General features: G+C 36.4%; 1 protein-coding gene and 1 long non-coding RNA gene across 10 annotated transcripts in view; one reads left to right on the top strand and one right to left on the bottom strand.

Moving 5' to 3' along the window:
- Nucleotides 1–4,228: 4,228 nt before the first annotated feature.
- Nucleotides 4,229–47,288, bottom strand: RGS13 (regulator of G protein signaling 13). Of its 5 annotated transcripts, XM_078156444.1 has the most exons (8): nt 38,857–39,073; nt 37,094–37,163; nt 27,638–27,711; nt 25,073–25,260; nt 24,362–24,430; nt 17,592–17,653; nt 10,719–10,885; nt 4,229–6,411 (listed from the first exon to the last, which is right to left on the bottom strand). In XM_078156444.1, exons 5-8 carry the CDS (start codon nt 24,424–24,426, stop codon nt 6,226–6,228), a joined length of 480 nt encoding a protein of 159 aa, XP_078012570.1. In that variant the 5' UTR covers nt 24,427–24,430; nt 25,073–25,260; nt 27,638–27,711; nt 37,094–37,163; nt 38,857–39,073; the 3' UTR covers nt 4,229–6,225. The 5 variants fall into 5 exon arrangements, with proteins under 5 accessions (XP_078012570.1, XP_020840089.1, XP_020840086.1 ...); XM_020984430.2 differs by lacking the exons at nt 25,073–25,260; nt 38,857–39,073 and adding an exon at nt 47,248–47,288; XM_020984427.2 differs by lacking the exons at nt 25,073–25,260; nt 38,857–39,073 and adding an exon at nt 41,443–41,610.
- A 19,183-nt stretch (nt 47,289–66,471) lies between these two features.
- The window catches only part of LOC110206888 (uncharacterized), a 136,847-nt gene continuing 131,229 nt past the window's right edge, over nt 66,472–72,089 (top strand). For 2 of the 5 annotated variants that reach the window (XR_013487348.1, XR_013487345.1), the window contains exons 1-2: nt 66,474–66,677; nt 68,030–68,140. This is a non-coding gene — a long non-coding RNA (uncharacterized LOC110206888). Of the gene's footprint in view, nt 66,678–68,029; nt 68,141–72,089 lie in introns of all 5 variants that reach the window. The other 3 variants (XR_013487347.1, XR_002324030.2, XR_013487346.1) reach the window with 3 other exon arrangements.

Raw genomic sequence — 72,089 nt, forward strand, 5'->3', positions numbered from 1 at the left:
TTTCTCTTAATGCAGCCCAAGATTATGCAAGTTTTTTTTTTTTTGCTGCCACATCACATTGTTGACTCTTATTGAGCTTTCAGTACATTAAAACTACCATATCTTTAAAAAAAAACCCAAACAAAACAACTCCCCAAACAACAGCAACAACAATAAACTGTCTATGCCTCCTTATCTTATACAGGAGAAGTTTCCTCCCCACCCCACCCCACTTTGGTAATTAGGTTTAAGACTTTACATTTATCCCTATTGAATTTCATCTTAATAGATTCAGTCCACTAAATCAACCTATAGAGATTTTAAAAATCAGATTCTGTTCTCCAGTGTGATAGTCCTCCCTCTCATGTTTGTGTCATCTATGAATTTGATAAGTGTGCAATTATGCCCTTATCCAAGCCATGAATAAAAATGTTCAGAAACACAGGGTTAATTAGAAATCCCTGTATTAGAATCCAGTTTCCATTGGAGACTTTCTCATATGTTGACATTGTACTATTAATAACTATTCTTTGAGTCCAGCCACTCAACCAGAAGGCATGGATGGTTTGTATACTGTACGTGTGGTGGGGGTACCCACATGAGAAAAATTCTAGATCTATATGCTTGAGTAAATATTATTAGCCTTTCTATATACACAAAAATCATCCAAGAATTTCCTTTATTTCTAGTGTTTGAATATGGAATTATGATGAATTACTCATTTATTAAATGGACTCACTTCTCTGACCTCCAAATAGAATTTAATGAGCTAATCTTGACTGCTTAAATCCATCATATGTTCACCATTTCAAAATTCACATGAACATAGATGATGTCCTTATGAATTTTTGAAAAAAAATTACATTCCTACTTCATCTGTTAATATAGAAAGTGCTTTTTTTTTTCCCCTCTGACTCTGCTCACTCTATTTTCTGCCCATTCAGCACACTGTAATGTAAGGGCTATTTGACAGGCTAAACATCTATTCCCTCTGGGCCAGCAGCCATTTGTGTTGAGATCCCTTCTCCAAGTTTACCAAGGTAGTCATGGAAGAGAGAATAATGAATGCTTTCCTAATCTTTTCTAAATCTGGTGTGTACAGTTATTTACATATTATCTTCCCCATTAGAATACAAGCTCATAGATGGCAGGGACTGTATTTCTGGTTTTCTTGGCATCCCTTGTGCTTAGCAAAGTTCTTGGCATGTAATAAGTACTTAATACAAATTTTTTTGACTGGTTGACAAAGAATACAGATTGCATACAATTTAAGAAAATGACATCATTTTAGTTATAAAACCATTGTTTGATGTAAGTTGAGTCCCACGTGGGCTTGTATTTATGAAATGAAAACAATGCAGAGGCAAGACTGAGATGTTTATATTATTCTTAAATGGAAGCACAAAGAGCCATCTGCTCAGGGTAACAGTGTAAACCAGGTAAGTAGTAAAGATGCCAAGTAGATTGACTTCATTTATAGCTTGTATAATTGTAGAGACAGGGAAGTGTTAAAGTTTTAGAGAGTACAGTGTGGTAATTTTTTCCTACTTGCTTGGTAAGGTTGTAAATGGCTCAAAGTTTGTGCGTAATTGGTACTTTTGTGCATATTCCCACACTTCTCCTTTTGGTATAAGTCATTTCATTTTCATTTGTCAAAGAAGGAATGTCACTTGGATGATCTGAAAACAAGTTTGAATGAAGATAGGTGGGAAATGGACAAATTTAAAAGTGTTTCAATCTCATTTCTCATGTTAGAAAATGAAGACCGGTAGCTTTCAAAAATTGACTAAATTTTTGTGCTGAAGCAAAATAAACCCATAATCTTTTCTTATATCCATGGTTTTTTGTTCTCATCAATGTGGATATTTCTTGCAAAAATGCAGATCACTACTTCTCTATGCCTATTCTTCTTCTGTGATTTTCATCCATGACATCCACTCAGTGTATTGGGAGACCTCTACAAATTCTACTCTCTTGTAAAGCTTTGGTGTACGACTCAGAAGTATGCTAGAAATATATGTATTTTTTTCTATTTTATAATATTCTTTTAAATTCTCGAGTGAAAAGATTATATTTTTAAACTGTCATTTTTGATGGTTGACAGCAAAGGTTCATGGAGATCTTGAATTTAGTAGAAATGTTTCCATCCCTCTTTAGAATTAAGTAATAGTTTTGGTAATCATTAGAGTAAAACACAGGCAACTATTTTTAAATTTTGTGCTGCTTCAAAGATAATATTTATTTTTAAAATTTCAGTCTTCTAAGCATTTCTATTTCCATGTAGTCAGCAGCCAAAGAATTGATTACCTTTCCCTCCATTTGAATATAGTTCCCTGAACAAAAGCAATTAAACAGACAAGATTCTCTTCCCTCCAGCAACTGTCATTCTGGCAACTTTAAAATTCAGCTCTCTGGCAAATGTAGGAAAAAGCATGAGTGGGATGCTACATAAAAAGCTTTCTAAATCTGAAAGAATTTTTCAGAGCTAAATGTAAAACCTCAGTTTATAGAAAATACTGAGAGATTTAGTGTTAAATAAAGGGCTAGATGACATTCCTCTAGGTCACACACACACACACACACACACACACACACACACACACACACAAACTCACAAACTGTCTGGCAATGGCAGAGGAAAATTGAGCAAATGTTTTTCAAATAACATCACCAAAGCCTCTTTATCTCCAACTGGTAAAATGAATTAAACTTTGTAACCTGTGGCCTAGGTCCACTCTCTCCCCTGAAGTCTCGATGGGTTCACACACACCTGTAGGGCTATTGAAGTCAAACTATTTTGAGTGGCTGCCAGGCTCCTTCAGGAGGCTCTTCTATATTTTGAGGCTTGATTCAATAAATGCTATGTCATCAACAAAGGCCATTATCTGTAGGAAATCTGTCTTAAATTTCAAGTTAATTCTGGACACCCTCCATTATGGTAGCAAACATCTTTGGAAGTAGCGTCTTGGTGGCACAGTGGATAGAATCCAAGAGTCAGAAAGACCAGAATTCAAATCCCACCGCAGATACTAGTTCATGATCCTGGTCAAGTTACTTAAACCTTTGCATGCCTTAATTTCCTTATCTGTAAAATGAGAATAATAATAGCACCTTGGGTTGTTCTAAGGATAAAATGAGGTGTTATTCATAAAGAGCTTTGCAAACCTGAAAATACTATTAAATGCTAGCTCTTATTATTATTTTTTATCATAAGGGGATAAATTGTCATTCTGGTTAATCCCTTGTGAGTTAATATATTGTTAGTTTGGTTAGTATGACTCTGTCCTCTAGATCACCCCTGAGAGAATTGGAAAACAAAAAGCTAAATCACCCCCCCCAAAAAAAAAACCCAAAACTGAGTTACCAGACTTGCAAAACTGTGAGTCAGATCTATGAAACAAAGTTGAGGACAGGATCTATGGTCTGCCACCTTTTGGTGTGAGAATTATTAGACCCATTAGTAGATAAAGAAACTGAGTCCCATAGAGATAAAAGTGACTCATTTAAAATCACACAGGTAGTAGGAGACAGAGCCAGGATCTACACCTTGGTCCTCTGATGCCAAATATAATGGGTACTACCCTACCTTTCCAATGCACTTTTATAGAACACTGACTTCTAATAGTTGGTAGGCTTACCTGGCAGCTAGGTAACATGGTGGATAGAGTGCTGGACTTGAAGTTAGGGTGATGAGTTCAAATTTTGCCTCAGAAATTTACTAGTTGTGTGACTCTAGGCAAGTCACTTAACTTCTCTGTGCCTCAGTTTCTCTGTCTTTAAAATGAGGGGTTGGACTTATGCTCTGCTTAAAAAAGGTCCTTTCCAGTTCTGAATTTCTGCATGACTAAACATTTCAAGACTTTTTAATGCAACATATATGTTCCATTAAATGAGTAATTTCACTTTATACTTTATATTGGGTATTCCTGGTCTCAGGAGTAGAGGTAGGGTATGTTCTGATTAGCAAATTGGGGGTTATGATTTCTATTATGAATGTAGTTTATTGTTATTTATTTTTAAGCAGGTGAAAATGTTACTCATTCAAAATGTTGGGTAATATGAACCTTAATATCCATATTAAAAATGCTGGATCTGATCCTGATAATTTAAAAGAAGTAAGTTGCTCACTTCTGTTTGAAAGTGGATTAACCTTTCTAGGTAATGATTTTTTTTTCAGTATTTTCAAGGAAGGAACCAGTCAGTGATATGTGACCTGGTGACCTAAAAGAGTTAATGTGCCCCCATGAAGTGAGAGAAGGATTCATTTTTTATTAGTAGTATCAAGGCCATTGGGAAGAATTTTACCAAACAAATTGAAATAGGAATGTTTAAAAATGATCCCAGGAAGGAAAAGAAATAATATTCATTTGTGTTGTTCTTTACAATATTAAATCCTTAGGAGTATGGAAAGGCAGCATGATGGAGTAAATAGCCTTCTGGGCCTGGAATCAAGAAAACTTGAGTTCCAAATTCTGGCTCCACCGCATATCAACTGTGTAACTAAGGCCAATCACCGCCTATACCTATAGCACCTATTTCACAGAATGAAATGTCAGCAATTATTAGTGAATTTTAATGAGCTTAACTATGAATCAATTTCAATTCAAGATACATTTATTAAATGTTTACTATGTGTAATAAATGGTCACCTACTGGTATGATTTGAGAAAAGTTGCAAGTTATCTCCTCAAAATAGTCTCTACCAGCAGGTTACCATGGCTGTACTGAAAAATATCACTGCCATCTACTCACTGGTAGAATGGAAGTTCCAGGATGGAAGGGGCTAATCTTTGTCTTTTTATGCCCTTTACCTAGCCTAGTCTCCTGTACATCACAGATGTTTCATAATTTTTTTTTAAAATTGATCTTTGGAAAAAGACAGTGCTGGACAAAGTGTTTTTTTTCTAATATTTGTGAATGGGAACATTCACATGGAAGTAATCTCACATAGATGCACTATATTTCTCACATCTTCCAATGTGATTGGTACTAGGGAAGAGTGATGTATGTTCTGGCTGGTGTAATATGTAAGACTTAATTTGTAGCAGTCATTTGTACCAAAACCTATTTCTTACTTTCATATAAACAGAGAAGAACAATGTGAATTCATAGCTTCTGTAGGTCCACATATCTATTTAATGGCAAATGTGATCCACATACTAAAAGAACTAGGGAAAGTCGATCAACATATTGGATGAGTCCCCTATCTCTATTTTTCAGAAAGATAGGGCAATAATTGCATGGGGTGAGCCTTGGGATGGAGTAACTATGGCCTGTCTAGGGGTGGGAGGAAGTAGGGGAGGCACTATTCATACCAACTAAGTCAGAGAGCCACTTATGTATCAGAGAATGGCCTGATACATTCATATCATGGGTAAAAAAATCCCAGAAATAAGACAGTGGTTTTTTTTTTCATTTTAAAAGTATATTCAAGTATAAATGGAAAAAAAATTCTGTCAATTTGTTATGCAACTAGGAAACACAGTAAGCTTTGTACATGCAGTAATTGCTTTAAAAAAAGGCAATATGCCAATGATTGAAGTTAAGTAAGCTATAAAGCAATGAAAAAATATGCATGTAAAATGGCACATACCATGTAAGTAACATAGTGTCTAAGACCACACTGTTATTGTTACTAAGTCTTCAATTTGTCATTGGTTTCTACTGTGAAGTATTTCATTACATTTTTGATAATTCAATACAATTAAGCAAATTTATTAAGCAAGAACATTTTCTTTACAGTATATAATCTACCTAGAGCTAGTCTTCATCTAAGTACAACTTTTTAGGTCCTGAGGTGTGTATGTGATCCAGGAGCATGATCAATGGATGAATTTGAAAAGCTTTGGTCACTTGAGAGGAATCTCTTTAATATTGGTGTTGTGGAGATAATCTTAACATCTGCCTTAAATATAAACTGCTATATCAGGCTTACATTGAGCTAGCTATCACTTATATATCACTTTAAGGTTTGCAAAGTGTTTTACAAAAATCCAATTTTATCCTCACAACATCCCTGGGATTTAGGTACATGATTCGCTCTGTTATAATGCATTTGGTGTGATAATCAAATTATACTGGATTTTTCTTGTATTTCTAAAGTTTGCAGAGTGCCTGTTTGGAAGCTATAAATCCACCCATTGTTCACTTTCCTCTGTTTCCTTATTTTGTTGTATAGAGGTGTTAACAGAACAAAAAAGGTGCTTTCTATACACCATCTTCAGTTTCTGAAATGGTAATGTACTTTCAGGTTTGGCTGTCCATCTGCAGGCTTTTGATGAGGTTCTGGTATAATTCTGACCTTAGGAATCTGGGATAGGAGTCTCTCTCCATGTGCATGTACACAATTTTTTGAGCTTCATCAAAACAATTCTGGGTGGGTTCTTGAATGTTCTTAATGATGGCTTCTCTGGTGGGGCTGTCAATGTTAATCTGAAAAATTAAATGACATGTAGGTTCATGGAATATGACCAAACATTGGTAAATTAAACCTCTAAACCTTGACAGTATGTCTCTCCTGTCTTTTCACTCAGAGTCCTTATATTAGTGTCATTTTTCAGGCACAGAGAAAAACTTACAAGAGACAATTTTTAGTTTCTATTTTTGGTATATAGCCATAACCACACTGGAAAAAATAATACTAGAGCAAAAATAAAAAAGAAGTGGTTTGTTAATGTTGGTGTGAAAAATAGGGAAGCACTGAGATGAAGGATCCTTTGAAGGAAAGGGGAAATTAATGATCTTATAAAAATGATTCTAATAGGCTCTTTTTCTAAATACTGGCAAACATCCACATCACATGGAATATGTCCCAAATTGAGAAGAGAATGAGGAGAAGTGGGGTGGGGGAAAGGACGAAGGAAGTGGCTTTAGTGAACCATGCATTTTCCAGATGAGGTTTTGGGGTATTAGTCAACAAAGTCAGGTTCTGTGGAGGGTACAATTTCCATATTCTATTCTCAACCCCTAGCCCACCATCAATAGGAACTTTTGTACCACATCCTCTCTTCATCATCTGGGACTCCTGTGAATCCCTTCACATTTGCTGGCCTGCCCCAACCCCACCCCTGTCATTTCTTCTAGAATAGATGTGGATGGAGAGTAGTGGCTTTAGGATTTTCCTCATGACTTGTTAATTTTAACTTTAGGTGGGTATTTTAACTTAAGCGTGGTAACTAGCAAAGCCACAAGACCATATAATTTTATAGCTTGAATACGCATTGGAGATCATCTGGTCTGATCCTTTCATTTTTACAAATGAGGAAACTAAGACCCAGAAGTGGTCTTTCCAAGGCCAGGTACCAAAGCTGGATCCCAGACAAGGACCTCAAGTCAACATTCACCTTTTTTTTTTCCTACCACATCTATTAATTTAGATAGTTCAATCTACTCCCACTTTGGGTCTTCACCATTGTGCAGTAAGTGAGGCAGAATGAGACTTTTTAAAGAGCCCTGGACTAAGATTCAGAGGACCTGGGTTCCCATTCCTCATCCGGTCATCTCCCTTCTCTTAAAACCTTAGTTTTCCCATCTATAAAATCTAGCCCCCAGTTAAAGTAGGTTATTAAAATCCTGGATAATTGAATTGAAGAGTTCAAATGTTTTACCTTAGGGTCTGTTCCCTCTACATTTTCTACCTTGGCAATCTCTCATTCACTTCCATGGCTTTAATGATCACATCTATTTTAGGTAATTCCCAAATCTGTATCTTTAGGTCTGACCTCATCTCCCACTATTCTGTCATTCTTCCTTCCCTTCTCTGCCAAACTTCTATAAAAGTTGCCTATACCAATGACTCAGTTTACTTTATCAACATTAATTCTCTTCAACTTCTTATAATTTGGTTCCCATTCCAACTAATCTACTGAAATGGCTCTCTCCATAGTCACCAATAATATTCGAATTGCTAAATCCATTGAATTGCTGTCTTCATTTACCTTGAAACCTTGCAGCATTTGACACCTTTGACTCCCCCTTCCAAATGGAAACTCTTTCCTTTCTTGGATTTAGAGATAACACATTCAGTTAGTTTGCTTCTGATCTAATTGCTTCTTTGTTACTCTCTTTGCCAAATCCGTTGCTCTTTTCTCAGTCAATTTGACCTCTATACTGTATTTAACACTCTTGACTACTCTCTCTTTCTGGATACTCCTCTCTGGGTTGTCATGACACTACTGTCTTCTGGTTCTCCTCCCACTGGTGTGACCATTCCTTCTCAGTCTCTTTTGCTGGATCATCCATATCACAGTCCATAATTATTGGGATAATGCAAGGATCTGTCCTGAGCCCTCTTCTCTTCTATTTTTACTCTTAAACTCTCTCTTTCTGTCTCTTTCTCTCCTTCTATCTGTCTGTCACTCTTTGTCTCTGTCTCTCTCTGCCTTTCTTTGTTTTTGTCTCTCTGTCTCTTTTCATCTCTTACTCTCTCTCTCTCTTCTCTAATGATGACTTGAACACCCATGGGTTTAATTATCTTCTCTATGAAGATGACTCACAAATCTATATACCCAGTCCCTATTTCTTGGACATCAAAACTGCTTATTGTACATTTCAAACTGGATATTTAAAGATAATTTTAACTAATCTTGTCCAAAATAGAATACGTTATATTTCTCCAAAAGTCCACTCCTCTACTGAACTTTCTTATTCCTGTCCAAGGTACCATAACTCTTCTACTTGCCTGGGTTCATAACATTAATGTCTTGTTTTTCTCTCCACTTTTCCTTCCATTCATATCTGATCAACTGCCAGATCTTTCTTTCTCTACCTACATAATCCATTTCTCATCTGACCCCTTTTTTTCTACTCATACAGGTACCACTTTAGCATCTACTCTCATTACCTCTTACTTGGTCTATGCAGTAATTTACTAATTGGTCTCCCTGCCTCTGTTGTTTCTACACTCTGATCCATTCTCCATATAGTGGCAGAAGTAATTTTTCTCAATCACAGATCTGACCATGTCACACCCTCACTTAATAAACTTCAGTGACTATCCATTGTCTCTAGAATAAAATATAAACTCGTCCATTTCCAGCTTCATTGTGCTTTATTCCCCTACCTACACTCTATGGTCTAGCCAAAACCACCCTCTCTATTTCTCACACCTGGAATTCCATCTTCACTCTTTTATCTTTGAGCCATTTTCTATGGTCTCTCTACTCTTTGCTGCTGCCTTAACACTGACCAGCACTTCAGCTTCTGCTCTAGGGGCCCTGGGCTTCTGCGTGGTGAGAATTCATCATATAGCTTGCATAAGGCCTACCATGCTGCTCTCTAGACATCTTCATGCCATGCCACTCCCTGTATTAACACACCATTACTGCCCCCACACCTAAACTCAACATTTTGAAAATTGTTTATAACCTTTCTCCTAAAATCTATTCATCATCATGACTTTACTTTTTAATCTGTGACACTAATATTCATGTTGTTACCTATATTCAAAATCTTGGTATTGCTACTAACTCACTCCTGACCCATATCTCTCATTTTCAATTATTTTTAAGGCCTGTAAAATCCATCTTTAACATCTTATGAATTATTCCCTTACTGTATGGCCACTGCTACCATCTTTATGCAGGCCTTCACTGCCACCTACTTGGACTATTGTAATAGTCTATTAAAAGGACTTTCTGACTCTACTTACTCCCTATCCAATCCATCTTTCAATACCTCTGCCAAGTTATGCATATTCCTTATGCATAGATCTGGTCACATCCCACATCTTCACAAAGCTATGCTATGTTATCAATGTGCTCACATCTCTCTAACACACTTATCACATATTATTTTCCTTTATGAATATTTTTGTGGGTGTCATAGACAACCACTAAATTGTAGGTTCTATAAGGACATGCCTATATCTTATTTACATTTTGTATCACTGACTACATCTAGCAGTGAGCTCTGAATATAGTATATAATTAATGTTTTTTTTAGGATAATTTGAAATATAATGCAATCTCAGCTTAAATAGCCTTATACTTCACAGTAAAGTCATCACACTAATTACAGTTGATGTAATCATTTTCAGGAGTTTCAGAATTAGAATGATACAATGCTATTTGACATCTGTATGTATAGAACTACATACTTTTCAAAAGTATTTCTGCATCCACATCCTCATTTCAATATCCCAAAAACCCCATCAATGAGTCATGGAATGTTATTTATCTTTTCATTCTGCAGATGGTGAAGCAGACTTAGAGACCTGATGTCACAGAAATAAGGAACTTCAAAATTGCAAGAGACCTCAGTGGCCCTCTGTAAATTAAGTCTTATCTGAAAAAGAATCCTCTCTACAACATATCTAGCTTTTGTTTAAATATCTCCAAAAAACCAGCCTATTATTTCCCTAGGTAGTCCATTTCCAATTTCAGAATAGTGCTAATTGTCAGGAAGTCGTTTTTTTTTTTTCCTCCTTAAATCAAATTCATATGGCTAATTAATGTCAGGATCAGGATCCAGGTCTCTTGATTTTCAGGTGCTTTCCTTGCTGTACTGTATCCAAATGGTATCTTAAGGAATAAAAGTGATCAAATAACCTATTATTTGTCACAGGTTAAGTTCATTCTTGCAGTATTTACAGGTTTGTCTTGTTTTCTCAAAATGTCAAGAAAGAAGAATCAACCACTTGAGAAGAGTCTCTCTTTTTGTACCCACCATCTTTCCTTTTTAGAGATGTAAGTATATATTCTTACAATCATAACAGTTATTATTACTCAGTAAGATATTACCTCTCTAGGGGACTGAGGTTGAATGTAATTCTTGTAAAGCTTCTTGGCCTTAGAGATCCTGCTAAATCGTGATGTGGTTTTTTTGTATGTCTCACATGCCATCCAGAATTTCATATTCTCATCACTGTGCTCCATTTTTAAATATGCAGCGTAGATTACTGGACCATCTAAAAATAATTGATAATTTTTTTCATGGGCAAACATTAAGAAACACAATTGAAAAATATTGAATAAAGATTGCATTAAAATCTGAATCAAAGTTCTGAAACTCAAGAATAATTACAGATTTATAGTTTTGAAATATAAATTAGTTTTGCTATTATTCATATAGGGCCTTCCATCTGAGGCACACCAAATATATTTTACATGCCTTGTAAACAAGCTTTAGGTCTTCGGTTAGGCCAAACCTGTGGGGAGCCAGGAGTAGGAGCAGGAGCCAGGGTAGGACAACTTGGTGAAGCAATGAATATTCAGAAAAGCACTTTCCTTTTCTCTTGTTTGTAGCCCTCCCTACCTTCTCCCCACTAGATCCTCCAGAATCCAAACTTCACAGAACAAATCCCCCTTAATAAAAGGATTTGTTCAATAAAACTTGGACTCAGTCAAAAGGCTGCACCTAAGGACCTAGAATGCCACGAGGCTGCAAGTTACCCACCCTTGGTCCAGTACATTCATAACTGTATATTGGATTGAATTGAATAAGGTATAATGTGAAATGTAGATTAGAGTCTGGGGTGTCAAGATAAACTGGAATACATAAGCAAATGAAGACCCCAAGCACACAGTGACAAGTCAGGCTTCAGGTGTTAATCTGGGCTTAAATTAATAGATCAGGGATTCAGTTTGGTCTAAACTGGGTGAGACACAACCTTTCCCAGTATCTTTGGAGAGATCAGTATCTTTGGAACCAGAAAAAGCAGGTGAACATGGAGTCACTGGCTCCTTAACAATGAGGATCAGGGGAAGCAGCTTGGGGGGGGGGGGCCTCAAGCTGATGGCAGTAGAAAAGAGAAAACCTGCAGGGTACCCCAGAATCCTAAGGGACAATGTAGCAGGCCTGGCTCTGACTTCTGGATTCTTGTATCTCACTTTCTTGACTTCCAAAACTCCCAAGGTTGGAATCTTCATTCCCTTTACTGGATGCTATGAGTGAAGGAGTCACTGAGATCTCCTACGTATGAATGAGGTAAAGATACAGTAGTTGAATCTGACACGCCCTTTTTGAATGCTTCCACAGACAAAGAGTCTCTTTTTCAACACATGTTGAACCAGAACCAGTTGACCAAAACCAGTTATGGAATGTCTACATATGCTCCACAATCTGTCTTACCAAGGTTCTTTCCTCACTCATCACTACTTTGCTGGAAAAAGCTCCCTAACATCTTCCTTGTGGTAGCTGAGATCTCAAGTGGTCTCAGCATTCACCAGACCTCCATTAAAAAAAACAGAAAAATGAACATTCCTTTAGTCCTTGCCCTGAAGGAGCTTTCATAGCTTTTCATAGAGAAAACAACATAAATACAGATAATTATGTACCACAAAACTTTGATCCCCTGGTGATCTAAGTGTTATTATTAACCCAATTTTTCTGATAAGGAAATTGAGACTAGGAAAGGTTAAATGCCTCGCCCAGGGTCACACAGCTACAAAGAGTCTGAGGCAAGATTTGAATGCAAGTCTTCCTGACTTCAATTCCATTGAATATATGGAATATATTCCTGACTTCAATTCCATTGAATATATGGAATATACCTGTCTAGCAATTTTGTGGGAAATAGCGCAAGAACCCGGGAGCTTAGAAAAGGCCTCTGGATACATGGCATCTGGACTATGCTTTAAAGGAAATCAGGGATGCTATGATTCTACATTAATTACCCAGTTTGGTTTAGAACATTCAGATCCCTGATCATTCTCTGAACCAACCTGGTCAATTACCAACCTTATCAATTCTGGGTAAAATTGAAAGTGAGGCCCACCCCAATAATCTTCTGGGAATGACCAAGGTGAAGAATTTATTCAGCATGTTAACTGTCCCCTCTTCATTTCTACGGGTGAGCTCTGTTCTTCAGTCATCGAGGGCCCTGTGTAGCCACATGGGGGCTTACTCCTTTGGTCACATTTGAAGAACCTATTTTTAGAGTCCTTTGCATCTTGCTCCTTAAAATTACTTTTGAGCTGCCTTTTTCCTGGCTGATACCAAATCTTGTCATACTTTATGGGCTTCCAAGTTTTCTTTACTTGGACTAACCTTTATTTTCTATAATATCTTTGACTTGGCCAGTTACTCCTCTTCTCTCTTCTTTCTGTCTTGTCTTGTCTTGTCTTGTCCTCTCTTTTCTCTCTCTTTTTCTCTCCCCTTCCCCCTTTATCCCTCTCTTCTTTCCTTTTCTATCTCCCTCATCTCTCTCCCCTTTTTACTCCTTTCTTCTCTCTCTCCTCTATGTGATGAGATTTTCAAGCACTTGGTACTTTTGATTCTTGTTATGCTTTTTTCTTTTTTTTTTTTCAGACCTTTTAATAAAGTATTTTAAAATAGTTTCCAGGCTTCTTGTGAGCTACTGATATTTTAAATTCTTTCTTTCATTTTTTTCTCTAATGAATTCCTACATTTCGTAATGGTTTCCCTTTCTAAAATTTAGTCTGTGTGATGTTTCTTTGGTTTCCCCTCTTCTTTGTTGTTCAGTCATTTCAGTTGCGTCCAACTCTTTTTGACTCCATTTGGGATTTTCTTGGCAAAGATACTGGAATGGTTTGCCATTTTTTTCTCCAGCTCATTTTACAGTTGAGGAAACTGAAGTAAATGGGATTAAATGATTTACCCAGAGTAAGTGTTTGAGCTAGTAAGTGTTTGAGGATTTGAATGCAGGTCTTCTTGTCTCTAGGCCCGGTGCTCAACACACTGTGTCACCTTGCTGCCCCATCTTCTTCTATGATACTGAATTTAATATGCTGTAATAGTTCTGGCCTATGGCACCTTACCTTCTAGACCAGTTTTTTTTTTTTCCAGTCAGGATTCAGTTTATTTATACTCTGTGGTTTCTTGAACTACCAGTTCTAGGAACCTGACCTTTATCCTACAGGCAGGATGTCATTAATTAGTTCCATGAAAACCTGGTTGTGTAACACAATGTTATATAGATGGCCATCGAGCTATAAGCTGAGTAATCGGATCAGAGCCACTAGGATGGAAGACTGAGGTGGCAGGGTGGGGAGGGTAAAGCAAGAGACCAAACTAGGGGAGGAGTCTAAAGATGTTACAGCACGATTCTCAGGATTTAGCATTGGGTGTGGTCATAATGTTTTTAATGATGTTGGGCAAGGTAGGCCTTTATGAAGAAACCTCAACATTTCAATAGAGGATTTTGGTAACCTAAATTATTTTAATTCCCCAAATAGAGTTCTATCAAAAAGCTCACGTGGATTTCTTTTGCTTCAGGACTAAAATACAAACTCTTTCATTTGGTATTTACAGCTTTTTTTTTTTTAAAATTCTGATTCTACTATACTTTCCCAGACTTACTACTCATTGTCCTCCTGCATATGATCTAGCCAAACTGCTCTTTGGTGTTTTCCACACAAGGCATTCCATCTTAGAACTCTGTAATCATCCTTGACAAGTATACTCCAGACCTACCTAAACAGTCAAGTTTCATTTTGTATATTCATTCACAACATTTTCTAGTCTACTCTGCCTACATGGGAACTACTCCCTGAGACCTACCTCCATGTAATCTCAGTCAAGTCTGGCTCTCCTAGGTAATAACCTATAATTTGCCAGAAGAGCTTAGTTCAGCAACAACAGTAGCAAAAACTTTCATTGATGACAATGCCTTAAATTAATACATTTTCTAATTCAATTCAACACAATTTTATTAGGCAGTGACTATATGCCCAACCAAGGCACTATCCTACAGGCTTGAAATACAATTATAAATCAATCCCTGCCCTCAATGAGCCTATAAAAACAAAAACAAAATTGTTGCTTTCAAGGAGTTAACATTCTAGATTTTCTTAGCTGTTTAAAGTACTAGATTATGAAAATGAAGAAAAACTCTCAGATGCATACATTAAGTTAACTGAGGATGGTAATTATTTCACTTTTTTCTTTACACCCCCCACACCCTAGCATACTGTCTGGCACATAGTTAACACTAAATAAATATGTGTATGTGTATGTGTATTATTAGAGGTGGCCCATTTTTATTTGAATTTGATGCCACTAGTAGAGACAGACTATGGAAGAAACTGCCTCTATCAATTCGGATGGCAACTTTTCTCTAACATAAGTTGGAGATTAGCTTTGGATACTGAGAGATTAATTGCCTTGCTAGGTATTACATAGTCAGGAAAAGTCAGAGCTGGAGCTTAAACCTAGGTCTTCTTGACTCTAGCATTCACTGTTTATCCTTAGGGGTTCTTAATATGGACTGGCTTATTTTTTTTTAATAAAATTGTAATTCCACTGATCTCCTTTGTCATCCTATGTATGTTTTATGTATTTTTTTTCTGAGATGGTTTCCAGAGCATCCAGATTGCCAAAGGGGTCCATGACACAAAAAAATGGTTAAGAATTCTTTGGTTAATAACAAAGTTGCTACTCACATATAATACAGGGAAGGAATTTATAGATACACAGATCATTTATTGAATGTAGCTTAATTCTGCTTAATATAATTCTCAGTCTTCTACTGTTTTTTTGCATCGTTTGCTTCCCCCTTTGCATATTCTATTCCCGGTCCAAGTCAAAACCTCCTTTCTCAGCTCTCTGTGGTTACGGAGGAAGCAAGGTACTTTCTGAACATTTTAGGTTTTACCCTTGAATGAAGACCACAGTAAATCATAGGCAGGCACTGATGTCCTTAATGTTTACAGCTCGTTCATTTCTCACTCATAGCAAATTACTTAAATTCTCTTTTCTGGGAATACTGAACCATATCCTTTCCCCTAGAACTAATCCTTATTTTGAAAGAAGGCATCATGATGTAATAGAAAGAGTTCTGAACTTGGAGTCAGAAGAGCTCAGTTTCTTAGCTGTGTGATTTTCCATATGTCACTGAACCCTCTGAATTCTACTTTTCTCATTGGTGAAATGAACATAGCCCATATTTATATACTTTAAGGGCAGCTAGGTAGCACAGTGGATAGAGTGCAGGGCCTAGAGTCAGAAAGCTGAGTTCAAATCTGGTCTCAGACACTAGCTGTGTGACCCTAGGTCAGTCTCTTAACCCTGTTTGCCTCAGTTTCCTTATCTGTAAAATGATCTGGAGAAGGAAATGGCTGACCACTCCAGTATCTTTGCCAAGAAAACCCCAAATTGGGTCATGAAGAATCACATACGACTGAAAAATGATTGAACAACAACAAAGCTTTAAGGTTTGCAAACTGCTTTATATATGATGTCTCATTTGATTTTTACAATCATCCTGTGAAGTAGATGCTATTACTATCCCTATTTTACAGGTGGGAAAATTGGGGCTGAGAAAGGTTAAGTGACCTTCCATAGGTCACACAGCTAATGAACATCTGAGGCAGAATTCTCTTTTCTTCCTCATTAGGGATTAAGTGTACTATTCACTACTCTAGTCTGCCTTGCCTACCTCACAGAGATATTGTAAGGTTAAAATGAAATCATATAAGTGAAGCAATTAGTAAATTTTATTTTCATGGGTTATCATGGTCAAAGAATCCATTACACCAAATGGCCAGGCTATTTGGCATGACAGTCTCTCTTCTTTTCTAGGCTGAGCAGCAGAAAGCTAGAGTATAGTGTGGCTTTGAGACCGAATTCCTGGTCTTTGTAGCAAGGAAGAATCTACCAGAAATTGTGCTCCACTGGCTTATTCTTTGAGAATTTATGGCCATGAAGCAAGGATTGCCTCCATATGGCAAGAAGTCATTGGAGTAAGACTGAAGCATTATACATTTAAGGTTTGGTTTCAAGACTTTTGTAGGTAGCCTACCTATCTCTGATAAAGTAATAGATTCTGCACCACTTGTAGTTCTTCCTTACTACCCATAACAACTTTCACCTTCATTCAAGCCATCAGGGTTTCTTGTCTTTTGAACCCTGGTTTTGTCTCAGCAGCTTCCTTTACTCTCCATCCTCTTCCCTGACCTCAGGCACCATGAACATATGTGGCAAAATGTCATCTTTGTTTCTCATTTCCTGCTTCAATTTTGTTTTTCCCTCTTTCACTATTGTCTTCCCCTTTCAACACTAGCATGTCCAAAGAGCAGATTTATAAGATATTAGATTGCTATCTGAACCAGATAAAATTATAGACACATATTTAGGATTAGTGTGGGGAGTTTCTTCATATAGCTGGGGCTAAATTACAGAAGTGATAATTTTCTTCGTAAATATTTGACAACAGTAAATTGCTAGAAACCTTTTTGGGTGTGTCTCATTCTAAACTTAGAAAGGGATGATAATACTTTGTGGTAAGTGGTACTATTTATGCATGCTTTTCCAGGGAATTGTGCACATATACTCATGCGAATACTAAATATTCTTGGTGACTAATGTTATAATTAACACCAGACGAAATAGTGCTTGACTTGGCAAACTGTTTTTTTTTTTGCACGTTTCTTCTTTTTTTTAACACTTGCAAGTTGTCATCTGGAAGGCTATGGGAAAAAAGAGCTAAATTAATCACCAATATTCCCCTGTTTAAAAAAAATATATATATATATATATATACATATATGTATAGAATGAATATATGCATAAAATATACATATATTTTAACAGAAGGAAGTTGATGGTTAATTTATATTTTATTATGTATTATGTTATAATACTTACACATATATTCTTATTGTAAAAGATGGAGATAATAGGTAACTATCGTAGCATAGCTATAAAATACTTACATTTTGTTGTCATCAGTTTTTTGAAAGACTCAGCCCACTGGAACACTTCTTCCAGAGTAAGGCTTTGGAAAGAAACAAGACAGTTGAATGCCCCAGCTGATTTTGTAAGTCTTTCTGAATAAAAGCTAAATGACTAAACCTTGGAAATGTGTATTAAATGAAACAACATAGAATTATGCCTATCCTTTGGACAGGAGCTCATTCTTCACTGATTCCTTTTACATTTTAGATAATTTGGTGTTTGATATATCATGAATTTGTAGTTTACTAAAATCTAAGGCCAAGTAAATTGAATCACTACATGCTATTGCACCATAAAATATGATGAAATGTATAGTAACTTTGACATAGCAAGCTAGAATTTATATAGCACTTTAAGGTTTGCAAGGCTTTTTATTTACGCTATCCCATATAATCCTCAAAATAACCCTGAAAGATGGGTGAGGAAGGGAAGAATGAATGGGAAGGGAGTAAGTATTTATATAGTGCCTACTATGTCCAGGTACTATGCTAAGCATTTACAAATATTATCTCATTTTATCCTCACAACAAACCTGGAAGGTAGGTCCTGTTATTATCCCCATTTTATAGTTGGGAAAACTGAGGCAAACAGAGGTTCAGTGACTTGTTCAGGGTCACACAGTGTGTGTGTGTGTGTGTGTGTATGGCCCAGTGTTGTATGTACCGCATCACTTAGCTGCTATTATTATGCCAGTTTCACAGATAAGGAAATCAGGGCTGTGAGAGGTTCAGTGACTTTTTTTTTTTTAGGTTTAGACTGCTACAAAGAATCAGAGGTAAGATTAGAACTCAGCTTTTCCTTATTCCAGGCCCCTTGCTATATCCACTATTGTACTATCTCTTCCTTGGTTATAATAGTAAATATTCACATTTACACAGTACTTTAAAACTATAAAGAATTTTATGTTATTATTCCATTTGCTCCTCGGGCAAACTCTGTAAAATATATTGTGTAAGTATTGTTATTCCTCTCTTATGGTTGTTGAAATAAGAGTGATTTGCCCAATATCCTAGAAGTAGAAAGTGACAAAGAACCCTATCTTCTGACTTCCTAGTGCTTTGTAATCTTGGATTAATTTCAATCCCCATTCAAATGACAAATGAATTTACTTCATGGTATTTCATTAAAACAACAATAAGAACAATAGACTATCATTATTTCTATTATTATTAATGATAGCCTTTTCCTATCATAATAATAATAACAATAATAGCTAACATTTACATAGCACTTTAAGGTTTGCAAAGCACTTTACAAATGTCTCATTTTATCCTTACAACCATACTGGGCGGTAGGTGCTTTTATCATCCCCATTTTACAGATGAAAAAACAGAGGAAGAGAGAAGCTAAGTGACTTGCCCAGGGTCACCCAGTTAGTCTTAGATTCAATATTCTTACCTGCACCACCTAGCTGTTTCTCATTATAACGCATCCTTCTAAGATTTTCTATCCAAGATAACTCTACAGCCTCATTTTCAATAGAATGTGCCCTGAGTTGCTTTTCCATTTGTTTTATCAACAGTATTCTTTTTGTAAGACAATCAGGCAGAGTTGGCATCAGTGTTCCCTCTAATTATTTTTTGCAATTAGATGACCGCATTCCATGTTGGAAGGGACTTCCAGGATCACCTAGTCCATTCAATCAATCAAAGCCCAAATCCCACTTGTTGCCAACTGTTCTCTCAAAGGAAGCAGAGCCATTGCTGGGAAATTATTTCCTACAGCTTCCTCCTTCCTCTCACTTCTGCTAGTAAACATTAAAATAAGTTCACCTACAAGATGGCCAATAGACTTGATGAACATTAGAGATGGAAGGGATATTGGAGGTCATCTAGTCTGACTCTTCCTCAAAGGAGTCAGGTAGTGTAGTGGAGAGAACATAGAACTCAGGGTCAGGAGAGCTGGACTAGATTTCTGGCTCTGATATTTCATAGGGTTGCTTGATTAACAGGAAGTCCTCCCTGACTCCTCAACAATATCTCTTTCCTGTTTGATGATAGGTGGTGCAGTGTAGAGCATATTGGATTTAGAGTTAAGAAGACTTGAGTTCAAATCCTGCCTTAGACACTAGCTTTGTGACCCTGGGAAAGTCACTTAACCTTTGTTTGCCTCAGTTTTCTCAACTGTAAAATGGGGATAATAATGGCACCTAGGGTTATGAGTGAGGATTAAATGAGGTATTTGTAAGATATTTGTAAATTATTATTATTATGATTATTATGATTATGATTATTATTGTCATTAACTGGGAGTAAGTCATTCATTCAACAATTCTATAACTGAGATCAAGGAAATTAGAAATACCTAGAACCAAAGTTATCATTTGGAGTGTGTTTGAAAGGAAATCAAGGTATAAATTACCACTATTGGATCCTTTACGTTTTGATTGGGGGGGAGGGGGTGGAGGTTGTGGCAAAGCAGTAGGACATTGGGTATCTGAAGGGATTTGGGCAGTGCCATCTAGTGGGGAAAGCTTATAGAACGTGTAGAATAGGAGCACTGAAGGCAAATTCTTTATAATTTTTGTTAGGCCCATGCCTGCATTCTTTTAATTGGAAAGGAAAAACAGAATCTCTGTTACTTAGAGAAATTCTATATTGCTTGAAGTTTTGCTGGAACATTGGTTAAGGACGTGTAATCTTAGAAAGGGACATGCAGTCATAAAATATTTATAAAGAAATATACTTTTATTCATTGCAAATCATTAAAGAGTGTTGTTTAATAATAATAATAGCTAGCAGTTATGTTCTTTATAAATACCTGGAAAAAATGTTTAGAGAATTTGTATCATGAAATGTATTAGTATTATATGTTATTAGCATATCCATTTATGGAAGTGAATGCTTCTGAAATGAAAAAAAGTAATGTGTAAACAATTTATTCTCATAAACATTTTTCCCTTCAATTTTCTTTCCACTATATAACATGAAGGAAATGCATTCTCAACCAGACAAGCAAGAAAAATAAACAAAAAAAGAAGCTATTAGAATTCCTTTGTGAGACTTTGACAACTTTGCTGTGATGACTTTGGTCAGGATACATTGGAGGAATTGTCAGGTTTCTTTTGTGTGCTCCAGGGTATATATGCATGTATCAAGACAGTCTCTTTAAAGAAGGGCTATGAAGGTGGCATGAACAGGAAGAAACGGATAGGAAGAACGTGAAGGCGTAGTTGTGGTTCTGCCACCAAAGACCTGTGTGACCTTGAGCAGGTTATTTGGTTTTTCTGAGCTTCATTTCCTTCATCTGTAAAATGGGGGAGTTCAGTCAGATGACCCTTAAGGTCTCTTGTTGTTCTAAAATCTTATGTACCCATGTAGAGCTATCCATAACTCTTTTTGAACTTTTTAAGTTGCCTGGGGGTATTGAAAAGTTTGAGTATCTTGCCTGCGGTCAAACAGACCCAAGAAGACTTGAACCATTAAAATTTGGATGTAGTAATGATCATAATAATTACATACCTGTATAGTTGATTATTTAAATGTTATACATATATATATATATATATCATATAATTTGTAATGCTTGTATGTTATTATAGCTATATAATTGACAACTGACATATTTTCAAATCTGTTGCCTGCAACCTTGCTTTTGAAATCAGGCACAGACATGGGGAAAAATAAATTTCTAGATGGGAACAGGGTGTCCAGTGGATCACCCCTATCTTAGTTAATTTAGTGTGAGAGCATCAGGAACAGCCATCAGAAATGGCTGATATTTGATATCTAGGAGGAGAATTTGTCAAAGGGTAAACATTAAGGTATGATATGGAGGTAAAAAAAAATTTGGAGTCCTGAAAAGGTCAAATGTCTGTCTCTAAAAATTCAGACGGACACTGCCAGGTTCAGATTATCTGTTTGCATCATTACTGAGGCTTAACAGAATACTGCTGTTTAGATTGGTTTCAAAAACATTTCCATGAAATGGTGTCTGACTCATTCTTCTTCTCTTATTAGAACCTGAAGTACAGTAACCCAAAATAACTCTCCCCTCTAGTGGAGACAGAAAAGTGCAAGGACATTATGGATTTCACACTTACCTGTCCCATCCATACCTATCACTTGGACTAGATTTAAATTTGTCCTGTTAATTCAGGTCAAGTCATTCCCCTTGACTACTCTGATGGGAGAAGGTCTTGTGCCTACAAGATCTGTCAGCTTCTGCAGAGAAAGACTATGTTTCAGGGTTGACTCACCAGTCAGGACTAACCCTAATTAAAGAGGTAGAGTTTATGGAAAGTTTTCCACCAGTTGTTCTGTAGTTTTATGCTGCTCAGTGAAGGCCCTTAACTGTCCCCTAGTGCTCTACCTCAACTGATTTTCCTAGGAAGTACTCCAAAAACTGTACTTTGGTTTCAGCACTCCCCCTGACCACATCTTCCCGTACAAATGTACCTTATAATAGTAACAGTTAGTATTTTAACCAATCAATAAATATTTATTAAGAGCCTACTATATGTGATACATCCTGCTAAGGGCTAGAGATACAAAAAAAAAAAAAAGGTAAAAGACAGTTCTTGCCCTCAAGGAACTTACAGTCTAATTTATGTAGCATTTTAAGATTTGCCAAGTACTTTATATGTATTATCACATTTGATCCTCAGAAAAAACCTGGAAGTTAAGTGCTATTATTATTACTACAATTTTTTTTTTCCCTATTAGACTGCTAGGTGGTGTAGTGAGTTCAGTACTGGTTTTGGAGTCAGAAAGACCCGAGTTCAGACATGGCCTCAGACATTTCCTAGCTGTGTGACTTTGGGCAAATTATTTAATTGATGTCTTGGTTTCCTAAACTTTAAAATAGGGATAATAAAGTACCTATCTCCTAAATAATATTTGTAAGGGGCTTAGCATAGTGCCTGACACAGTGGGTACTTAACAAATGCTTGTTGCCTTCCTTTCCCTTCTTCCAGTTCAACATTCGCCTCATTGTACTATGATCCTCCGTATTAACCATATTCATGAAACAAGACACTTTAAAGAAAAAAAAAGTTTTTTCCCCCCTGAAATCTAGGTTAAAGTATGCCTACAGCATTACTTTGATTTACTAGCTTACTAAACCCTGTCTCGAAAAAAAAAAAGGAAGCATTATGGTTACACAAAAGGCCATCACAAACAAGGACTAATAAAAATAATAGTTCGTATTTTTTAAGCACTTTAAGGTTTGCAAAACGCTTTACAAAAACTATGTCATCTTTTCTCACAATAGCTCTTAAGAGGTAGGTGTTATTATTATCCCGATTTTCTAGTTGAAGAAATTGAGACTTAGAGGTTAAATTATTTGCCCAGTGTCACATTTCTAAGTAAGGGTTGGAGGCAGGATTTGAACTCAGGTCATCCTGACTCCAAATTCAATTACACTATCTTCTGGCCATCTAGCTTGGTATCCATTAAAGATCACTAAATGTACTGAGGTGAGGGTACTTTGTGCCCTTAGTCACTATGAGAAAGCATGAGTCCTGAGTGATGAAGGGGTGTTCATAGGGAAATTATGCTGTCAAGAGGGATGGAGAAGCACAAAGGATAGAAAGTTGTTTCTGGATTCTAGACATGATCCTTCCTAGAAACAATAATCACTGGCATTTTCATAGTGCTTTATGTTTATATTGTCTTATTTGATCCTTAACAACAGCTCTGTGAGGTAGATATAATGGGCATTGTCCCCATTTTACAGATGAGGAAACTGAGGCAGACAGTTTAAATAACTAATCTGTGGTCATGCAGTTGGCAAGTATCAGTTGGTAGGATTCAAACCCAGGTTTCTCTCTCCACACTGTGAGTTCAGTGTTCTTTCCACTATACTTTTAGACCACATGGCTTCAGGAATTCCCTTGGGTCATAGACCCAGGGAATGTCAGTAGCCTCTAGTTAAGTTCTTTTCCTTTGCTAATAAATGTCTGAAAAATGGATGATGATCTTTAAGGCTAGCTAGTCTAATATGTCTATCTGTGTTAATGACTGAACAATGGCTTAGGGTTTCTTAAAAATAGCTTATCTTTTCTAGGCAAGGCCTCCTAGAGGCACATTTTAAGTCAAAGCAATGACTCTCAAATAGTAAGATTCACAGAAATCTTAAGGAACAATAGGCTGGCTTGGAAGGGGGGACGTTTAGGGGCTTTCAATGTCCCTCAAATCATGAAAGTAGATAGATATTTTTCTTTTCTTTCCTTTATTATTATTTTATTTTAAACTTAAATGCTAAAACAAATAAACAATAAGAAAAAGAAAAGAAGCATAAACTTAAAAATATAAAATAAGAAAAGAAAAAAAGATACTTTCCCCTTTCTGTGTGTAGGACAAACTTACAATTAGAATTAGAATAGAGGAATTTAGGAAAACAAGGCTTACCAACTATAGAATTTAGACTAAAGACTACCATTTATTGACCGAAATTAAAATAAAAATTAAGCTTTGTGAATGTTAGGGAACACTTTACACTATTACAATACTCTCTCGTTTCTCACCAAATCTTTTTTTTTCCAATAATAAAAACAAGTAATGATGAAAACACTTCTCTGTCATTTGAGGACATTATGGGATAAAGCTGAATATGAGCAGATAGACAACATGTTACCAGAATCTTCCAAAGTGTATGTTTTTTTTAATATAACTTGTAACTAATTTCTTTTTATTTCTTCTTTTGGTTGAACAGCCTGTTTGTAATTAAAATGATAGATGCATAAATAAATATATATCAACCATTGTAAATCTGTTTTTATAATGATCATAGAATTTGTTCTACTTACTTTGAAGAGATCCCATTGGATTTCTTTCTTCCTCTCTTACAGAGCCAACAAACTCTTGTGCTCATTTTTCTAAATAAAATAAAATAATAATTTAATCAGGAATTTTTGAATTATTAAACATTTTGAGTTATTTTTGAAAATACAGAAATTATAAATACTTTTAAAAAGGTCATTTCTTCAAGTAGTGGAGAGCAATTAAAGAAAAAAATGGAGTTATAAGAACCTACCTCCAAGAAATATTTCTAGAACTATAGAATTTGGCAACTGAATTGAATCATGGAGGACATAGATCATAGAGGACATTGATTCTAATATGCCATATGAGAAGGAATCACCTGCTTCAAAATCATTTACAGGTTAGTGAAACATCATTTGGCTCCTTTTTGAATGCTTCCATTGACAGAGAGATCACTAATTCATAAGGCAGTCAATTCTGTTTTTGTATAGCCTTTAGTTTTACATAATACTTTTGCATTAAATTTTATATTTTATTTATATTATATTTTAATTAAATTCTATATATGACAGAATTACATAAAATATAAATATATATTTTAATTAAATATATTAAATTTATTATATTTTATATTAAAATCCTCCTTTCCCCCATTTAACCTCTTTCTACACATCCTAGATCTAAACTCTGGATCTATATGGAATATCATATCTTTCAATCATAAGATAGCCCTTCCGATATTTGAATATCATTACCATGTAACTCATTCTCTTCTTTCGGCTAAGCACCCCCAGTTCCTTCAGTCATTCTGCTTATGACATGTTTTCAGACCCTTTCCTGTGCTGGTCATCCTCTTCTGGGCAAGTTCCACTTTGTCTTAAATGTGGCTTAACACAAGTCCAAATGTGGTACAAAATAAAGTAGGACTCTTACACATATTGACCTACAAAATATATTAAGAATTAATCCAATAAAATGGAAACTTCTTTTTAGGGAACTCAAAGGTATCTTAATAGGAATTTGTAATAAAATATTAATTTTAATAAGAAGAACATACTTATGGTTAAATGGTATTTCTAGAGTTCAAAACTATTTAGAAAGTCAGTTAGCTCATGTACAAAAAAAGATGATTTTATTCCCAGAAATATATTCTTCAATGATTATAATTCCACATTAGTCTTTTTTTCATATTTTTGATTTTGTTTTTAATTGGATTCTCAGTGATATTGTCATTAACCCTGTGCGCGCGTGTGTGTATATATATATATATATATATATATATGTGCGTGTGTGTGTGTGTGTTGTGTGTGTGTGTGTGTGTGTGTGTATGTATGTTAAGAGTAGCCAATGAAATGCATTCTTGGGCTGTGAAAGAACTGGTAGATGTAATTGTTGAGCCACTGTCAGTGATATCCACAAGATCACGGAAAAGAGGACATGTGCCACAAGAAGGGAGCAGCATAACTGTACAGATTTTCAAAAAAAGTTAAGAGACCAGAGTTAAACTACAAGCCATTGAGCTTGATTTTGATTCCTGGGAAAATTGTAGAATGGATCATTAAAGAGATGTTTACTGAGCCATCTAAACCAAGAAAGGGACACAAATGTTACAAAGAGCCAGCATCACTTCATCAAGAAAAGGTCATGTCAGGCTAACCTTGTTCCTCTCTCTCTCTCTCTCTCTCTCTCTCTCTCTCTCTCTCTCTCTCTCTCTCTCTCTCTCTCTCTCTTTCTCTCTCACAGGATTACTAAGCTTATAGATGAGAGGAATGTTGTAGATACAGCTTACATGAATTTGAGCAAAGTTTTTTTTTTTAATAAAGCATCACATACTATTCTTATATATAAGATGGAGAGATATGGTGAGATGATAATATAATCATAGGCATCCATGATTAGTTGGATGGCTGGATTCAAGAGTCATTGTTAATGGTTTAATGTCAATGTGCAGAATGATCTTCAGTAGAATACCCCAGGGATTTGTGCTTGACATTGTACAGTTTAACACTTTTTTGGGGGTTTGTTTTTGTCTTTTTTTTTTTGCTAGGCAATGGGGTTAAGTGACTTGCCCAGGGTCACACAGCTAGTAAGTCTTATGTGTCTGAGGCCAGAACTGAACTCAGGTCCTCTTGAATCCAGGGCCGGTGCTCTATCCACTGCACCACCTACCTGCTCCCAGTTTAACACTTTTAATAAATGACTAAAGATAAAGTCAAATTTGGAGATGAAGTAAGCCTGAGTAGGCTAGTTACCAGTAGTTGACAGTTGGGATCCAAATGGATCTTGACAGGCTAGCACTGGGCTGAATATGATGAAATTCAGTATATGTGAAACCTTGTACTGGAGTATAAAAATTCAACTTCACATAAGAAGGTGGAGGCATGGATAGGCATCTATCTTTAAAAGATCTGGAGTTTACAGCACAATGAAAGCTTAATATGAGTTACCAGCGTGATACTGAAGCAAAAAATAAACAATCAAATGCCAACTTGGGCTGCATTTAGGAGGGCATAGCTTCCAGAAAAAGGGAAGTGACCTAATCTGGACCATGTTCGCTTCTGCCATATGCTAAGGATATTGACAAATTGTAAAGTGCTCAGGGGAAGGAAATACGGGTGGTGAGTCCAAATCATATGAGAATACATCGAAGGAACTGAACATATATAGTTTGAAGAATGGAAGTAGTGATAATTGTAACTGACATTTTGAAGGGGTGCCATAAAAGAGGAAATAATCTTGTTCTCTCTGTTTCTAGTGGACCAAATGAAGACCACCGAGTGGAAATTGCAAAGAGGAAAGGAAATTGCAAAATTCAGGCTTGATTTCAGGAAAAAACAAACAAACAACTTCCTGACAATTAGAGCTATCTCAAAGTGGAAGGGGCTCCCTAAAATGGTGATTGGAGGTCTTCAGGCAGTGGCTAGAACATGATTTGTTGGTTATGTTGTAGTGGGGAATCCTTTTATATGTGACCTAGAAAAATTCTTCCTAACTCTCAAATTCTGAGATTCTAGGAAATGCTAGGGATATGGATATATCAGATAGAGTCCTGTTTGTCAAGGAGTTATTAGAGGAGGAGGAAGCTGTATGATAAAATAGATAATAATGCAAAATAGCATGTAAGTGCTAAATGGAAGGTACAGGTAAGTGCTAAGGAATGGAGATTAAATGATCACCATAAACTCAATTGATCCCTGAAGACTAGAAGAAGTGAGACAATGTTTTTCTGCTTTTCCACTGGGTTATTTCTTCTAATTGTATGGTAGGTAGGGATGCTTTCCAGGAGTCAGATTCATGGATGAGACTAGTCATTGACTAACCTTTGGCCAGTCAGTAACTCAGGCCCTTGCTTTAGAGACTGATCAATGTCAATGCACTTCCAGTACTCCCAGACCTGCAAAGAGAGAAAAAAAATTTAAAAGGTTCTTTAAAGAGAATTTATTTTCATACAAAAATACAAGACATATGGTCCTTTGCAAGAAACAGGGGAAAATAACTCATGGGGAAAGATGAAAAAGGGCCAACTGCCAAATGTATTAAAATCAAGCTTTCATAAACATGCAATTGTGTTGAGAGCTTGTTTGACACGTCATCATTCAGAGGAAACTGCCAGCAAGCTATGTGCAGCTATAGTACAAGTAGGTTAGTTTTAATGACTAATCTTGGTCCTGAAAGGGAAAACAAAATGATTAACTATATCTCTCTCTTCAGAAGATAAACGGGGGTCAAGAGGTACAGAATGTTACATATTTTGTCTGATAGGCCATATCAAGACCAATGGTAGAAAGATTCCATTTCAGAATCATAAGCTTATCACTGGTCAGAATTTAGGAATCTCTTTCAAAATAAGTAAATTTTAAAAATTTGCAAACAATTTTTGATTTTTCTAGTATGTTTAAGTTACTGTGTTATATACTGAGGAGATATTAGGAGATTAATAAAACAAAATTTGTGTTCTAGAACTTACAGTATAGTTAAGCAAATAAAGCATTTAAATAAATAATTATAATACATGGTTAAAAAAAAGACACATGCATACTGCAAGCCTACCCTATCTAGAATTGTTCACCAATTCCACATAAACATAATATTAAGTAAAATAGCATTACAGGAGTAAGGATTAAATTCACTATTAAATTCACTACATATGCATATGCAGTAAGCATATGATGGTGGTAAGCTGGCTGATGCCGCAACTTTGCTGGGGCTCAAATGGGAGCTTGCATCATTTCTGATCCTCTGATTTGCTTCTCATGTGACCTGATAAATAGGTTACAGTGGAGATTTGCAACATGTCTATTTAGTTGGCTGCTTGGGAATATGAACAATAGGAATATAGCTGTCAGAGTGAATAAGTTTGAGGTGGAGTCACTTGTAGGACTTGACCCCTCAGCAGTGCCTTGCAAGACTATGCAAGTATAGAAAAGCCAGTAGAGGGCTCTTGGTCATTGCTGGTGTTATCACTCCTGCAGACCAGCTACTTCCTGTTATCACTCCTGCAGACCAGCTACTTCCTTGCATTGAGGGTTCTTTAGAAATCCTATTTTAAGAAAGAGTGTTTGACTCCTCAGGGTCAAGGCTCCTGAAACTGTGGAAAACCCACACTCTTTTCTTTTATGCTGTGAATGTTGATCAGTCAACCAGTACTCATTAAGTGCTTACTTTGTGCCAGGTCATATGCTAAGAACTGGGGATAAAGAGAAGAGCAAAATTAAAAAAAAATGAACCAAAAACCCTAAAACAAAACAATACAATTCCTGCTTTCAAGAAGTGTACATTCTACCAGGGAGATAAACATGAAAAGAACTAGCTACATACAAGATATATATATATATATATATAATATATATATATATATATATATATATATATATATATATATATATATACAGAGTAGATGAAGGTCATCTGAAAGGGAAAGCATTAGCATATAGGAATACTGGGATAGGCCTGATTCCTAGCTGGAGTGAGAGGTCACTAGCCCTTTACTTAGTTGCTATGACCTTTTGTCTTCCTTAGAAAGTAAATGGCATAGACCCAATTGTTTTATTTGCTATTAGACATTGGAGGTCTCTAGAGTCTGGATTTTGAGTTAGCCAATCCATCAATTCAGTCATCAACGGTAAGCTGAGAGAATGGCGATATATAGTCTACAAATGTAGGGGGAGGTCAATGAGAGCCACTTTTGTGGGTAAAGATGTCTCTTCCTTTACATTAGAGAATGAATTTAATACTACTAGATGCTGGGTACAGTTTTGGTCCATGAATCCACACCAAAAACAACCAAATCAGAATAATGGCATGATTAGCTATCCTTGATCAAATGGATTATTCTCTCAGATTTATCATGAGATCCCTCAAATCCATCTTGATTTACTATTGCTAGAATTTGAGGGGAGGTCAAAGAAGATGACAGCCTTGGGCAACCATTCCTAATATGAAGGCTTGGCAACATGGGAGGAAGTGAAGGGAAATGACAGATGTGACAAAAGGGAAGGCAATGAGGCAGGAACAGCAAAAGGGAAAGGAACTAAGAAACTCAGAAACACTGAATAGGGTAGAAGTTAAGTCACTCAGTAAGATGAGAATCATTAAGTGCTTACTGTGTGCCAGGCACTACATTAATCAATGGGAATGCCAAGAAAGGCATAAAACAAACAGACAAAAACAGTTCCTGCCCTCAAGGACTGCACATTCCAATGGGGAGACATGTAATAACAATTTACCTATAAGAAGATGAGCTACAGAATCACAGAATTTTAGAGTTTTATGGGGCCTTTTTAATCCAATCCGTACTCCCAAAAGAATCTCTACTACAACATACTTAATAAGTGTGCATCCAGTTATTGCTTGAAGACTTTCAGTGAATCAGAACCCAGTACTTTCCAAGGCAGCCCATTCCTCTTGGGAATACCTTGAATTGTTTGGTAATTTTTCCTGACCTCAATTCTGAATTAGCTCCTTTGCAATTTCTAACTTTTGCTCCTAATTCTGGAGCCAAAGAGAAGTTAGCACATGTGTGATAGTAATTTTTTTTTCTTTCATGAACCCAAAGGGGAAAGGCAGCATCCCTTAAAATACAAAAAAATACATTGGCATACCACGTATCTATGGAGATACTTTAAGGTGGATGGCAAAGCACAGACCCCGAGATACTTGGCTGGCCACAGCCCTAAATTTTATTCAATGTAAATTAGAAACAGGGTTATTCAGGCTATTTGTCAAAGCCAGGATTTATACTCTTGATCATTAGGCTGTGCTACCTTGTTCTGGAAAAGTCAGAGTGATTGGATCATGCCACAAATATGGATTACAGGTCAGAAAATTGGGAAATGTCATTGATATAGAAAAATTCTTTCATAGACAGTGTTCTTTTGTGGGTTTCAGAGCCAGGGGGATTAATCCTATATATTTAACAGGTGGAAGAAAGGATAAGGACATGCATGGGTGGAAACCTTTTCTATTTGATCTGGCTATGGCTTAGCAGAGCATAATTTGATGTAGCCTGGTCTATTTTGTGTATGGAAACAACCAGCCTATGTCTTGAAAATGGTTCTCATCTTTGCTAATTAGCACATACTTGCAAATGTCTGGCTGAGCTTTTCTCCTGCTATTCCCACAATAGGTTGAGCTAGAAAGGTAGTCTGTGGCAATTGTGGTAAGCTCTTGCTAGTTCATAAGTGAGAAAAGAGATAATTTTGCTTTTTAATTCAGTGAGTCCAACATTTATTAAGCACCAAGTATGTGTAAAATCTATGTGTGGCACTGAGGATAGAAATACAAGGACAAAAGAACAAACAGGGGCTGCCTTCAAGGATCTTAGAGAAGGCTTAGCCTGGGAATTTACATCTTTGAAGGAAGCTAGGAATTTCATGGGACAGATTTGAAGAGAGAATGTGTCCTGAGTATGGAGGATAGGTTGTACTGAGGTATGGAGATGTGGTATATGAAATTTACTGGCTCTGTAAAATAGTCAGAATGCAGAGTATGCCATGTGACAGATCTCCAAAAAATGGGTGGCAATCATATTGTTGAGAGTTTTAAGTGCCTGTGTAAGAGGTTGGTATTTTATCCTGGAGATAATAACAAAATGCATTGAACATTTTTGAGAAGGGAAATGTCTTGGTCAGAATATTGATCTGACAGATAACATGGAGGGTGGGATATAGAGGGAGAAACTGGAAGCTGGGAGACCAACTAGGAGATGATTATAATAGTTGTTGGGAGAGGAGCTAAAGGACATGGCCAAACAAATAACATATTTTAGAAGCTGGATTTGGACTCATATTTCTCCTGATTACAATAATAATTGTTTTTTCTTTTTTACTGCCTCATTCTGCTTTTTACTAAAGAGAAAAGGCCAGGGCAGAAATTTGGAGAATATATATACTTTTTGGACAGGAAATACATAACGATGTAGCACCAGAAACTGAGAGAGTGTTCAAATAGATAGATTGAAAAACTATAGAGTAGTGTAATGGAAACCAAGGGAGGAGATAATATGCAGTAAGAAGGGTGGTCTCAAGAACAAGAGAATGGTCTAGCAGGATAGGACTGGGCACAGGACACTGGAATTTTTAGTTACAATGTCATTGGTGACCTTAGAAAGAACAATTTCAGAATTTCAGAATCTGAGAACTGAAAGACAGTATGACTACTATATAGTATCACTCATACACAAAAGGAATCCCCACTAAACGATACCCAGCAAATGATCATTTGACCTCTGATTAGAGACATTTGAGAAGGAGGAACTTCATTGGAGTTGTGGGATTAGAAGCCAGATTTCAAAGGTGTGAGACATGAACAACAGATAAGGACACAGAAACAACTTCCGAGTGTAGCTAGGATAGATGTGATACCATGGCCTAAAATCATTCAAGGAATGTTGGCCCAAGAGGGATGGGGATATCTCAAGAATGAAATTCTGACAAAAGGAATATAAGTTATTCCAAAGAACAATAAGAAAGAGTAGACATCTATAGGGACAAATGTAAACACATATAGAACTACTTAATCAACCAATATGGGAGGGAAAACCCCCCAAAATGTGCAGAGTTGTAAACCAAGACAAATAACTAAGGATGACTACAAAAATGTCAGAATACTATCAGGATTGTTATAGCTCAAAAGTTGCTGGCTCAAGAGTGAATCTTAAAAACAAACAAACAAAAAACAGCATTTTGTTTTGTTTTAAATGTAATAGGGGAACGGCCAATGAGGACCCAGTCCTTAGAGAATGGCCAGCTATGCTATTTCTAGTGGAGTATGCATAATAGAGTATGCATAATATTTTCTGCCTGCTGTCAAACTAACACATGGAACTTTGTGTAGCCAGTTTCTAGCTGTGAGTAAACGAGGAGTCATAAGTGAGTATGTGATGATGAATTGTTGTCTGGTTAGCTGAGGAGCAAGAAGTATTAATCATTCAAGAAACGCTTAGCTGGAACTAGATATGCATGCAACAGGCTCTCTTCTCTTAGTGCTTTTGAGTGACAAGGACTACATGCCATTAGATGCCTGGTGGAGGAGCTGTTTCCCCATCATTTGTCTTGAACATATGATGTTTCTTTAGTGTTTTTTTTTTCTTGATCTTAGGGTGAATACGTGCCTGGAGACTGGGTGGAACGGTTATGATCTTGTGATCTTTTAAAGGAAGTGCCATCAGAGAGACCGTCAATGCAGTCAGTAACATAGGTCACTGGAATTGGCAGCAAGCAAGAGTAGCTATGTCCACTAAAGAATTAGCCCCGAAGAGTGACTTGATCAGCCTAATCAATCAATAAATAAACATTTATTAATTTCCTACTGTGTACCACATATAGTACTAAGCACTGGGGATACAAAAAGAGGCAAAAGACATTTCCTGCCCTCAAAGAACTTAAAATCTAATGGGTGAAATAACATGCAAATATATATATATATACATATATATATGTATATATATATATATGTACACACACATATATATGTATGTATGCATGTATGTATGTATGAAGGATAAGTAGGAAATAATTAGTAGAGGGTAGGCACTAGAATTAAGAGTGGTTGATAGTAGGCTGTTCTAGCACCTGAGTTATTGCATACTTCAAGGAGGTAGCACAGATAAGCAAGGGAGTGCCTCACCTTGAAACAAACTCAGTGTGAACTCCTTTAAGGGAGAAAAAACTCTGAAAGGCAGAATTCAGAATGTGTCCTTTAACAACACATTCTCTATATGTACATTTAAGCTTCAAGTTTGAATCCATTTTCCCCAGCAGATGAATGTATATAAAAGGGGAAATATACATCCAGTTTGAGGGATATTTTTGTCACTTTTGTTCTTGCTATGCCTTTTCAGTAACTATTCTTTTATAGAAGCTAATTAGTATCAACTGGTTAATCCGTATTTTAAGGATCACACCAGATGGAAGGTTGTAGATGACAGTGTTACAAAGCGCAGTAATCCCTCAGTATTGCTAGATAATAGAACTCTGAGGGAACAGCTAGTCAGCCTCGTTCTGTGGACACAACCTGATAAATCAGTGCAAATTGGGAGAGTGAAGCCAGAAAGGATGCTATGATTAAATTATAATAAAGAAAAGAAGATAAAAGCAGGGATACTTTTGCAGCTTATGATGGGTGAGCTAATGACAATAGATTGTAGAAAGAAGGCAGTTATCGAACTCTGATTCTGTTTACACTACCAATAAAAAGTGATCAATAGATTTGGAAAGATAGAATAAAATTTGATTACAAAGAATTGTAATGGCATAAATCAGATAGTAAGAATATATATATGTGTATATATATGTGTATGTATGTATATGTGTGTGTATATGTGTATATATACATATATACATTCAGTGGATTCATGTCAACAGAATTAGACAAACTGCATTTCATGATTGGACTAGTGCAGATCCACTGTCAATAATCTTTGAACATGAGGGCAGCTAGATGGTGCAGTGATTAGAGCTTTGGCCCTGGATTCAGGAAGACCTAAATTCAAATCTGTCCCCAGACACTTGACACTTACTAGCTGTGTGACCCTGGGCAAGTCACTTCACCCCATTGCCTCGCCAAAAAAAAAATAATAATCTTTGAACATTCATGAAGAATAGTTTAGGGAATGTAGTATTAGAGTTGGGTAAATACTTTTCCATTTTTCAAAAAGGGACTTCAAGTTTGTATAGAATCAGCCAGTGAACTTAGCCTTTGATTCTTGTCAACATTTTAGAAAACATAATTAAAAGGATGATTTGTGAACATTGTGAAAGATAATTGTGACCAGTAGAAGCCACCAGGAGTCCACTGAGAAAAGGCCACACCAGACTATTCTCATTTCCTTTTCTGACAGAGTTGCTAGACTGGTAGATCAATCACAGATGTATTTCTGAATAACAAGTAATTCGATGTCTCCTTTCAAACTTCCCATGTATTATCATTTTTAAAGACTCTGTAATTCTTATAATTCAGCTTTTCAATCTTGGAGTTATTATTGATTCTTCCATATCCCTCAACCCTCATATACCATCAATTACAAAATCTCATTGCTCCTACCTCCACACCATCTCTCAAATCTATCCTTTTCTCTCCAGTCTCACACTTTCCATCTGACTTCTGTCTTTCATCACCTCTTAACTGGACTATTGCAAAAATCTCCTAATTGGTTTTCTTGCCTCTAGTCTTTCTCACCTCCAATTCAGCCTCTATCCAATTGACAATTTGTATTCCTAAAACATAGTTATGACCGTGTTATCCTCCTGCACTCAAAACTATTCATTGTCTCCCTATTATTACATTCACACTCTTCAGCATAGCATTTAAAATCCTCCACAAGCTGATTTTTACTTTTGTTTGCAGCCTTCTGACTCCCAATCCAGTACTCTATCCACTACAACAATATATGGAGGCTACAGAAGCAGATATGTTCTCAATGTATGGACAAGCTTACTCATATTTAGAGCTTCCAAAAAGTAGAACTGGCTGCTTTAGAGAAGTAATGAGTTCCATATCCTGAAAGTTTTCAAATGGAGGCACTAAAACTATAGTGACATTAAAAAAAGATTCAGGAAACACTTCTAGATCTTGCAATGTCCTGAAATCATCCTTATGCATATCAATTATCATTGTATCACATAATCACTGTGGAAATTATAAGAAATTAAACTGTCATTGCATTGCCCTATAACAGTTACCTTTTTAAAGAAATCCTGAAAAAAATCCTAGATTTTTCACTTGTGTGCTTTTTCTTAAAGTATAATTGAAATTTTTGTAAAGTTTTAATTGAAATCAAGATTAAGTTATTTATATCTCTTGATTTTTTACACTAAATATGTGAGATCTTATTATGGTCATTTCAGTGCAGTAAGTATTTGTGCTTAGTACTGTGATAAGGGTATGTGATTCTAACTGTAAAAAACAGAGTTGTCATGAAAAATTCATGAGAAGATTTTCTAATCAAACTAACAGCCCGATACTAATCTTGCATCTTATTCTTTTGATATTTTTAATGATGGAGTAAGTCAAGAGATACAGAGGTCTTATATAAGTTTTACAGATGGATTTTTAAAATTTATTTCTTTAGTCAAAATACGTGATTTTTTTCAGTGTAAGGAACTTCAGTGTAAGTTTCCAATGATGGAAACTCCCCCTATCCAAGCAGATCAGCAAGTCATTTGTAAGCTAGAGACTTAAACAGTTGGCCAGGGCACTAACTTAAGTAATTTGTCCCTGGTTTCATGGATAGGAAGTTTTAGAGGGAGAATTTGAATCCCTGATTCCAAGACCAGCCCTTGCTAACTCTGACTTTCTGATGATTTAATAATGAAATGAAATATTATGGTAAATAGGAATTGGGTAACATAAAAATTTTAAATTCATACTTTCTTTCAAATAGGCAAATGGGGATACCTGGGCAAATACACTATTTTAAAATTCAGTGAACTGAAAAGTGTTTTTCAATATCCACATCACAGAATTATTTGAGATCATTAGCTCAGAAAATGTTGATTAATCGGAAACCATATCTTTGCTCTTTCCCAGATTTTACACTGTAACCTTGAAGTGAGAATACAGCATCTTATAAAATCTCTGAAAGTCGTGGTCAAATGTACACACGCAGCGAGAAATTGATTTATCCATTGCTTCACAATGAAAGGAGGTCTAGGATAATCTTTGGAATTTCATATAACTAGATGAAGAAGTCAATTCTTAAGCTGAGGAAAAAAAATTTTTCAATAGGAAAGTTGAGGGAAAACAATAGAAATTAAAATAATGGCACACCTATAAGCAAAAGTGGTTAGAAATTTGTAAAACTGGCTGTCGATACTAAAATAATAAGAGAAAGAATGAAATTTTCAACAGTCACATTCAAATCTTTCAAGAAATTTATTATAAAATAAAAATACTAAAATACATCTATTTTTCCTTTAAGCAATTGCAAAGAAATCTAACAGTGGACATTTTATTAACTGACAAAGTTCCTTCCAACATTACTATTCTATAACTGAAGTTACACATTGTGGTTTTGTAAACTCTGAAATCTTTTGATAGTTTTCTGGGATTCAGTTTTCCTGTTAATGACTTAAATTGTGTATCTTCATAAATTTTTTATTCAGCTTAATTGCATCCTCAAAATTATAGTCAAATAAGTAATTGTTAAAAACTTTAAACAAAAACTAAAATTGATACAAACTCTTTATAAAGCTTAGAGTGAAAAAAATAAAAGTTCAAACATACTATTCAAGATAATGAAATGTATAACAACTACCTTAATTTGTGGATATACTCACCAAACCTCACATCAACACTATATTTCCCCCTCATATTGGCTTATATGATATGTGGAAACATTCCATTGATCTAAAAATAAAACAAAATAAAAATAATGCTAATAAAATAGGTCATTGTGTGCTTCCTGGACAACACATTTTTGGCAGCAATTTCTATAAATACCCTGGCCTAGGGTTTAAGCAAATAATTTTTCCGGTTCATAAATGCTGGATTATGGTTAGCTTTATTTTAAGTTCATTAACTCCTTAGTTAGCATTTTAATAATTTTATATGTTAATATTTCCAAAATATCTGTTTCGTTGTTTTATGAGTTTTATAATGATATTTGACAAAGCATGCCTATATTATTCTGACATTTAATTTTTCCTTGTTCCTCTTCCTTCTTCTTAAATGAACTTCATGTGTAAATTTGAAAACCCAAGTAGAAAATTTTTAAAGCCTCTTTCTGTTCACGTAATAGCTCTTAACTATAACGTATATTTTTGTTACTCACTTGAAAGATTTAAAAAAGTATCTAGTAAGTCTAAATCTTGCTATGAAAACATCAAATGAGGGTAGATTTGGATGCATGTAATATCAGAAATGTTCCTTTGATCTTTTATGTTTACTTGAATTTACTTTGAAAAGTTATATTTATACAAACCCTAAATAAATCTCCCCTATTCAGGTCTTTTTAGTTGCAGGATAGGGGATCTAGAAAGTGTTCCTATGATGTATTGTGCAAAGGAGTTTGGATTTATTCTATTTCATCAGACAGGGGAGAACCAGCAACATTGGGTAGAAGCTGCAAAGGTGAAAATTTAGGTTTGATGTCAGGAAAAAAACCCAAAAACTTCTTAGCAATTTGAGTTATACCAAAGTGTAAAATAATGCCTTGAGAGATGCTGGGTTCCCCTCCAGGAATACCTTCAAGCAGAGGTTGGATAACAACTTAGTGGATTTGTCATCTGTGGTTTCCTCTCGATTGTGGGTTAAATTAGAGGGGTGCCAATATCTAATATTCTATGATTCTGTGTGATTCTATGTCATTAACCTTTTATTCTAGATGTAAGAGATACATTTTTAATTCTTCCATTTACCTATTCTAATCCCAAATTAGAAGCAAAATTCTGAAGCAAATGACATTTTATTTGCAGTAATACATAGCATTTTTGTTATTTAAAACTGTTGTGGTATATAGTTGAGCTTGCATAGAACATGAAGGAATGAAGGCATTCCATGTAATCAAGGTCAATAGATAAAAATGAACCCTCAAAATTATCCACAGCTGGAATCAATGTGACTTTTAAAACCTTGAAACAGTCTGAAAATGGCTGATTTTTCAAAACAGTTTTGGAATGGCTAATTTACTGAAAATGTCTCTATTTGAATACACACACACACACACACACACACACACACACACACACACTCTTTCTCACTCTGAACACATAAAAAAGAAAGAATATACTATACCCTGAAACTGCAGTATTTCTCTATTGCCCAATGAAGAAACTTCATTTATTATTGATACTTTGCCAAACAAACAGATCTTGCTATTGGTGATATGAATTTCATTTTCAACAAGTTCAGCCTAGACCAGGCAAAGATAAATGTCTTCTACCTTTTTTTTTTCCTTAGAAGAAACCAGTCCCCCTTTCCAGTAAAATTTTCTGTGTCTTAATGTGAAAGACTGGAAATCAACAACTACTAGTCCTTGTTTATATGAGGTAAACATTCAGCTACAAGGCATTTAACAATCGTTGTGCAGTCTGATACTTACAAATATGTCTTGCTGTGCAGAACATGTTATTTAATTGCTTCTACTTCCAGAAATATTCTTAGGGTCAGGTTTTGAAATTCCACAAGACAAGCAGGCTTCTCTTTTGTTTTTCTGTTAAGAATACTTTCCTTTCTCTCTGAGTACCTTTTTGGGTATACTAGACTACTGCATGGATCCTCTGTTTTACCCACACACAACACACAAGCCTGTATTCTTCTGTATCTATGCAAAATGAGGCTCTATTGAATATGAAAAGTAGTTCTGCAGGACTCTGATACATCACTGATAGAAGGACTTTGATCTAACATGATCAGACCAGCTGAAATGGTCAGATTATCAGAAGCAATGCATATTTTTTCAAGTCAGATATTTTATAAGTAATATTTTGTATCTTCTGGTTATATAAATTGTGTATCTAAAAGTCAAGATCTTCTTTGACAAGATAATGAAGCACACTTCATGAGATGCCTACTGCTGTCCCCCACTTCCTGTAAAATGAGTACACGTCACACAATGCTAGGGGACCTTGTAAAATTAGCTAGTTAATTACTTAAACTGTAGGCTTTAAACTTAGGGTTATCTCAGGCTTCTTAGAATGCATATAATCATAATATGTGTCAGTCATTGAAACTTCAACAAATTTATATGTCCTACCTTAGTTTTATAAAGGAATTTAAGAGTTATCCAGTCTAATCTCCTCAAAGCAGATATCCTTGAATCATAGAATATTAGCACTTTTCACTAATATAATTACCATTTAGAGAGAACCCTATGGATAATATAGTCTAATCTTCTCAATTTTAAGATAAGAAAATAAATATGGAGAGAGGAAGTGAATTTGTCTAAGGTCACATGGCTGATGAATGGTATAGATAGTAATGAACCCCAAATCTCTTCGTTCTCAGTCTATTGGCTATTCCACTGTAACATATAAATTGATAGGCTTGCTAGAAGCCAGTCCAACCTTTTCACAAATACCTTCAGTGACAGAATGGTCACTAACTTGGAAGGTAGCCATTCCACATTTTTGATATTCCCTATGGTTAGAATTCTTCCTTATTCTGAGCTATAAAGTCTGCCTGCTGAAATATATTCCATTAGTTCTAGTTCTGCCTTGTCTAACTAAAATAGGTTGTCTATACTTTCTTCCATATGCAAACTGTTCAAATATTTGAAGAATTTCCTTTCGGTCCTCTCTCCTTCAGCTTAATTTTTACCATTTCTTTCAATTGTTCCTTACATTTCTTATTTTCTAAACATTTCAACATTTTCTTGCCTTCTTCTGCATGCTCTCTGTTTGGGTAATGTCTCAAACTGTGATGCCCAGAAATGAAGATAGTATTCCTGGAGGAGTCTCTTAGTACAATGTGATTAATGCTGCCTCGATCTGGATGCTCTATTTCTAAAAACTATGCGGTATAATGGGAAGAACAGCAGATTTGATTTGAGGCAGATAATTTAAAACTTAGTCTGGCTTCTCACACAGACATTCTCCTTATTCAGATCACTTCCTACCACTCACACAGGCATTTATAACCTCTCATCTAGACTATTACAAAAGCTTTCTACTGATCCCCATGCTTCTTGCCCTAACACAGCTGCTAAAATAGTATTCCTAGACTTTTGGTTAGATGGAAGTGAGAGATCATAAGAAATCTCAGATCCCCAATATTTACCACAAGAATAGAAGCAGAACTTGTAACATTTTTAAAAGGGCTATCAGGGAAAAGATAGGGGAACCAAAAAGAACAGCTTCTCAGAAATTGGAAAGAGTCAATAAAAACAAATAATTAAGGAGAAAAAATCTAATATGGTGAATAAACATGAGTTAAAAGAAAAATAATGGATGCCATGAGGGGGAAAAATGACCACAGAAACAAAGTTGAAATTTTTACAAGATCCACCAAATTGGGTAATAACAAATATAGGGGAATATAAGAGGAACTGGGGTTGGTAAAAAATGTATTTGACACCAGCAGAGAGAGAGAGAGAGAGAGAGAGAGAGAGAGAGAGAGAGAGAGAGAGAGAGAGAGAGAGAGAGAGAAAACATCCTGTCCTCAGTTAAAAAAAAGAAAGAACAAGATAAAATGATACTGAAACTTAAAAGTATGTAGTGATCTGGAGAAAATTTAAATTAAAAAAACCCATTAAATTAATGAGAAATAGAATTATTCTGCTGTTATATTGTTGTGTTGGCTGTGAAAGAACAGCCAAAATTAAAAATGTATAATCCAAAGAAAGGCAAGACAATTGATGACTTGGTCAAATTGCATTTATTTACTTCAGTCATTAGGTATGCTCTCCACTACTCTGTTCAATTTACTTCACATTATTACTTAATAGACATGGGAAAAGTCCCTACTTTGATTCAAAACACAATGGAAATCACCTAAATTCCCTGAGAGATGCAATAAAGAATGTCCCACTCAAAGTTACATTCAAACTACCCCAAATGATCTTACCATATCAGGATGGCAGGAACATTGATTATGGATTAGAGGTCTGAGGGATAGGGGGTGCAGGGAGTTGGATATGGGCAGACAGACCATGCAGCTATGGGCAGTGATGGCTGAGACAAGAGGCTACCTTCTGGAGAAGTTGTGGTTGGTTTCCTCTGGACTCCAGGAGACTGGAGGCTCATAGTGTAGTTTCACTCAAATTTCGGATCATTATCAGTGTGGGTTTTTCTGGTTCTGTTTTGTCTGGACTGAGACTAAGTTTCCACTGCAGCAATGAGCCATTCTTTCATGATCAAATGGCAAAGTGGGCTCAGCACGGCCCACTTTTAAGAGGAACTTGACCAATCAGCTTCTTTCCTGATGTAATAGGTGGTCAAGGTTGTTTGGAAAAATATGTGAATATATTGATGTCACACATCAGAATGATTCATGATAAACAGATCTTCCTATCCTGACCAGTACAAAAATGTCATTTGGTCAAGGTAATCATGCAGGCTCTTCACAAGTATTAGGTTGTCAGACTTACACTTTCCAGTTATTTATATATTCATGTTCTTAGAATATTCATGCTCATTACAAATTCATGAGGGAGTTACTCATGTCAAAAGTGCAACTGTGTCAGAGACAACAGCAAAAGCAGAACAAGTAATCAGTAAAAAGGAAAAAGTTTGCCCTTTATAAGCCAAGATGACAGAAGTATGGAGGGCAAAAAATGGAAGAGGTAATTTAAAAGCCATCAGATTTCCTGAAAAAGAAATCTTTCAGACTACAATATTACAGGAAAGTATATAGCAAAATTTCCCAGAATTATTGGGATTAAGACAAGTCAATTAGCAGAACTGATTGAATATCATCATTAGGTGTTAATATTAGATTCACTTCATCCAGACACGTGGTTGTTAAACTCTACAGTAACAGTGACAGAGAAATGATCTTATAAACAGCTAAGAAGTAAACTATTACTAATTAAGGAATAACAATTCAAACATACAAAATTATTTATCCAACATGAAAACGTTTGAAAAACTAGAATGTGATATGGAGAATTAAGGGAAATTTTGTTTAATCTAAGCTTTGCTATCCAAATAAATCATCCATACTGTAACAAAGTGTGTGTGTGCGTGTGTGTGCATGTGTGTGTGTGTGTGTAAATCCTAATTTGTTGCATGAAATTCAGAAGAATTATATAGAGTTACCAAAAAATAATGGCAAGGATTATAATGAAAGATTAAGGGGGGTAGAAAGTAAGACTTAGAAGAAGGCATCAGATTGGCAGGAGTGTTGGTATGGTCAAATCTTACTCCTCTGGAACCACCATATGTGAACATGAAGGCAACAATGGTTTAATCCAGCAACAAATATCTCAGTACCCCTATAGTGGGAAAGCAAGGCAGAAGCAAGTTTATCATTGTTATATCCCCAAAGCTTAGGGGAATAAGGAAGAATAAATGGACAATATAAACACAGTTGATAATATGGTTAATAAATCTAATTAATAATGAGATATGTAGAGATGCAACAGATAGAGTTGGTCTTAAAACCAGGAAGACCTGGGTTCAAGGTCCATCTCAAATATATATGGGGAGTCATTTAAGCTCTCAGTGCTCTGTGAGCCTCTGTGAAATTCTACATTGCAGAGAAGAGGCCAACTTCCATTGATAGAAAGAGTTTCCTCATCTGGGAGCTCCATATAGTAATAAAATCACAGGTCCAGTCCTTATCCCTGTGGTTAGTTAGACGACAAACCAACAGCACAAGTAAAGAGAGAAGATAAGAAAAGGAATTATTTGATTAGCAGCATCACAAACAATGAATAAACTAGGTGGAGGAAGAGAGATAATGGGTAATGCCTATGTAATATTTTTATCTAAGGATGTAGGAAGGGAATGTAATGTCCTAAAGCAGTATTGTGACAAATATACTGTGGACTGATACCTATTTCATTTCCTTAGGCCTGTACCCCAGCCAAATGCCTTATTCCTTGAGACAGCCTCATTGCCTCTATTAGTAGAAAAGACATTGAATAATATATTCTTTCTGTCCATCCACCCTTAGTGGAGTGGGAGAGGACTTAAGAAATTGTAGTTTTGTGTCAAGGTGAGACATACATAGAAAAGACAAAGAATAAGGAGTGAATGTGGAGACAGGATAGACACCATCAGAAGAAGTTTAGGTGAACATATATAATATCTTGAGTAGCTCTCTATGGTCCACTATCATGCTGTCATTGAACAGTCAATTTACTTTAATTTGATAAACATTTAGTAAGTACCTACTATGTGCCAGGAATTGTGCTAAGTGCTGGGTATACAAAAAGGCAAAAGACAGTCCCTGACCTCAAAGAGCTTATAATCAGATACAACACCATCCATTTATATTCACCAAGAAGGATATCATAGATATGAACAGAGATGTGAGAGCCTGAGTTCATCACAATTTTGTGTATAATTGTTGTCTCCACTTGGAGGTCAGGCAATTAGATTTGAGTACTATAAATATCTGGGTGGTGCACTGGGCCCATAGTCAGGAAGCTTCTTCTTCCTTAGTTCAAATCTGGTCTCAAACAATTACTAGCTGTGTGACCCTGGGCAAGTCACTTAACCTTATTTGCCTCAGTTCCTCATCTATAAAATGAGCTGGAGAAGGAAATAGCAAACCACTCCAGTATCTTTGCAAAGAAAACTCCAAAGAGGGTCATGAAGTTGGACATGACTGAAACAACTGAACAACAACAACTATAGATATCCTGGGCCTGATGCTGGATACTTATCTTAAGTATAATTATCTGTTGGGATTTAGAGGCTACAATGATTTTTTTTCCCTTAGTGATTCATACATTGAGGGAGGGTCACACATTTGGGCTTTTAGGATGTTGCATCTGTCCACTGATTGCAAATTCCAAGAATGTAGATGATAATGAAGTTGAACCTAATAAAGAATAATGTCCAGAAGTGCTGATGTCAATAACAGTCCTTTATCAACGTGTAATTTTGTTCTTGTTTTATATGTCTATGTATTTATTTTCCTCAATTAAATTCTTAGCTTCTGTATGTAGAGATAATGTTTCTTTTAGACTCTGCAAAGGATCTATCATGTTACTCAGGACTTGAAGGCAAGATCTCAATAAATACCTTCTGATTAATCAATTAGCTAATTTTGGAAAAACTCTGTTTTTAAATGCCCTGAAATAAACTAAATTGAAACTAATATTTCTTGAAATATAATTTTAGAAATCTAAAGGAAATGATTGGTCACAAACACGTCAGGAAAGTTATTTCTTCCAGGTAAAGGGTGACCTTTGTATAGGAGCGGGATAAAGTTCCCTCAAGTTCATGTTGGGTGACAGAGAAACAATAATAGTATTGCTATAGGGAGAATTACCTGAGAATGAAAGTATTGAAATTAGTAAAAAAAAAAAAGTAGGGACTTAAATATTAATTCCTTCTAGCTCAAAATTTATGATGCTATGATCCTATATTTCATCACCAGTCCTTTGGATTAGTATTGATCATTTAATTAATTTGAATTCTGATGTCTTTGAATATTATTTTTTCTTATAGAACTGTGTTATTATTCTCATAGTTCTGTAAGATCTCTTTGTTCCACTTTCTTTCCTTTTTACCAATCACACAAGTCTTCTCAAGTTTCTCTGAATTCCCTTTATTTATAATTTCTTATAGTTCAAAAAGTGCTAATAATGTCAAATAGAAGGGAAGAAGGAAGAGAAACAGGAGACAGCAAGAAAAGGATGCATCAAAGATGGTGGCCATGCTGAGCCCACTTTGCCATTTGTCTTCAAGTTTCTTTCAGAAATGGAGGAAGTGGCATCAAAAGTCCTATTGTTCTTTCACACCAGAACAACTTCCTGAAGAAATCAAAGCAGGGCATAGGTTTGATGGAGGCTAGGATGGGGGATGCAGTTTTAACTGAGACTTTTGAGGTCAGTTTTTCTATTGTTTATGTAACAAGCATGGAGGTTCTAAGCATTGGCTGGAGGCAGGCCCAGATGAACTAAAAAGTGAGTATGAGAGTCCAGAAGTTACTATAAAATGACAAGATGGAGTTGTTGAGGTTAGAGGTGTAGGGGTGCTGGGACCCCAAAATCATGCACATGAATCCTGTCCAAATGAATTCAACCCAAGCCTTCTTTCAGCCGAAGACAAGGTTTATTAGAACATCGATCAGGGGTGGGTGAGATTTAAAGAATCCACCATATTGGCCAGACTCTTAAGGAATCTAAACATTTGTATTGCTAATGCAAGTGGGCCAGACCTTAAGAATCTGAGTCCTTGGCTAGACTCTTAAAGAATCTGAGCATCTTAATGGAGACAAGATGGACCATATATACAGAAAGACTGGGAGGGATCTAGCAGTGGCCAAATAGTTTGGGGTGACTGGAGGAGGTAACAGAATTCCAGGGACCTGGACCATGTGGCCAAGGGAGAATGAAGCCTAGATAGAATTAAGGGTGGGAAGTGGCAGGGGGCCATTGGGAGGTAAGACAATGGAGGGCTAGGCTAGGTTAAGGGTAACAGAGAACTAATGAAAGGCCAATTGATAGCATTATATCCTCAGGTGAAGGCCAGAGATTTGGCTATATGGGAAAGTGTAGGGCTTTTCCTTTTTAGGGTCCAGATCTCAAGGGTACGGTCTTTTTTTTTTTAGGGGTTCAAATCCTATCCTCATCAGGCTGATAACTTGGAACATGGGGAATTCCCAATGTATAGAGCAGAGGTATAAGTAGAGGTCTTTGTGAGAGCTCCTTCTAGATCCTCCATTTAAGTTAGGGGCCCAGGGCATTCAACTCATTATTTCCTACTTGGCTGTACTCCTTGGACTTTTTAATTCCCCTGCAACAGGTACACTTTTTCTCCTCCATCCTCCCTCCGACTTTCAGCTTCCTTTTATATTTGTTGTCTTCCTCCATTATACTGTGAACTCCTCCAGGGCAGGAACTGTCTTTTGCCTTTCTTTTTATCCCCAGTACTTAGCATAGTGCCTGGCACATAGTAGGTGCATAATAAATGTCTATTGACTAATTGGTACCTGTGATTCCAGTAGCATAAGGGCCTTCCTATGAGGAAAATATTTCTACCATTCAGATTAGCAGCTACTCTGCAATTTATAATCTTAGCAAAGTTGCCTGCTTGGAGCACTGAGAAGTTGCTTCCTTGGGTTAAGAATTCTTTTTACCATAAATCTGAAAGGTACAATTATTCAATATACAATTAGGATTGTGACACATTCTATAAGTTACAGAATAACAGAATTTTGGAGATAGGACCTCAGAGATCCGTAGTCCAACTCATACCTGAAATAGTTCCCTCCACAACAGATTGCAAAACTGGTCATCCAACTTGGAAGACCTTCAGGGAGGGGGAGCCTTCTATGTCCAGAGGCAGCCCATTTCACTTCTGCTTAGCTCTATTTGTTAGGGAATGTTTACCTTCTTGGCCTCACCAAGCCTAAATTTGCCTTTGAAACATCTTATCTATTGCTCCTAGTTTTCATCTTTGAGGGCCCACAGAACAAATATAACCTCCCTTCCCTTCGATTACTTGAAGATAACTATCACATCATCCCTAAATCATTTTTTTCCCTAAGCTTCCCATCCTTAATTCCTTCAATCAATCCAAGAGCCAAATCCTGACTCATACTCAGGACTTATACTAATGTAATCTGATTCCACGTCCAGAACTTACTTCATCCACCATACCATTCTGACACTTGAGGAATGAAGGACATTAGATTTTCCCCTATACAGAATATGAGGGAAGTACATTATAAACTAACAAAACCTTTGTGATACCACAGATAGCTATATTTTTTTATACATTTAACAGCACAAAATAATAAATAACCTAAACTTACTAGAATATAAGCAAAAGTAATGATTTTTTAACCTCAAAACAGTTGGTTTTGTCACACTCACCCTAACATGAGGCAGGTGGCAGATGGCATTGTCACTTTCTCCTTTAAATGAGATACATTTAAAGGTTGTCTCCAGCTCCCATGGTAGTCATGGCATAAGTGACACGACTCCTATTACCTCACCACTCCAGTGTTCTCTTCCTTCACCAGAGGCTCCTGACTGTTTCAGCTCTACAGATTTTCTGGCCAATGAGAGAGAATGAACACTTGTTCTCTGTAGCTCCTGTTTTCTTCTCTGTTTCAGAGATTTAAAATGCCTATGTTATATATTACTATTTTAAAATATGTTTACAATGGCTAGCTAGTGTATTCCCTAAGGTATGTGAATCAGGGTGATTGATCTTGAATTACCCCTTGAGAGTTCCCTCTTTGCTCAGTGATGAAGGAGAAGTGCAATAAAAATAAGACAGAATAAAGAACATTGAATTTGGAGTGAGAGGATATAGATGAATCCTGCCTCTGCTAGCTACTCCCTGTGTGACCTTAGGCTGGGTGGGCCTTAAGTTCCTCATTTGTAAAATAAAAAGGTTATGCTAGAACAGTGGTGTCAAAGCACTAAACTGTATATAAGGATCCCTGTGGGCCACATATTTACTTAGAAAACCACATATTAACATTATCTTTGTCTTATTATGTTTTTATTTATTTTGTTAAATATTTCCCAATTACATTTTAATCTGGTTCAGGCCAGTATGGGGAGTGTAATGGGCCCTGTGTGGTCTGTAGACCCTGCATCTGACTCCTCTGTATTAGACGACCACTCTAGTTCTAAATTTATGAAATTATGATTTTCAAGGTCTCTTCCAATTCTAGATGCTTTGACATTATGCCTCTAGAAAGCAGCCTAAAGTGGATAGCTTTACCTGGGGCTAAAAAAAGTCTCAAGACTCATATACGTATAAGAAGTAAGAAAATTCCCTGTCATGAAGATACAAGTGGTGGGACCGTCTTTTGTCCTTTTCACCTGTATTCTTAAGACTATATTTCTGCAATTTTGTGACTTATTTTTTCCATTCAGTGCTATCCTAGGCATTCCTTTTAACCTGAATTGACCTCTACAAAAGGGTTTGGGGAGGGGCACCTAGATGGCGTAGTGGATAAAGCTCTGGCTTTATAGTCAGAAGGACCTGAGTAAAAATCCAGCCAGACACTTGACACTTGCTAGCTGTGTGACCCTGGGCAAGTCACTTAACCCCAATTGTCTCATCAAAAAACATTCCCCCCCCAAAAAAAAGGGTTTGGGGGATGAAGAGAGTTTGAGAGAAGGGGAGAATGGAGTTCCAGTATAATTGGGTCTGTCCCTGACCCCATCAATGATACTATCTCTCATTTGCCTATAACATTTTGGCCTTTAGAGCTGTAATTAATTAGCAAGCTCATTCTTATTTCATAACTGTAGGATTTGCCTAGGTAATTTATTCAAATAGGTCTTTCTTTTACTGCAGTATGCAAACAAAGTTGAACAAAGGCATCTCTGTGAATGCTGTCAGATAAGAAACTTGGCATTGTACAAAACGAATGTTTGTTCTTAGTTATGATCTGAAAGTAACAAAATGAGATGGTTTCAAAACCTATAGGAAGACCTAAAGTACCCTGGGAATTGAGCAAGGTTATTATGTCCTAATAGGATATGTGGTTGAATATTGAAAGCTTCAGAAAGCTGTTTGGCACACTTAGTTCAAGTCATTTCAACAAGTATTATTAAGCACTTAGTGCACTGAAATCTTCAAAACAAATTAAAAAAAGCAAACATATAAATCAACAAACTTAGGAACCAAACGTGGATATTTGAGGAGTTCCTATGCTTTCTCCAAAACTAGCTTATCAGTTCAGTATTTCATTATGCCTACAATGAAAAATTGCTTATGTCACTGAAAGCAATTTACATTGGAGAAGATCAAAATAGAACAAAGAAAAATCTCTTCTACTAAGAGTCAAAAAGTAACTGGGAGCAGCTAGGTGGCTTAGTGTATAGATCATGGGCCCTGGAGTCAGGAAGACCTGAGTTCAAATTTGGCCTCAGACACATAACACTTACTAGCTGTGTGACCCTGGGCAAGTCACTTAACCCCAGTATCTAACAAAAAAAAAAAGTAACTGCAACTATAAAAGAGATAGTGTTTGTTTATTTTTACTTTTTTGGTGAGGCAATCAGGGTTAAGTGACTTGCCCAGGGTCACACAGCTAGTAAGTGTCAAGTGTTTGGTCTGAGGCCAGATTTGAACTCAGGTCTTCCTGACTTCAGGGCCTGTGCTCTATCCACTGTGCCACCTAGCTGCCCCTGTTGTAGTCATTGTGCATAATGCTTTTGGTTCTGCTTTCTTTCCTCAGCATCGCTTCGTTCAAGTCTTCCCATGTTTCTCTGAATTTCTCATAGTCTTCATTTTCTAAAGCAAAATTAGTTTTCAAATGGAGTGGTGTATGGAATTGGAGAGAATGGGAAAGGGTAATAGGGAACCTGTGGACTTAATAGTCTCTTTTTTTAAAAAAAATTTAATTATAAATTTAAAAAAAATCCTTTCTTAGACCTTGGAATACTCTAAAGCAGAGATGGGGAACTTGTGGCCGTGAGGTCACACGTGGCCTTCTAGGTCCTCGGGTGTGGCCTTTTGACTGAGTCCACGTTTTACAGAACAAATCCTTTTATTAAGGGGAGTTGTTCAGTGAAATTTGATTCAGTCAAAAGGCTGCACTTGAGGACCTAGAAGACCACATGTGGCCTTGAGGCTACAGGTTAACCACCCCTACTCTAAAAGTTTTCTTGCTTAGCTGTGTTTATGCTACATTCCTACATTTTTACTTTGTGTAGTGCCTTGCCTAATTAATATTTGTTGAATTGAATTGCAGATCTGAGAATAGGTTGGAATAAATCAAAGAACAAATACATGGCTCTCTAAGCACATTTTCAGTTACTATTTGAAGATTATTAAAGTGAGATTTACAAAAAAGAAAATAATTTATCCAAAAGTTCCTAAATACTGCTGGCTAGGACATGTTATTTTTATAGATAACTCTCATTTACTTCGTCTTCCAGTTTCTTCATGGTGCTATCCTGTCATTATTATGGGTTGGGCCCAATTTAGGCTAGTTCCCTGGTAGTTAGGTTCAATATTGGAATAAAATGAGATATTTGTAGCTTATTCAACAGTTAATAAAAGGAGATTTACTTAGCTATAGCAGCAGAAAGATATTCAACAAGAATAGGCATTAAGTATCTTGAATGTATTCAGCTGAGTGAAGTTCTTGTGGTGATCTACCCACTAATCATTTAACAGCCCCTGCTTAGTGCCCAGGAGATGAGGAAATGACATTAACATTCTGAGCCCTTAGTCACTTAAGCTGACCAAGTCTCAAGGAACGTCTCAATATCTTTTAAGGAGAGAAAAAAAAAACCTATCCTAACCATCATGGAAAGGGGGTTCAGATATTGCTCTAACTACAATCATTGTCCTCAATGTTACCTAACTGGGTATACCCAGGGTTATTGTGAAGCTTAAATGAGATAATGGATGTAAAGCACTCTGAAAAACTTAAAACACTATATAAATTCTTATTATTGTTGTTTATTATTATTATTAATTATTATATTACAGCCACCAGGTCTCCAGTCTGGTGATGACTTCATTACCTGAGCCTTCTACTGTACTCCTATTGAGCTTAACCAATATTTATAGAACAATACAGCAATATCTTAGTAAATAATTAGCAACTTAGCTTAAAAATTTAAGTCAGTTCTCCCAAGCCCTTGGAGCTGATTCCAGTAGACACCTGATTGTACCATTAAGGCCAGAACTAGCACCTTTTTTCTTCCCTCTCTTTACTCCCTATTAGTGATCTCAAGCTCATGGGTTTAATTATCAACTCTATGCTGATGGCTCTCAGATCTATTTATCCAGCTCTAGTTTCTCTTCTGAGGTCCAATACTGCATCTCTAACTGCCTCCTTGGAACTTCAAATTTGATGTAGGCTTCTCAAAGTGTCCAAAACAGAATTCAGTATATTTGTGCCCAAACCAACCCCTCTTCTGAACTTCCCTATTTATTTCAGTGACATCTCTATCCTTCCTGTCACATAGGTGTACAACCTCAGTGTCATTATTGACTTCTCCATTCCCACCCCATTCCAGTCATTTGTCAAATTTTGCTGTTTCTTCTGCCATATTATCTCTTGTGTCTGTCAATGTCTTTCCACTCGTAGTCACCATCATAGTTCTGGCCTTTATCACATTTTTCTTGGACTATCACATTAACTTCCTAATTGGTCTTCCTTCCTCAAGTCTCTCCTCACTCCAGTCCACCCTCGACTCAGGTATCAAAGTGGTTTTCTTAAAGCTCTGATCCAACAATGCTATTCCTGTACTTAATAAAATCCACTGACTCAATCTTTAGGATCAAATATAAACTTTTTTGTTTGACATTTAGAGCCTTTTATACATTGTTTCCAACTTATATTTATAACTTTATTATATACATATTACTGATTTTGTCATTCACGATGTTCCAACAAAACTGATCTTTTTACTGTTTTTCATAAATGGCCCTCCAAATCTCGTTTCTATGCCTCTGCACCAGCTGTCTTGCATCCCTGGATTCTACCCTTTTCTCACCTATTTTCCTTCAAGACTCAGCTCAGATATGACCTGATACTCTTCTTGATCCCTCAGTTGCTAGTACCTTGCTCCCGAAATAACCTTGGTTCTCTTTTCTGTGTACCTATAATATGTACATTTTTTCTCCTTTGGCTGGAATGTAAGCTCCTCTAGGGTAAGGACCTTGGTACTTGTATCCCTAATGCCTAGCAAAATACCTGAGACAATGCCGGTACTTGATAAATCCCCTTTGCTTGCTTGACTCATGGAGCTTGAGTCTAGGAGAAGTATATGGGTCATAGGATCATATTCTAGTTATTTGTGTATTCATCAATACCTGAGTCCAAATCATGATTTTGACACCTACTACTTATGTGACCTTGGGCAAATTACTTAAATTCCCTGGATTTCAGTTTCTTCATTTATAAAAAGAGAGAATAGAACTAGATGGCTCTAGATCTATGAGGTGAGAACGAGTGGAATCCAGGTATACAGGACAGCTGGAGAGAAGTATGTAAGGTAAGTTCAGGCTTCCTGGAGGTGTTAGTATTTTAATTTTTCTTTTAAAGGATGGCTAGGAATACAATAAGTGTAATGATGTGTAGGAGAGGAATGAAGGGCATTCTAAGTATAATAATAGCGTAATTAAAAGTAAAGGAGGGGATTTGAGGGCATATATACCAAGGTGTACATTTTTCCTGAGACAAATATGAAGGAGAGTAGTTTGCCTCTTCTGGCAGCAATTCTATTTTCCAGTATCTCTTAATAAAGAGTTTGGCTCTTTCTCTCCTGTCTACAAACATGCCCAGATCTGCTACATCCTTAATTATTTTTTCAGTTGAGCCTGTCAATCATCTCAAGCTTTTATTCTATATCTATCCTCCTCTTCATCATCAAACTCTTAGGAAAAAAGTTGTCTAGACTGATTATTTTGGTTTTTTTATATTGCACACCTAATCATTTTATAATCCCTTGTACTCTGTCTTCCGACTTCATCACTCACCAGAAACTTCTTTCACCAAGATTACCAGTTATTTCTTAATTGATAAATCCAATGGATTTTCTCAGTCTTTACCTACTTGACTTCCATTCAGCATTAGACATTATTGTCCATCCCTTACTCCTGCATATTCTTTTCTCCTTGGGTAACTTTTTGTAGCTTTGTTTTCCTGTGGTTCTTTTTATTTTGGTGAAGCCTTTTCTTCTGTCTCCTTTACTGAATCAGCATTACATATATACATCATTACATACACTCCTGTGTTGCATATACCCCAGGACTCTGTGCTGGCAACTTTCTTCACTTTTTAAAATTTTCATCTTTTATTTATTTCTTTAAATATTTCCCAATCACATGTAAATATTTTTAACATTCTTTTTTTAAATGTTGAATTTCAAGTTCTCTCCCTCCCTTTTACCTCTCCTCTACACCTCGAGAAGGCAAGCAATGTAATATTTATTATACATGTGAAATCATATAAAACATATGTCCATATTAGGTATGTGGCAAAAGAAAATACACACACACACATAAAGCAACTACAAGAAAGTAAAAAACGTATTCTTCAGTCTGCACTGAGAGATTATTATTTCTCTCTTTGGAGGTGGATAGCTTTTTCCATCATGGGTTCTTTGAAATTATCTTAGATCATTGTCTTGATAAGAGTAGCTAAGTTTTTCACAGTTGATCATCCTTACAACATTGCTGTTACCGTGTATAGTGTTCTGGTTCTGTTCACTTTGCTTTGAATCAGTTCATATATATTCCCAGGTTTTTCTGAAACCATCTTACTCATCATTTCTAAAGCACAACAGTATTCCAATGCAATTATACTATAACTATTCAGTCATTCTCTAATTGATAGGCATACCCTCAATTTCCAATTCTTCATCACCACAAAAAGAGCTGCTATAAATATTTTTGTATACATTGGTCCTTTTCCTTTTGCTTTGATCTCTTTAAGATATAAACCTAGTAATAATGGTATTGCTGGGTCAAAGAGTATGCACAGTTTTATAGCCCTTTGGACATAATTTTAAACTGATCTCCAGAATGGTTGGGCTAATTCACAGCTCCTCCAAGTGTACATTAGTGTCCCATTTTTTCCATATCCCCTCCAGTATTTGTCACTTTCTTTTCTGTCATGTTAGCCAATCTGATAGGTATGAAGTGATACCTCAGAGTTGTTTTAATTTGCATTTCTCTAATCAGTAGTAATTTAGAGAATTTTTTCATGTGACTATTGATAGCTTTCATTTCCTCTTCTGAAAATTGTTTGTTTATATCCTTTGACCATTTTTATCAATTGGGGGATGGTTTGTATTTTTACAAATTTAGCTCGGTTCCCTTTATATTTGAGAAATGAGACCTTTAAAAGAGAAACTTGCCATAAATTCCATACATATCTCCCCCCTTCCTGTTTTCTTTCTAATTTTTGCTATATTAGATTTGTTTGTGCAAAAGCTTTTAAATTTAATGTAATCAAAATCATCAATTTTATTTCCCATGATCCTCTTGTCTGGTCATAAACTTTTCCCTTATTCATACATCTGATGGGTACATTTTTCTTCAGTGAACTTTTATGCCTTTTTTCCCATTTGGCCAATTCTGCATTTTAAGGAGTTATTTTTATCAGTAAAGTTTTGTACCTCTTTTCCAATTTGGCAAATACTGTATTTTGGTGTTATTTTCTTTAGCTTCTTTTTTTTTGTATGTGTGTGCCTCTTTTATCTAGCTTATAATTGTCTTTTCACAATTTTCTTCCTTTGCTTTCATTTCTTTATATAATTTCTCCTCTACCACTCTTATTTGATGATCATTTTTTTCTGCTCTTCCAGAATTTTTATTGGGCTTGTGACTAATTCACATTCTTCTCTAGGCATTGCTTATAGTCATTTTGCTTCATTGTCTTCTGAGATTGTATCTTGATCTTCCCTCTCATCATAGTACGTTTTTATGATCAGGTTCTTTTTTGTTATTATTGTTTGCTCATTTTTTTCATGCTATTTCTTGATTTTGAACTTTATGTTGAAGTTGGGCTCTGTCCTCTGTGTGTGTGTGTGTGTGTGTGTGTTGGGGGGGGCGCTATCTCAAGCTTGGGTTTTTTTGCATTGCTGTTTGCAGACCTAGTTCTAGGGATTTGGAATTTTTCAGTGTTTTCAAAGTGGTGTTATCTTGGTTGTGATCATTGATCTCTGTTCTTTACCCAGGAAGAGCCCTGATCCCTTGGGATTGTAACTGATAGGGTTCCATGGAGTCCCTGCTGCTGTGGGACCAGAAATGCTGCTTCTCCTCAGGGACCCTGATCCCTTGTGCCCAAAGCAATACTATTCCTCAGGGTCTCTGCTTCCTCTTCACCAAAAGTGTCTGGGAACTGTGATTCAGAAGTGGGCATAGGGAATGGTGTTGCCAAAAACAGTCCAGTTCTGGATTCGGTGCTAGCACAAAGGTCTCTCGTAATCTCTTTTTGATGATTTACCAGGTACTCTTACCATCTTTGGTTTGAGAGCTCCCAAAGCTGTTGTTGCTGCTGTCACTAACACCTAGTTCCACCACTGGTATTACATCCATGTGAGCTTTTGGCCAGCCTCTACCCTGCTGTCACAAATCTCTCCTTCCTGTCCTCATAAGTTGCCTTGGACTGGAAGAATATCTCACTTTGACTTTTTGTTGACTCTGCCAATCCAAAATTTGATTTGAAGCATTACTTTAAAGTTGTTTGGAGTGGAATGTTGAGAGAGCTCAGCTGAGTGCTTCCTATACTCTACCATCTTGGCCCCAAACTCTGAAGTTCCCTTTTCTTCTTTTCTCTTTACTTCTTTCTTAGTTATCTTATATGCTCCTCTCTATTCAATTACTATCTCTAGGCTGCAGACCCCCAAATCCAGAGATCCAACCCTAGCATCTTTCCTGAGTTCCAGGCACCAACCATCAGATGAATATTGCTTGGATGTCCCCAGAGCATCTCAAACTCAGCGTGTCCAGAATACCACCATTTCCTCCTACCTTCCTTATTTCTGGTGAGAGCACCATTATCCTTCTAAACACTAGGGACCATAAACTTCAAGTCATCACTGACTCTTTATTGTCCCTCACCCCCATATCCCATCAGTTGCCACATATTATTGATTCTGCTTTCATAATATCCCTCATATTTATCCCCATTTCTCTACTTAAATGACTTCTACCAAACTAACTTAAATCCCCACCAATTCTCTGCACTACTCTAATAATCTCCTAAATGGTCTCCTTGCATCCAGCTTATGTTATTTTGACTCAGGCTCCACACAACTACTAAATTATATTCATTTTTCTGATTAAGAAGCTTCAGGAGTTCTCTGACTCTAGGATAAAAAAACAAAAATCCTCTTTTTGGCATTTAAAGTTTCTTGTAATCTGTCCCCAGACTTTATTTCTAGGCTGATTTTTATGTTACTTTTGTTCATGTATTCTGTGTTCCAGCTAAATGGGCCCACACTTTATTTCCCATACACTACTTTGTATATCTGGCATCTGTATGACTCTTTCTCTGCTCACATTTCTCCCTTGGAATTTTTAGTTCCTTAAAGGTTCATCTAGAGGGCCACCTCCTACATCATGGCTTCTGAGATCCCTAACTTGTTAGTACTCTTGGTACCAATATTACTTTGTACAAACTTATTGAATTTAGTAGGTTCTGAATAAATTAATCTCTCTAGAGGCAGCTAAATGACTCAGTGAATATAGCACTGAGCCTAGAGTTAGGAAGACTTGAATTCATATTCCTACTAGCTACATGACCCTAGGCAAGTCACTTAACCTCTGTTTGCCTTAGTTTCCTAAACTTTAAGATAAGAGATGGAGAAAATAATAGCACTACCTTGAAGTGATGCTGTGAGGACAAAGGGGTGGGGGAGAGATAATATTTGTAAAGCATTTATTTAGCACAGTACTGGCATATAGTAGGTACTTTAATAAAAGGTGTGTTTCTGCCCTTCTTGAATTGAATTGAAGGTCCAAAAGGTACAATAGTAACACATTAATCAGTGTCTTGAATGCTAGGTATCAGAATAGGTGGGAAATAGAGTTATGGAGTTTATAGAAGAGTGAATAGAACTATACCCTGGGAAAATTCATCTGACAGTATTGTGAAGGGTGGTTTGTGGAGGAGGGGGAGAAAGTGGAGTCAGAAAGACCTAATGGAAGGTTGTTGTGCAGCTAGATAGCACAGTGGATAGAACAATGGCCCTGGAATCAGGAGGACCTGAGTTCAAATACGATCTCAGACTAGACACTTGACAGTTACTAGCTGTGTGACCCTGGGCAAGTCACTTAACCACAATTGCCTCACCCCCCCAAAAAAAAAAGAATGAAGAAAAACAACCAACTATGGCCCAGGCATTTTATAAATATCTCATTTGATCCAGACATGTAATTATGAGAACTTGTGGTTGACTGTATGTATCCAGAATAAATAGGAGGAGATGGATTTGAGAGAAATGGTTGAGGCAGAATGAATAAGATAGAGTAGCTGATTTTGATGGTAGGTGAGGGATAGGGAAGCATCAAAAAGATTTTTGAAACTGAGAAGACTGGGTGAATGGCAGTGCCTCTGATAGTAAAGTCAAAATCAGGAGCAAGTTGTAGGGAAAAATAGTAAGTTCAGTTTTGGCCATATTGTATGTGAGATGTCCAGAAGGGGTTGTGGTATAAAGACTCTCTTCCAGGTGGTTATTGCAAAAAAAAAAAAATATAAATATATATATATATATATATATGTATATATATATATATATATATATATATATATAAACAGCTAAGCTTTGTATACACACACACACACACACACACACTTAATCATTCCATGTGGTTTTAGAATGCAATACTAAATAGATGTTAATAAAATAAAAATACCAACTTTCCCCACAACCTAGTCCAATTGAACATAACATCCTTTTTTTAAAAATAATTCCCATTCTGTGCATTTTATAAAAATGTTGCTTTTTAGAGATTTATAACCTTGGAGAAATGCCTAGCCTCTTTGAGGTCAGCTGTTAAGAGTAAGGATTTCTGGGACCCAGTAATTTTCTTCACATGTTAATATTTTTTGTCCTTTTACACTGATGGAGTTAACATAAATGTTTATAGTTCTCTGCACTTTGGACATATGGCTGGATCAGAGATACGTTCTGTGACATGGCAGATGAAAACATCCCTTTTATTTCCTGCTGGTTCAAAACAGGAAGTATTGTATATCTCCTGTGCTCATTTCACTTTGTGAAATGTTCAGCTTAGAGTAAAAACCACATGTGTCAATACAGAACTTCTTGGTAGGGTTGGGGGGGGGGAAGCAAGTAACAATGAGGCTGTATCTACATGAATGCTGCCTAACATTTGGACTACCAAGTTTATTGTGGTTCATTTACATGAAATTGGTTCCTCCATTATTTGTCACTGAAATGACTTCTGTAGAATCAGGTGAACTGAAGTGAATGAATATACATTCTAAACTTCTTTAGCAAATTCCTGAACAAAATGGAAGCTATCTGGGCACTATTTATTTATTTTTAAATTTAGAAATTTATTCTGTTTAATCCACAAGCTTTATATAGCTTTATTCTTAAAAATAAAACTAAATAAGGCAAAAAAACCCAACAAAAAATAAAATGAAGCGGTAAAAACATGACAATATCCAAAATTGAGACTTATCTACTTTTCAAAAGCAAGAGCACAGGAAGTTCAGTCTACCAACTGGAAGAACTCTAGCAAAACAAGAATTATGAATGGGGCAATGATGTCATTTCACAAACAGAATTTTATGTAACTAAAGGAACCTTTCTGGGTACTTAAAACTACTTTAAGAAAGCTCATTAATTTTATAAAATCTTGCTTTATGAAATAATCAAGTAGGGGATGATTCTTCACTTTACAAAAGGATCTGATTTACAAAAAGAATTAGTGTAGACTCACTGTAAAATAATGAACTCCCCTGAAGAGTTTAAAATACGATTTAATTGAGAAAATTGAATTTATGTGCGTGTTTCTTTTCCATAATCATTTTTTAAGGGGAGGTGAGAACTCCAAATGTAAAACCTCCCTCCAACAATGCAGTTTGACAATGTATCAGTAGCTTAGAGACTTTCCTAGAGCATTGTGAGGTTTAGAAAATTGCCCTGGTCATATTGCTACTTTGGGCTTCCTATCTCCAAAACCCACCATCTATCCATTTTGCTAAGCTCTCTCTCATTACAAACATAGCTATTACATAAAGCAAGGTACATTTGTATTTTAAAAAAAATGAACGTAGACAGACAAAAATGTCTAAATGGGTGCAGCAGCTCCAGATATTCATAGATCTGATAATAAAATTTCTTTTGCAAGCCTTAACCATGTGAGTGACTGATAGGGTGATAACATCTGCCGTTTAGAAACTGATATAAAGTGCTGCTACACAGTGCCTGGAAATACTATTCAAAGACAAACATTCCTTAAAAAGGAGGCTAAAAAAAGAGCATTATGAAACAACTGAAAAATAAGGAATATGCCATTCTTCTCTATAGCTACTAGAGTTATACTCTCCAGGGACCAAGAGAATCTATTTCCAGCTTGCCATTTATTGATATAGGCTGGCACATCTGCTATGCAGCAATCATACTTTAAGCTTACAGATGGTCTGATGGTGCAGGATGATGAGACATTAAATGACTGTTTTCCTGGAAGAGAGAAGAGGGTTTCCAAATCATTATACCAACAGCAGTCTTTTTGATTTTTTTTTTTTTAATAAGAACAGGCCCTGCTCTAACTGGATGGCACTCAGTGTTACTTGATGGATGCTGAAACGATGCGCTTGCCCCAAAAAAACATTCCCAGGGACCTAAAATAAGCACCATGAGAAGTGCACATGACATTTACAACAAAGGCAAAGTTATTATTTTCACACTCCTATATTTAAAATGTACACGTGGAACTTTCTTAGGATCCCCTTCTGGTGCTCATGCATTAGCACAATTCATTTCTAGACATGGACTATTCAGAGTTGGAAGAGGGCTTCGTGATGAAAATAATAATGGTTGATTGAAATTATAATACCAGCTCACATTTATGTTTTCTTTTAAGGTCACAAAATATTTTTCTCCTAACAATCCTGTGAGGTGGGTAGAATATTGCCTCCACTTTAGAGATGAAGTGACTGAGGCTCAATGGGAAAAAGGGGAGCCAGCTAGTTTCATCGAGTTAGAAAGAGACTCTACAGATCATTTAGTCCAGTCTCTTCATTGTATATGAGTCTTTCTTGCTCTGAAGGTCTTAATTAGGAATTTAATCAGAAACTTGCACCCCTATGGCTCTACTCATAGTCACTGTTATTTTACAAACCAAAATATTCCCCACTAGACACCACTCCCCTATATGTGCTTTCTGTCCCAATAAAATATAACCTCCTTAAGGGCAGGAAACAGTCTTTTACCTTTATATCCCCAGGTCTTAGCATAATGCCTGGCACCTAGCATGTACTTAGTAAATGTTGTTTCATTCTTTTTTTCTCTTTTCATTCATAAGGAAACTCAGATCTAAAGAGGTATTGTGACTTGCTCAAAGTCACATGGCAAGGTAAAGCCAGGATAGGGACTACAATCTGTGTCTGCTGATGCTGATCAAGTTCTCTAGGCTATTTCTTGGGGCTACATGGCCTTGGAAGAAATGGAGGTGGTCTCAGGCCCTTTCTCCCCATTGCATCTCATCTTTTGTTGTGAGTCTTTAATCCTAGATGCTTCTAGAAAGAGAGAAAGATTCTCCCAGTCAGGTAATTTTAAATATGCATCCAGTTCCAGTTATGCAGATGATGGAAAAAGGCTGCTTCCGACCACACAATAGGCTAAAATGTAATGTCCTTGGTTGTACTAGTCTAGCTCCCTGGAAGCAGGTCCACAGGATCTCCCATGTGGGTGATGCCATTTTAGGTAGTTTGAGCATTCATCAAACTTAAGTTATACTTATTTCTAGAGAAATGAAAAAGAAGGTTATTAATTTGCATCTACATAATGTAAGTTCTTTGAGGGCTGGGACTGTCTTGCTTATTTGTCTTTGTAGCCTCAACATTTAGTACAGTGACTATCAAGTAGCAAGCACTCACTGCCTGTTTTAGCTATCACACATGTTTATCACCCTATGTATTTATCATCTATCTATCTATCTATCTATCTATCTATCTATCTATCTATCTATCTATCTCTATCATACTTTCCTCACAACACTCCTGAGGCTCAGAGAGTTTAATAACATAGTCACATAGTCATAGTGGGAGCTGCTTTGACTTTTGACTCTAATTCTAGTGCATTTTGCGTTATATATCTGCAGCATACAGCATGGCAGTATATTTTTGAGACAAAAGCAGAGCAGGAATAGTATGAGTGTAATGAGGTTAGGGAGAACAAATAGTCTAGAGTTTGTACAGGGCCCTTTTCCATTTCTAATGTTCTTTGAATCTAGAAGAATAAATAGGAGGGGATATCTGTGATTTGGAGGGCTGAGTGGAATAAGTAATCACCTTAAGGGAAGGAAGATATCAAGAGAGAGCAGCTAAAAGAGTGGGGTAGAGATGCCATAAGACAAACTTTGTCCAGGAAAGGTTATTTTGATCATAAGAATCTTGTTAGTGTTTTTTAGCCATACTTTAGATAAGTGGAGTGATGGAGAGATCAGCTGAAAGGAAATCCAACTTTCTTATTAAATGAATATTCACATGCATGCAGTTGGGATACATCGCCTGTGCCCAGCACAATTAACTGTGGTGAAGAGAGGTAAGATCCTCTTTTGCCCAGGAGGTCTGAAAAAATTGACAATGCAGGGGTGGTGGGGAAGAGCATGGAGAATCCAGGAAATAGCAGAAACAAGGAATATCACAAGGATAAAGCTCTATGCAATTAAATATACATGTGAATTATCATAATTATCACTGGAAATAGAGGCAGTGGTAGGAGGTAGGCAATCCTTACAGCTAGGAATGTCATCAAATATGTTTGAGAAGTGATAGATTGTGCACACCCTGATAATGGAATAGTTTTCCTGGTGCTCTAGACAGATCTCCTGAGAAGTATCTGTGAGAATATGGAAAGCTGGATGATGTAGCAGAAATAACACAAGCCTTGGAATTAGAGGACCGAGGTTCAATCCAGGCTATGTTGCTTATTAGCCATCTGACTTTCAGGAAGTGACTTCACATAAACAAGCCTTAGTATCCACCTCCATAAAACAAGAATGTTGGACCTAGAGGACATCTAAAATCCCTTCCAACTCTAAATCTATGACCCTATGACCATCTGTAAGAAAGAGAAGTCCTGAAGTTAGTGGCAGTGAAAGAAACAAAACATTGTACATGAAGAGGACCTGATTCTACACCTCACTCAGTCACCAACTAACTGTGTAACATTAGGAAAGTCATTTTACCTTAATGGACCTCAGTTACCTCATCTGTAAAATAAGCTGGAGAAGGAAATGGCAACCATTTCAGTATCTTTGCCAAGAAAACCCCAAATGGGGTCATGGAGAGTCAGACATCACAGAACAACAAGAAGTCATTTGTAAGCAACTGCAAGAAGGCCAGTTTGACTGAAGCATAGAATGAGTGAAAAGGAGTAATAAGGCTGGAAAGGTAGGTTGGAGCCAGGTTGTGAAGGCCTTTATATTCTAAACAAAGGCATTTGTGTTTAATTCTTGAAGTAACACGGAACAACTGGCATTTATTGAGCGGGCCTTGATCATCTCTAAGGCCCACTTCCTGCTCTAATTTTCCATGAATGTAAAAACCTGGGTACAGGAAGTAGACATATTTGTGTATTTGTAAATGGTTAGAATTTGCCTATTTACTTTTCCCTTATTTTGAGCAGGACCAAAAGATGGGTTAGACCAGGAGGGCAGTAATAGATTCCAACTTCTGGAGGCATAAATAGTTTGTGGGCTCTCAGTACTAAATATGTATCTGGATTTCTGAAAGCTGTCATCCAGAGAACTGGGAAAACTTCCCCTGATGATAACACCATTGTATTTCTGTCACATGTGTTATTCTTGCTAATGAGCATCTCCTACACTTTTCTGAGGAGCTGATTTTGATTTCTTCTGAGCTTTATGATTGTGGGGTGTGTGTGTGTGTGTGTGTGTGTGTGTGTGTGTGTGTGTGTGTGTGTGTGTAGGGGTGGGGTGATCATGGTGGAGAAATTTGTTGATTACAAGGGAGTCACTGGGCTGAGCAGGTTAGGGACTAACAAAGGAATCACTGAGTGGAGATGTAGAAGGGACGTGACTGTTAACCATACCATAGAAACTGAAGAGGGGGTCTCTTAGTGCCAGTAAAATGGAAGATAAATCATGTGAGCTGTTAAGATCTCCTCATCAGTAACATTTGATCTGTCTGTGGGGCCTGATCTATGAAAAGAAACTGAATTTGGGTCTTTCTGATGACTTACTGGATTCCCGTGAGGAAATCACTTGACCTTTGTTTCTCAACTTCCTTATCTATAGATAAAGGATGAGTTCCTGTGCACCCCCTGACATCTAACTGTCAGCAACACATTAATGAGATAGTATCTGCTGCTTACCGTGAGGTGAAAAGAAATATGACCTAGATCAGTGAATGCAGGGGACTATTTTTTTTTTAATGGACTAAGGTGGTATGGGGATAAGGGGAGGATTATATCCCTGAGGCACTGTGGGAAACATCCTGGGAGATATTTTCAAGGTTTTTATTGCTATATCTTTGAAGCAAATATGCCTTTGTAAAGGCTAATCTGACATTAAGTGATTAAATGGAACTGAGTGTGCTAATCACTGGGTTCCTAAAGAAACCCAGGGGAAAATGACCGGTGCTCATGAGAAAAGAGACAATGCCAACCTCAAATCTCTTGGTGCCTAAAAACCCTGGGGTGGGGGATGTGAGGTAATAGGCCTGACCCTGAGAGAGTGGTTTCTGCTGAGCTGAAGTCCCAAAGGTCAATACAAATGATTTTTTTTTATGCTCCTTAAGGATTCAATGCTGGTCTGGATGCAACACAAGACCTAGATTCCTGGGCTACCATATTCCTGTGGCTTGCACAGTGCTGTGGGTCCAGATCAGGGATTGCACTCCCTGCATTTAGAATGAAAAAAAAAATGAACAAAAAGGCCAAAAGAGGAAGAAATGCATACTCAACACAGATCCATCTGTGCTGAAGCATGGAGGCAATAGAGGAACTGTCATGTCTAGAGAACAGTAGCAGGATAATTTTTGTCAATTTGGAAACTACACAGAGGTAAATATTATAACATTGGATTCAGATGACAGTTGGGAGCTAGATTTCAGAGGTACATACTGATAATTCTCACTTTCTCCCCTTTCTCTAGTCTATAGTGTGATTTAGTGGCCATAAATTAGTCCTTCCATCTTCCACACAGATAGCAAATTTGGAGTCCGGAAACCCAGATCTGACCACATCATAGCCTCCCCCTGCTCCAAATCAAAAATCTTCATGAGCTTTTTATAGACTCTAGGATAAAATGGGAAATTCTAAACTAGGCATGTCAGATCTGTGTTTTAGGATATTGGTTTGGTATCTATGTGGAAGATGGATAGAGTAACTTATTATTACCATAAAATCATGCTTGTTGACTGACAGATTTTACAAGAAAATGGTAAAATGCATGTGTAAATCATCAATCTGAACAGCATAAACCTTAGCAAAGTTATGAATATTTTTGATGATGAGGGAATGTTTAGTATTTTGAATTCAACTTTAAGGAAAGGTTACTGGAAATAGAAACAGATGTACTAGGCCCATAGCTATAGGCCCCTGAAGGTTAGTGGAAGTATATTGCTTAGTAAATATAAACTAAATTGACTTCTATTTGTCTTTTTTTTTTCTTCTGCTAAATGGAAGCTTAAAAAGAATTGGTGCTTTAAAAATATGTATCATTGTCATTGCCTGATATTCATACCTCCCCTTCCCCTGTACACCCTATTTTAACCAGGAAGACCCAGTAAGCCAAACTGAGTGACAAAGCAATAAAATTTGACAGCATGCATCCATTCCACATGTGTAGTCACACACATCTCTAATAAGAGAATATCTTTCTCCCTCTCTTAAGAAACAAGAGGATTCTTTTGGGAAGACAAACTAGGCCATCTCTTGTCTTAGTTCTAACCTAGCCTTTAATCACTGAATAGACATTGATTCAGACAAACTGAGACCTAGGAAAGACCTTAGCTTAAAAACACCAAGGTCTCTCACTGTATCTGGGCCATTGACAGTCATACTTACTTATGTCTTGCCGCTGTACTCTAATGACTTTGAAAGAGAGAATGAGGCTGATAAGTTTGCACAGCTCTGCCTCACCTAAATCTAATTCACTTGCAAGTCAAGACATCATCCTCCTGATGTCACTGGTCCTCTTCGAGAACAAAAGATGAACAACAACAACAACAAGAAACAAGGTAATTCATCTCAATTAATTTGAGTTCTGTTGCCTTGTATCCAGTTTTTATTTTACAGTTCTCATGTTTTTCAGGTTCTAAAAAATAGAGTAGTATAAATGATGTATTTTAGAATTTCCACCAGAATTCAAATTTAAAGGTTTAAAATTTACAAATGCGATAATAGAACCATAACTGTTTTCTATTTTTAAATGTGACACTTAAGCAGACATTTCAATATGATGCTATAGCTTATAAAAAACCAAAATATTACAAATTATGAGAAGGAAGACTTGATATTCTTGGCAATTTAGAGCCTCCCACTTCCCCCCAAACAACATGGTCGAGGGCTGGTTTTAGAGTCAGAAGACCTGGACGAAAATCCTAGCTCTGCCTCTAATTACTTGTGTGACCCTGGGCAAGTCATTTAACTTCTCTGTATCTCATTTTTATTGTCCGTAAAATTAGGGATTTAGGCTAGGTGGCTTCTGAGGTCCCTTTCAACTCTAAATCTGTGGCCTGGGAAACCAATCTGTCTCTGTCCAGGATGCATATGCGCAGTAAAGCAAGTCTCAATGAAAAGGGTGGTTAAGCGGCTGGTAAACATGTGAGCCCCCTAGTGGTAAGAACCTTAATATTAATTTCCTCTTAATTAATATTAATTTTCCTATTTTCCACTCAACAGGACTGTAGGAAGCTTGGGCAAGAGTAAGAGATGCTGCTATTTGAAGACACACATATTACATGTGGTTCTTTCTCAGTTTTGCACTCTAGCTGGCTCTCTGATAGGCACTCTTAAGAGTAAGGATCATTGCTTCTGGTAATGAACCTAAGGGTGCTGTATCACATTTATGATTCATGTTAAGCAAATATAGATATTAGAATTGGGCAGGAGCCTGATCTGGTTTTTTTTTTCAGTCTTCTTGATTTTCTGTGGTGGTTTTAAGTAATACAATATGTAAAGCGGTACATTGGTTCCTGTTTGACGGGCTAAGCTCCAGTTTCTCATCACTCCCATGGGGCCACTTGAGATGAAAATGGCCTGGCGAGCTTTAATTTTTCTATTCACAATGTTGTATGTGCTTGATTTATGTTGCCACTTTAAATTAACATGCTATTTTAGAAAACGAAGAAAACAGCTTTTTGAAAATGCGAAACAAGGACATCTGTGTTGCAGTACTGTTAATCAGTTCCTGTCTCTTCACAGTGACATTTCAAGTTGCCACTACAAATAGAGAGACATGCAAATATAATTCTTAGGTATAATTATATTTGGCTCTTTGTATTGCTTTTGCTTGATTAATTGTGCGCATATTGAATTCTACCCTTTTGGGGGAAATCCACAGTGATGATGTGAGCCCTAAAATGTAAAATGCCACAGAGTAGAAATCTTAAGCCTGACATTGTTCTGCTTCCAGTCTCCTCAAGGTATGTTATATCTATCTTTGTCTTTTTGTTCAGACATGGTTATAATTTGATGGATAAATATTTAAGAAAAAATGAGTTCTCACAGAATTTTAGAGTTGGTGGCACTTCAAAGTTCTTCTTGTCTAATCCTTTCTAAAACTATGTCTACAACCTCCCCTATAAATAGTCACCTAGCTTTTTGGTTGAAAATCACTAGTGAGGTTTTTCCTTACTACCTCCCAAAACAACCCATTTATCTTTTGAATAGCTCTAGTTTTTAGAGTTCTACCCTTTACTGAGTCAAAAACTGCCTTTTAGCAATTTACATACATTGATATTGCTTTTTTCCTTTGATCCCCATCAGAGTAGATCAAAATATTCTTCCACAAGACAATCCTTTAGCTATATAAAACTAACTATGTGAAATTTACCTCCCTAAGTTTTCTGTTCTCCAAGCTAGCTTGTTTACCTATCTCTGAAATGTGACAGTTTTTCAAATGGACATGTTATTTCAAACATGGTCTAATGTGAACAGAGAATACATCAAGACTGCTCCTCCTTTGTTCTGGATCCAGTACCTTTATGTTGATGTAGTCCAATATCAAAGTCTTCTGGTTACCACTTCATACAGCTAGTCAACATTGAGCTTGCAGTCTACTAGAATCCTTGTGTGGGAAGCTAGGAATTGTTTCTTAGACATCCTATATATGGGCAATTGATTTTTTGAAGCTGTGTACAGGATTTTATATCTATCTTTATTAAAATACCTTTTTTTTAGCTTTAGCACATCATTCCAGACTATCAAGATTTTTTTGTTCTTTACTCTGTTATTCGGTGTATTAGATACTGCTATTTATTCCTTGTCACTTGCAAACGTCATGTACTTCTTTCACCTACACCTTCATCCAATGAGTTCATTGAAAAAAAATAGAATAAAACTGGTCTACTTTCATGTCCTTAATGGAACACTCTATCAAAGGTGAATCCTCTCCCTTTGCCTCTAGTAAAAACTGCTCTTTCCTTCCTTGATATCAGTAGACCTATGCTAACTTAACACATTTGACACTTACCTTTCCAAATGCTTCCAAAATGTCCACTCCTGATTTTACCAGAAATAGGCTTCAAGCTCACAGTCTCTTTTGAAAATTTGGACATTTGCCCTTCTGAAGTCCTACGGCATACAGGAGCATAGACAGAGCCCCTAAATTAGCTTGGAAGGGACAATATCCCATTAAAAGTTAAAAAGAACTTTTCTAACTCTAACCAGATAGTTGGTTAAGATAATGGACTTTGAATATGTACAGACAGTCAAAAGAATAGACTGATTCAATGTGTATTCTACCTGTTTTTTTTTCTGACCTGACCCTAACTAGGTGTGGTGACCCATAGACCCAGTGACTACACTAGAAGAACTCAGTCTGTTCTTATCAGAGATGACTTTCTATCCTAGCAGCAGGTGAATCTGAAGAGAAGACCACCAGCAGGTAATAGAGAAAAATAGTAACAAGACCAGAATACAATTCATCAAAGATGACACATTCAATGGATGCTTAATCATCCAACAGAGAATGTAATACCTTTGGGCATTTTTGTGTTTATATATGTGTGTGTGTGTGTGTGTGTGTGTGTGTGTGTGTGTGTGGTGTGTGTGTATGTGTGTGCCTGTGCACGCATTTCCCCTTTACATTGAGCTTAAATGTACCTTTCTGCAAAATCTGCTCTTAAAAAAAAAAAGTAAATCCATCACCCCAATCCAAAACTTGTTTAGTTATTTTTGGAAGGAGGTTAACAGTGAAAAATGAATAAAACCACTTTTAAGGAGCAGATAGTATGATGTTAAAAGATGACAGAGAGGAAGAAAAATATTATAGAAGAAACAATTCAATTCTTACTTTGCTTCTTTCTCCTCTATCAAAGATAATAATTATTAGTCTGTGAGGCAGAGAATGAAAAAATATTAAGATTAAATTGAAGGCCAAGATAGATGAGAAAATAGGAAAAGACCACTTTGTGCTGTAAAAGATTCCAAGTTTTTGGGCTCAGTTTGACCATCCAGAATACTCAGAGAACTTACAGATATAATTATAAAACCAGTGTCAGAATTTCTGAGAAATCACATAGTGTGGTCAGAAAACTGGAATTAAACAAATGTCACAATTTCTAAAAAAAAAGATGGATGGATTCTATAAATTAGAGAATTTTGAACTACGGAAAAATAATAGAACAGATTATGAAACATGAATGAAACATGCCAAACTAATCTAGCTTCCTTTCTTGGCAGTGTCAATAGATTTATAGATCATGGGCATACTATAAATATAATGTATTTTGATTTTAGCTGAACTTTGACTAACATTCTCAAAATCTCTTTATAGATGAAATGGAAAAATAAATTGGACTGAATGATAATGTATTTAGATGTAAATGTCAGTTGAAGAACCATACACCAGTAGTAATGATTAATGAGTCAAAGTTAACAATAATAGTGAATATTTATATGGTCCTTTAATATTCACAAAATACTTTGCCTGTGTTATCTCTGTTGATCCTCACATCAGTCTGTGAGGTAGGTGTTATTAGTATCTCTATTGTACAGATAAGGAAACTGAGGCAAGGGTTAAATGACTTGCCCAGGGCCAGAAAGCTAAAAAATGTCTCAGGGAAGATTTGCATTCAGATCTTACTGACTTCAAATTCAGCACTCTATCAACTACAATACTTAGCTGTCTTTGGTATTTAACTTGGAAGGAGATGATTAATGGCAGTCTATAAAACTGTCCTGGGGGAAGCTAGGTGGCACAGTGGATAAAGCACTGGCCCTGAAGTCAGGAGGACCTGAGTTCAAATCCGGCCTCAAACCAAACACTTGACACTTACTAGCTGTGTGACCCTGGACAAGTCACTTAACTCCAATTGCCTAAAAAAACCCACAAAAAACCCAAAAAAACTGTCCTTATTCATGACCTATTAAATATTTTTTATCAGTTACTTAGATCACTGAAGACTTAGAAAAGTGACCTAATCTTAGATGAAGGGAAGCTAATCAAAATCATGGATGGCACAAATGTGAGTTAAATGACAGAATTAAGATTAAAAAGATTAGGCTGAAACACTAAATTAAAGCTCACACCGGAGACCATGTCTTAGAAAAACTTCTGCTTTGGGGCTTTCCTGATTGATGATTGCTTCTGGACACCATTTTAGCCCTGGCCATGCTTTGCTTCACTTCTTGCTCTCTGTTTACTTCATCCATAACCTCTTCATTTTGATGTAGTGTGGGTAGCATTCCTAACCATTCACCTCCAGTCCTGGAACCATGAACTATTATCAAATTAACTCTGTTATTGCTCTGGACTGGAGTGTATTGATCTACTTCCTGATGACTCCAATCACTATCGCTGAAATTTTCTGGATCAAAGTGCCCCATTAGTAAATAATTCCTTGAGGATAGGGATGGTATTTGCTTTTCTATTTGTATCCCTGATACTTAGCACAGTATTCTGCATATAGAAAGTATTTAATATGTGCTTTCATGCATTCATTCATTCAAAACCAAGGAGGTGAAATTTAACATTAATATTCATTCAATAAATTTGTTTTAGTGTTTACTATATGAAAATGCCATGAAAGATTCTAGGGAAAGTACAGAAGTAAACAAGGCATAGTTTTCTTAAAGAGATCATGATATATCTGGGGAGAGAATGGTTGTAAAAAAATAATAAAATATACAACTATATGATAGAATATAAGTAAACAAAAATCTTGCAAACAAAGAATGAAGACAATTAAAAAGAAGGAAGGATTATTTTGCCAGGAATATTGGGAAAGTTTTCATAAAAAGGGTAAAATTTGAATAGAGTGTTGAAGAAAACAGGTGGGATTTTTTTTTGTTTTCTTTTTTTTGGGGGGGGGTAGGCAATGGGGTTAAGTGACTTGCCCAGGGTCACACAGCTAGTAAGTGTTATGTGTCTGAGGCTGGATCTGAACTCAGGTCCTCCTGAATCCAGGGCCAGTGCTCTATCCACTGTGCCACCTAGCTGCCCCGGGATTTTTTTTTTTTGAAGGCTATTGGTAGGTAGATTAGTTTTGCGGGAAGATGAAGTAGATGAGGGAAAGCAATGTGAGAAGATACTTCAAGGTAGGTTGGGGACCTGATTATGCAATGTTCTAAATGCTAGACTTTCTTTATTCAGTATTTATTTATTTATTTGTTTATTTATTCATGCTAATTTGGACTTTATTCAGAAGACAGTAAAGAAGAATCAGTGGAAGTTTCTGAGGGGGAAAATGGCAAGATTAGAATTTTGTGTTAGAAATATAACTTGTGTCTTGTCAATAAGAGCTTTGAGTTCATATGGACTGGTTCAACCTTGTAAATTTCTCAATAACTTGTCATCTAAAAGGATCATACTTGCCCTTACTCAGGGCTCAGCCTGTAGTACCATATAAATATGGCTTATTTTTTGTTTTCTTCTACAAGTCTTCAGTACTCTTAGAAGCATCAAGTTAATTATAGATGGATTGTGGAACAAGTTTATTACACACAGCAAATAATGCAGAAAGCACTTGTAGTGCAGCAGCATAGACCTAGAAATGTAAGTGGCCTCTTGGATCATCTGGTCCAATACCTTTATTTTATAGATGAAGAAACAAGTCCAGGAAGTGAAGTGATTTTACTTTTGCCTAAGTCACACAGGTAGTAATACATGGGAGAGCAAAGATCTGAACCTAGGTCTCTCTGAGGCCGCAAATAGACAAGGAAACTTTACCTTCTATGAATCCCCACCTAGTCTGAGGGACAAACATTCTGACTTATGGTTGCCATTCTTGGTTTTCTGCAATACAGGAAAAATGAATAAAAATTATTTTTTTAAAAATTCAAATTTCCTTAGGAGTCAATCAACTACTCCCTCCGGTGAGGTCTATCTTCCCCATACACTTACAGAATCGGATAGTGCCACTTTAGAGTTGAGGCTAGCTACCCCAAGGAGAAAGAGAACTCACAGTCTCTAGAAAGCAAACCTCATTTCCATTAATGATCAGGGATTCTTAAACTTTTTCCAGTCTTAGCCCCTTTTCATTTTCGGCAGTATTCCTCGTGTTTCATGGCCTGAGGACATGCAGAGTGCAAAGTGTGCTGCAGTGTGTTCAGAGCCAAGGCTGCAGCGAAGTTGTGTGATGCAACATGGTCAAATGTTGCCAGAAGCACTTCAGATTCATTACGCATTTTATTTTTTTATTAATTTTTTGTCATTGCACGTTCAGAAACCTTTTACTATTGCCAAATTTTTTGTGACCCACACTTTAAGAAACCCTGAATTCTATATGACTCGTTTTGAGTGAAAGGCGTGGTTTGGGTTTGTTCCTCTACATTGTGTTTCTATGCTTTCTTGGTACTTGGTTCTGTCCCTTCCTCTCATACTTAGGTCCAGA

Source organism: Phascolarctos cinereus, unplaced genomic scaffold (assembly GCF_003287225.1).
Source record: "Phascolarctos cinereus isolate Bilbo 61053 unplaced genomic scaffold, phaCin_HiC Scaffold_5;HRSCAF=322, whole genome shotgun sequence".
In the NCBI taxonomy this organism is placed as follows: Eukaryota; Metazoa; Chordata; class Mammalia; order Diprotodontia; family Phascolarctidae; genus Phascolarctos; species Phascolarctos cinereus.

Bases quoted from the DNA above. Each gene is read 5' to 3' on its own strand.
- RGS13 (XM_020984430.2), bottom strand. From the start codon at position 24,426: ATGAGCACAAGAGTTTGTTGGCTCTGTAAGAGAGGAAGAAAGAAATCC. The intron at 10,886-17,591 runs GTAAGTATTTTA...AATTATTTTTAG, and splicing joins AAAACTGATGACAACAAAAT to ATGGTCCAGTAATCTACGCT. The intron at 6,412-10,718 runs GTAATATCTTAC...TTAATTTTTCAG, and splicing joins AACCTCAGTCCCCTAGAGAG to ATTAACATTGACAGCCCCAC.